We start from the raw sequence: 72,089 nt of genomic DNA on the forward strand, positions 1-72,089 counted from the left end.
TAGCCGCTTCTCTGCTGTGCTTATGTGGATATTTTTCTAAACTTGCGCGGTGGGCGCAGTACGTCTAGAACCGCAACTTCCTGCGCTCTACGCGGTTCTATAGGAATGGCAGCCACGCTTCATTGCGCAACTACCCAAATAACAATACGAGTCGGTTTTGGCACCTAACTTGGCAGTGCGGCAAACCATGGATACAAAAGAACTGTGATTATTTCGCAAATATACCGTTGTCAGTAATTCTTCCAGAGCTAATTAGAAAAACACTAGTAGGAATCTTCATCTTACGCTTCAATTTGTTTACTTGTTCTTGGCTGTGTCCTTCCTGCGTTCATTTCCTGCACGAGTCAATTTGATGTGGATCCTGCTTTGCCAATTAAAGAATATGTGTATGTCCCAGGCGTACTTGCAAGATATACCTTCTTTCATTTGTCTTTTGTGCGTTTACTCACCTTTATATCGAACGGTGCAAATTAGTGATGTTTGTAGTAGTAAAACTACCCCCCCCCCCCCGCCGTCATTTTCACGGAAAAGTTGCCTTGAAGGTTGGGCGCCTGCGCCCCCCACCCCGAAAAAAAATCCAGGATACGTGCTTTGTTACTCCTAGGTCATGCATATATATATATATAAATATATATATATATATATGTATATATATATATATATATATATATATATGTATGTATATATATATATATATATATATATCTGTGTGTGTTTAGTTTTATTACTACCAGATTCAGTTTACAACACTGCGGCAGCAGATTCTTGTTGTGGTGATTGCTTTGCTTTCGCCAATACACCTTTTGTGAAAAGTATGGTACAGCTATGAAAGTGACCAACGGGGCTAGTTCGTGCACACTCACGATTACATTGCGCTGAGTGTAAGAATTGAACGCAACATAATTGTATATGTCTTTCATTGTTTCAGTGTAAAGACTTAGCGCAACCTAATCATGTATATGTCAAGCTTTTTAGTTATTGGAGCAAAATATATTTACCTGTCTCTCTCCACACAGCATCATCTGCGGATGATGTAATGGCGCGCAAGATGGCGCAATTGCGTATCGTTAAGAATTTGTTAAGAATTAGTGCCATCGCGCGCAAACAAAGAAGAGTAATGACTCTAAAAGAGATCACACGCGTTTTTCGTAGCTGCAGCGCCAGCGCAGCTTTCCTATTCTTTTATATCAAACATGGCTGTTCTTACGAAACGCGAAACGAGAGGCCCTCAAAATAAGGGATGATACCACTTGTTCTTCCTCCCTCCCGTGATTTCCCCCTTTCACCACACCGAACTTCATATTGTGAATACATATGAGATCTTCATGTTTTAAACGTACTGTTGCCAAATAAAAAGCTTTTACGACAACTGCAATTCTTGCATGCACTGTTGACTCATTTCTGTTGCTCCACCTTCATCTGCCTCCAGTTGTGGTACTGAAGGATCATGTGGTCGTTCAGTATAAAAAGTCTTTCTGGATGTGGTACAGCAAGAAAGCATTTGGATCATCGAAGAGTAAGATGTTCAATTTCAAGGCTCTTCCCTTTGTGTTTATCACACTCGGAATCATGCTCATGGTCGTGTAAGTATAGTTGCAACTATTGATATAATTCCCTACATTGCGCAACGAAATTTCGGGCTTTTCACAGTTTAGAATAAAAAATTTTGTCCAGCCGCCTTTCGTGACTTTAGGAATGTTATTAAAGGACAATTACAATTTTTGACACCAAAGTGTTCATGCCAAAGGCTCCACTGAACTTCATCGCTGTGCACAATTACACAATTATGTTACACAATTAACATAGCGCTAATTGCCTCGCATCCGCGCGTGATGGCATTATTTTGGCGCTTGTTCGCAGATAGTGGGATACAACATTTCCCGCGCCGTCTGAGTGCTCCGTTGCGCAGCCCACATCTAAACAGACAACACGCGTAGGAAAAGCAGATGACAGCCTATGCCATTTTTTGATTGGCTATAGACTCGTAGTCTCAATTACTGGCGGATTTGAGGCAGAATGAGAATGATCTTACTCTCGTCTTTCCGTCTATCAAGCCGAAATTATTTTTATAACTTTCTAATATGATTTATGAAGGCATTCATAGGCGTTTGAAGATATGCTGCAAGAAATGTCTAAGGTTGCGGAGAACGGTACGGTGCTTCAGGGTTGTTCCACCGCACAGAAGTGAACATGACGGGGACCGTGGGCCACGGTTCCTTCCCGAGAATCGAATATAACACCAACCTTTCAAGATATTTTTTTTAATTCGTCCCATCGAAGAACATAGGACATGCTACACATATTTAATGTGTCATGTTACCAAAATGGAAGCATTTGTTTCACTTGACAAGCTCTTTTACGGCAGCCCAAAGTTATGTTACTTCATACAACGTGTTTTGAACAAGCTCGATACTTATGAGTATTTAGCTGAGCAAAGGCAGCTCGTACGGCATGTACTAAACAAATTTTACACAGAGGCAATGCTGGCCGCAGCGTTCTGAGTGCTGCGTTCTTGTTCCTGTTCGATGTTTCGATGTTCAATTTTCTTGACCGGACATATTTACTTTAAGCCACCAGGCTAGATTACAGGCTCGTATTTGAGGTTCTTTGGTGATAGTGCAGCGCGGCTTCAATGTTTTATTGGGAATTTGTGGACAGTAGGGACATGAGAAAATCGCGAATTGTTCGTACGTGTTATCAGAGTGGTTTCTGCCTGCTTGCTTTCAAGACACTGCCGCCGTCAAAGCAAATGGTGCGAAAACAAGAAAACCTGTTAGGCACAGCGCACAGAACTTCGGCGTTAAAAAAAGCTAGAAGAACGAAAGTTTAAAATATCAAGAAAATAAATTTTGATACAATAGCAATTGTACAAACGCTACATTCGCTCTGCTAGGCAAATATTCAGTCCAAACGAGGCAATTGTTTTTCATTGATTAGCGGGTAAATATCGCGCCACCATCTGGTGTGTGACGTCATTAGTGACGCCATTACATTTGCTTTCTGCTTCTGGGGTTCCAGGAATTTCGCCGGAGTCGTGCTCACATGGTGGGTGCCTAAAGCCTACGATTCAATCTGAGCTTTGGTGTGCTGTAATCAGTGATGTCTAATTCTAAATACATTAGGCACTTCAGTAACTCATCTCGCAACTACACTTATCCTCTGATATCATATCTATGAAGAAGCCGATGAATTTTCTACTGAACTGTTTCTTTCTATTTCTTTTAATTTATTTTAATTTTCGTCCCCGGTCGTCTGTCTGAAGAGGTTAACCGGAAGTGCTGCGCAAGAAACAGGATTGTCAGTCAATGCTCGTGTCAATAGATATTATGAGGCACCAACCGCGGTTACTATCGAATAAGGTATTAGCATGAATTCTAAGTTGGCTATGTTGGTGGCAGGATGTTACAATATCTGTTGTGGGTGCCGCTTATCTTGTTATCGCGCATCCCCTTACGCGAGAGCCAACGAGCACTTTAAGCGCCGCTTCTTCAAGCACCAGTTCAGATCTTGGTGCAGCGTTTAGGACCACCTCCGATCGACGCGTTCCAAAAGTCACCGTGTGCGTATTCGAACAGAGACGAAGTGTCTCGAAAAGCTAGATATCACGAGGAAATAAAGGGAGAGTGGTTCTCTTTTAATACTCCACACGATTCCAACGGTATATTCACTACTAACACACGTTGGTACCGTACCAGCATGCTCGTTTATCACTTTTCTAGACTGCATTATTTCTGCGATCGGCCCCTGATAAACGTGAGACAATAAATTTGCTGGATTTTATCAAACTAAATAAAGAGTGGTCCGAGCGAATCAGACTGTATGCACTTCAAGCGCTCATGGTTTTTCTTCGATCTCATCTCCTGCGCCCCTCCCCAACCAACCTACGTGCTGTGGAAGGCAATCCTCCTTCGCTCTGAGTCTCATATCAGGCTGGCCGTGATTGATGAACACTAGTGGTGGTGGTGGCCATTGGGGACCTGGAATAAAGACACCGCGCACCTCTCTCATTTAAGAAACTTTCTTCTTCGTCATCATGTTGTGGCTTACTGAGGTTGAATATAATTTACGTACGAAGCAATTCATGGCAGTTACAGTATACTCGTCACACCAACGTTCTCAGACACCCAAACAACGCTGTTTCTGCGGCGCAACAACAGTTGCCTCGCATGGTGTCTCGCGCCTCCAGGTCACCCCCACGTACTTTTAAATCTGCGCCTGAGTTTTAAGCGCAAAGCTAATTGTTGTTCCTACTTTGAATGCCTCAAGCTTGCCGTGAAATCACCGAGTATTTGTACTCCATTAGTTGCAGTTGAAGTATGATTTAGTACCTTGCTTCAGCTGTGTATATTGCTCGAAGCCCACATGAGACAGTTTGAAGGGAAAGACGGGTGGTAGATTTTCGCAGATAATGAGTGATGAAACCTTGACACTGTAATACAAACCTCTCTCTTCCTGCCGCAAGGGATGGCCGTTTTAGAGAACTTAGTAGTTAAACAAATTTTTATTATCGAATCACTTAAGGTCTCCTACTTTATTAAAGTAAACACAATGCACATACGCGTCCCAGCTGGAGAAGTTATGGGCCGCGTTTTCATAATTCAATGTCAACAAGGCCGCTGTTTCACAAAGCATAGGCTATCTACTGCTAGTATGTCTACTATAGGCTAGTACAAGCTACTAATATAAGCTAAAATGTGGTATTCAACGTGATGAGCACAAACGTCAGAATACACGACCCATAATCTATGCGACACCATAAGCTGGAACATATCATCTATGAGCATTGCGCGATGCATGATCTACATTAAAGCTGTACTCTCGCGTGGTGCTCTCAGACGGATTGAAATGAGCGGTAAAAGGCGCATTTTCTGTGCAACTGAAAAAAAAGACTGATCAATAAAATTCTATGTTACGAGGGTTGATCCAGAAATAAGGTTCCCATAAATTTTAGAAATAGAGAGCCTTGTTTATTCTCGTAGAAATTTACATAATTCGAAAGATAAAGCTTTGATCTCTTTTTCAATATAATCGCCATATTTTTCTACGGATTTTTGTAGACGGGGCTCGAATTTCTGTATCCCAGTGTCGTCGAACTCCGCGGGCCACCCTTTGGGGGAACGTTTAACCTCTTCTTTGTCTTCATCCTCACTCCGGAAGTGTTGGCCGCTCAAACATTCCTTTAACATGGCAAACAAGTGATAATCACTAGGCGCGAAGTCTGGACTGGGCGGTAGGTGTGGCACGACAGCCCACCGACAGTTTGTCAAAAGTTCCCGGGCTTGTAGGAAGACGTGAGATCGGCCGTTGTCGTGATGCAGCGTTACACAAGCTGCCAATCATCCTCGCCGGAGGCTCTGAATAGCTCGCCTGAGTTATTTTATTGTTGCACAATAAATACTTGAGTTTACGGTTGTCGCACGTTCCATGAAATCGATGAGCAGCATCCCCTAGCAATACCAAAAAACACTGGCCATGACATTGCCAGCAGAAGGAGTTTGTTTAAAGTTCTTTGCGACTGGTGACTCTAGGTGACGCCGCTGTTTGGATTTTTGTTTCGTTTCGGCAGTGAAATGAAACACCCACGTTTTATCTCCATGACAATCAAGTCCAACAATCCTGCCGTATCTTCTTGACATTTTTGAAGATACTGGCGAGCGCAGTCAGCGCGTTTATCCTTGTGGTCTGATGTATGTAGCCGTGGTACCCATCGACCACAACACTTGTGATACCCCAATTTTTCAGTCACAGCTCTTTCCACTGTAATGTAAGAACTCCCAGGAATCCCAGCAACAGGTTGACGGACGGTGATCCTCGCGTTTTGAAGCACTTCGCATTGGACCATCTCAATAACCGCCTCCGAAACTGACGGTCTTCCACTCCCTTCTTCATCGTGGACTTCCTTCCTACCCGGCACTAATCTCCCTGCACCACTTTTGGACGTGTTGAGCGGACATACACTTGTCTGCATGCACCTCGGTCAACTTAGGATGAATATCTCTGAGTGGATTTCATTTTACGTGCAAAAAGCGAATTACGGAACGAATCTCGCACTTGGCGGGATCAACAATGGGAACCACCGCATCGGACGGCTGCTGACCCAAGAAATGGCGGGGCAGCGAAGCGCGGCCGCGAGGAATCGGAATTCACCTCGCAATTTCCCGTGTGGCTGGAGCTTCTTGGGAACATTACTTCTGAATAAACCCTCGTACATAGCGTGGGCCACGCTTCAAAAAGACGTTGCAAACCTGAGCAGTAAGTGAATTGACTCTCAGTATTCATTTGGCAAATTGGCATGTGTTTGGCGTCTACAGTTTATGCCGGCAATATGTTGTGGAACTATGCATATTTTGCAATTACCGTAGACAGGGGAGTGCTTATTCATTTAGAAAAACACGCAGAAGAACCGGTGCAAAAAATATTGAGAAGGCACTGAAATATCTTTGTTCAATGTTGAGTTTTTCATTGAGGACTAATTGAGAGTTTGTTGGAGAATTGTTGGGTTGAGTGTTCAGGGCTCTTGAAAATTGGCCACTGAAATTTAATTAAAACACCATGGGGTAGCTCAATGTTGAATAATTGTTAAGTAACCATTGAAAGTATATTGTGCATAGACGGCCCATTGTGTTCGTTTTGTTGAATGATTGTTGGGTTACCATTAATTCTGCATTGAACTGACGTTGTGGTAGTTCTGTTGACCTCTTGTTGAGTTATTATTGCCACGGCACTGAGAAGTACATTGTGGCCCAGTTGAGATAGCATTGAGATTTCAAAAGTCGCCATTGAAATATGATTGACGTTTCTTTGGGCTAGTGAATTTTTATTCATATCTTGAAATTGCTTTGCTGTTCACACTTGCATGCCCTAGTGCCTGCCCATAACTTGCCTAAACACAAAGGCGAGACTGATCAATTTTAAGTACCTTTATTTATACTAAGGATGCGTGCACATGAAACATTATTACTGTACATAAGGCACCACTACAGCAAATCTGGATACATAGGCTAGTACCTAACCTACAGCACTCTAGCAGTGTAAATACATCTGAAAAAATCTACACATATGAATTCAATCAAAACGATCATTGTAGTCTTCACTTTCGACTTAAGTTTATGACTAGAAGGCAAAGCGACTCAAAAGCCACGGCTTAAGCTCACCCTTGTAACAACTAACTTTGAACACATGAACACTTAAAGCTGTTTGCGTGTGAACACACAAAAGACGTCTGAATATGTTACCTTAAAATGTCTCGCACACTAGCAAATCACAGGAATAGCTACGGCTGACTGTGAGAAGGCAAAATAACAGACTTGAAAAAAGTGACTTCATGTATATATATACAAGCTTTAGCAGACGTCTTTCACCGCGATTAAAATTTAAGGAACTACCAAAGTACACTTGCCTGAGCTTTTTGTCTTCGAAATGTATATATTTTCATGTTGCCCAATTGTTTTATAAAATAACATCACTCAGCTATTAATTGACGAGACATCACTTGGAAAGTTGTCGGGCATGGTGAACACCTGAATCATGTTTCTGACGAGCCAGGTTTGCTTTCTTCAGAAATAAACTTGTAAACCTTCTGTGTAATGAATGCAGCTTATCTCCCTCACACAAGTCAAGAACAAAGAATACACCATTTCATTATGTTAATTTGCGGTACAGAAGAGCTTGTTGGTGGCATTTCCTCAATTTAGTGAGCTCATTTTCAGGTAATTTTTCTGGACTTTCACAAAGCTAATTAGATCACTTTTTGGGGCCTTTTTCCCTATACCCAGCAACTAAGTGGTAGCTCAGTCAATCATGAGATAAGACAAGGCTAATACCTTGAACGATAAGAGAAAAATAATAATTTAGCACAGAAAATTGGTATTAACACACCGCTAACACAATTGCAAACAGTCAAATAAATGGGCACCTCCACTTGCAGTATCAAGAACCCCAGAAATAGTCATAAAGGATGAGGAAAGGTTCCAATGACTGGACAGCCAGATTGATGAGACTGAAAAACGCAAATAAATGCGTATACGAAACACCAGTGACCTCAATTGCGCAGCTAAAATGTTATTGAAATGCTACCAAAATTTTATTGCATAACACACATAAAAGTTGCATAAAATGGGGATAAAGCAGTAACAAAGACGGAAGGAGATAGAGCACCCGTGTTGAAAAAAAATTAAAAAGTGATATACATGCATATTTAAGCTCACGACAATTTTTTCTCCATTATATCAAAAAACACGTGCTCTTACTGCATAAAAAAGGTTCCTGCGCCTGGAGAATGCAGCACACTACAAAGCAGCGTTATGAAAACCTAAAAGTAGAGCTTAGTATGCTTAAACCCTACGAATGCTTGCAAACGTACAAACAGGCACGTGACATTGAAATTCATAAATCTTACACACAAATGAAGTTAACATCACTCTTATTGGCTTTCTCAGGGGACTCCTTGAAGTTGAACTAGAAAAATGTACATCAGTGGTTAAAAACAAAGAGAAGACACTAAAACATTCTTCCTGAAATAGATAGCGCAAATAACTGCATGTATCAATTCTATGGACACTTCGCCAATTCGGTGTACATTTATATTTTACATCCGCCCAAACAGAGACGAGAAGGGTGAATTAAGGTAGGAACACACATGAACGCTGACTTAACTAGACATTTATTCTTGAAGACAAATATTTTAAACACACTGGTCAACTTCACAAAGAAAAAGCCGTGGATGCGCAGCAGAAACAGCCCGGCGCAACAAAAAAGGACCGAAAGACGTCCTGTAGAATAAACATGTGCGTCAAAAACTAACAAAAAAATGAAAACTGAAAGGTTTGTCCTGTAAGTGATATTAACGAGAAGCACTGCAGTAACTCTTTCCCACTAAGGGTCACATAAATCTTGCTTATGAATTTTTCTTCGTGATCAATAAATAATACTTCCATGAGTCCTCTTTTGTTCTTCTCTTTGTGATGAAACAATCGTTCTTTCTGCTCTATTGCTCAACACAGAGGAGTTCCAGAAGCAATATTTATTGATCACAAACTAAACAAATGCATAACCAAGTTTTGTGTTGCCCTTAGTGGGATAAAGTTGCAGTTCTCAAGAGTATTTCTGGTTGGGTAGTATCACTTATCGGACAAATCTTACGATTTCTTGAAAGATTTGTGCGATAGTTCTCGTTCTTCACGCACGCTTATTCTACATGACATAGCTTTTCATATTTTTTTCCTGTCGCACGTGGCTGTTTCTGCCACGCATGCACGGCTTTTTACCTTTGTCAAGTTGACCAGTGTCTTTGTACCTCTGTCATCAAAAGTAAACTTTTAGTTGAGCTTGCGCTCGTGTGTGCTCCTACCTATTTCGTCGTCCGTCTCTGTTCATGCTGCTGTTTACAGTAAGCACGTATCACTTGGTTATGCTAGTAAACATTCTCGCAAACGAAATAAAATGCCTCCCGTCAAAAGGTGGTCCATCCTTTACTACTAAACGCCAGACCAAATCGAAAGTAAGCCTTCCCAGCGTCCATGCGGCAGCTAGTACACCACAGAGCAGCACAAAAAATAGTTGAAAGTCCCACTTGATGGAGAGTGGCAACAGAGATGCGAGCTTGCGAGTGAATCAGCCACATATCAACGGGTGTCTCTTGCCCGACGCTAAGGTGCTCTTGACGTAGAACACTTTAGCACCTGGGAATCTGCTGCATGCGTAACCTACGAGAAGGGAATGCGGACAGAAAATGAGATTGCGCGGATTAAGAATCTGCCACGCATTGCACATAACTACGCATGAAATATAAGTACTCACTATACTGGCAAGTAAGAATTTGCGACTCTTTACGAGTGCCGTCGAGAAAAAAAATGGGTTGCTACGGTAAATGTTAGCTAAAACACGCACAGCGATGTTTCACAGCGGTGAAAAATTCCCGGCTCTCTCGCAGAACCATGGACCACGCGACAGTGAATCGCCGATACCAAGCAGCAGATATTGAATCTTTGGGTAGAAGTACAGCAGAAGGAATGATCTAAAGATACGCCGAGAGCTATGCGAGCGTGAGCTTGCCTGTACGAGTGAGAACATGACCGCTTCTTTAAAGCTAGCCGCTCCGGCTTGGCTCCGATCATCCCACGCGATTTGTGCGCAGAACGTCGCGTACACGCCCTTGCGCGTTTTGCGCGGTAGCGTTTGCGCAGTGAGATAGCTTCATGCACGCGTCATTCTTCGCCCCGCAAACGGTGCTCGAGTGCGACGCTTAGCTCGAGGCGACAACGCACCGATCGGCGCTCCTTTGGCTTCTGCAAGCAACGCACATTCGGATCGGTCCATCTCAAAGAGGCAGCAGAGAATGGTGGCATGTTTCGGTTATCGCCTACTAAAATTATACAGTACGCCGTCAACGGCAACCCGCCGCGCTAAAGATGCTTACTGCGGTACTTTTGGCTGTGACAGGCGATAAGGCGAGCCCGTCGACGGCTGTGTTCTTTTCCGACGTCGTCACCATACCTCTGTTCAATTGCGCTGTGTGTCTGTGTACAGTTACCGCGCGGAAGCTGTGACTAATCGGTTGGCCGTTCAACGCAAATCCCAAATAGGCGAAATATACTTTGCAGAGCGCCGCATCATTAGCCGCAACATAAATCGAGGCGCGCTTAACCGCTACGACACAAAAGGTCATCACACTAACCGTATGGTATACGATGAGCCACTACGGATTTAAGAAAAATAACTCTGATGTCCTACGTGCCAAACCAACGACCTGATTATGAGGCAGGTCGTAGTTGGGGCCTCCGAAATAATTTTGACTTCCTGGAAATTTTTACGTGCATAGAATGCACATTGCACGAGCGTTTTTGCATTCCGCTCCTTTGGAATGCGGCCGCTGCAGGGATAGTATCCACTACCTGGAGCCCCAAATTTCCACGCCGGCCGCCATAGTTACCAAATGCGTAAGCGTGAAGTGCAACACTGCCTTCCGGTACGAGTGTGGTACAAGCGTAGCACAGCTGCACACCTGCTGCACAATTATTTGTCGCGGTTCTCCTAAGCTCGTAGTGCCTGCCTAAATACCTTGAAAGTCAGCACGCGTCTCACGTATCGGAACGCGATAACAAGCGTTTAGACGGGCCACGTGAGCCCCTATGAAAGATGACGTGGCCACTGTACAAAATTATCAGTGCGCAGAGAAGCCGATCCTTATGTTCCAATTGTGTTCTCTCATATAAATTAACGAAACGTTATTAGACAGGAACAAATGAAGCAATGCAATTTTACGCACGTGGGGCACCGCTGCCTCTTCGCCTACCATTGTTTCAAACGAAGTGACGGTGGCGGCGAGAGTTGGTATCACGCGATTTTGCTCCGGGGCATGCGGTTAGCTTGAAGAAAGTGAACGGTGTACTTAACATCTCACGCTTGTCAATATCAAAATAGAAAAAAGGCTACGTGCTCAAGAAAACGATATTACTTACCTATCTGCAGAAGTTCGGCTGCGACTATTTCGGGGTGCCTTCTCTCCAACAGGCATCATGACCTCTGCCACGCAACTCATCAAAACAACCAGGCTCGCACGTCAGTCGAAGACTAGTAGCTGGCTGAGCAAACGACTTCAACGGATAAACGCCCCATTTATCGCTGTTAAAGAATTTCTCTAAAGTGTGCGTCTGGATGTCCGAAAAGAAAAAAAAATACTTTCATCAAAGAGCACGAGGCGTGAACCACCACACAACTGCAAACAACTAACTGAGCCCGAAAGCCGTTCACAGCCTCACTGTCGTATTGGGTTATAAAAACCTTTCAAACACAAAATAACGGCACTAAAATCAGCTAATTAATTAGCAATAATTTTCGATCCAGTAATCTTCATAAAGTTTTAAGAGCAACCTAATTTGTAGCGCAAGCAATAAATACTACGACCAAAAAATGGAACTACGAAACTAGCGGTAACCATGTTTACTGTTACAAAAGTGTGCGTAAAACGAAGCTACAACGTTTGCAACCACGTGCGCGCGCACACGCACACACCCGAAGGCTACCTTGACGTTTGTAGAGCCACCTAGAAATAAAAATTACCACTATTTTTCCTATTTTTTACAAAAGGAAAGCTCCGAAAATAGTTTGCAGCGCCTTTGCAGATGACGAGTTGACCAGTAAAGTATGGTATGAGTCCGTTACCTGCATTTCTTTCCTTTCCCTTTGGTGTTCTATTTTACTGAGCATGCGAGACCTGCAGGATTGGGAGATGAGAGGATGACTGGGACCACTGGGACGACAGCAGGCCCCGCACACTCTCAAGTTCAACAAATGGCCACAGAGGGCGAAAAAACTGACCGCGCGCCGCTGCTAACAAAACAAGCATAGTAGTATCACTTCGGGATGCTTACGTTAGTTTTAACATTATCCGTTAGTGGCGCCGTAATAAGCGCAATTTTATTTTACAAACTTTCTCCTACAATTACGGAAGCATTCTTATTACATAAAGAAGAGGGCAAGATTATCATTGCTAATTAGGTATTGCCCTATTTATTAGTAAATTTATTGTTTCGTTGTCCCTAGAAACGAAAATAGCGTTGAGCATCATCGATCTTTCACGTGACCTCTGGCCTGGATTTAAAATTTTTACCAGTATTGTCGAGTGCGCGGCGGCACGGATTCATTCGTTCGCACACTGACACTGGTTCCTTCTTTGTTTCTAAAGCTGTGTTTATTGCGCTTCGATGTTTCGCGTTATTTAACTCGGGGTGAAGTGACGTGTTTGCAAGCGGACATGTAAGCCCGAAAGTTGGGTATCGGTCGTGAGCCATTCGGAACACGTCTGCATCGGGAACTGGATTTTGCTGCGGCTGACAACGGCAATAACGGTGAGTCGTTTAACACCGCTGTTTGAATCGTTGCATAATATCCGTCTCATTAACTTACAGGCGCGGACAAGTTAACAAACTAGATCCTGCGTTACATATGGGCAGTCAGGATCTCAGTTGATGTTTTCTAAATACACCTTTACTTGCGAGGCTTTCGTTATACACACACAATCAGGAAAGAAAGAGCGATATCGGAACGCGCGTCTCATTTTCCATCTTATTGTAGCCGTGGTCATATGTGACTGAGTAGCCTTATCAATGTACATATAAAACTTCTTTTCGAGACCGCCGGCAACTTCTTTCGTCCACAAAACCGAATAATCCTTTGGTAAAATGAAGTGAAAGTACAGAATTTATAATATTAAACAGTTGCAAGCATGATAATTCACCCATATTTCGTACTTGTTGGTCCCAAATGTTCTTGCGGTTCAGTTTGGTTTACCGTAGGGCATTTATATTTGCAGTAGTGAAGCGGTGCATTACGTTTGTGCAGAAAAATAACGCATCAGTTCTAATAGCTTCACGACTTCCATGAATTTTCTTGTGGAACCAGCATTGTGATCTCTTCTAGCGTATAAATGAACGCACAAATGTTCTCATTTGTGATCTTAATGATACTTAAGCTGTTGGCATGCATTGTAGTTAGGCAGACATAAATTTTATGGACCATAGCCATACTTAACATGCTGCTTAAGCACCGCAGAAGAGACAGTGTACATTTGCATGTGTTCTGTAGTCGCAAACCATTACAGTATATATGTCACACCATATTGCATTTCATATTACAACATTGTGCTTTTTCAATTTCTGATTCAGTCAAAATTTGTTCCAGACATGCAGTAATGAGGATGGCACCAGTGTTAAGCAACACGCTCCACGCACTAAACACAAGCTGCAGCCTGCTACAACAAGGCCATTGTGTGGACGTTGACTGCTATTACAAGGTAAACAACACATGGTTCAGGAATAAATATGCTTGATATATGCTGTATTGGCTTGCTATTTTCAGCAGATATGAATGTTTGTTCATATTTATGGGTCAGTATAATTGATTCGAACATAAAAGAAAACACACATGAGTTTGGCTAATCTGTGCTGTATCTCGTGTCACCCTTCTGCCCCAACAGAGTCTATGCCAAGCACATCTTGGTCATCACAGGAGCTCCTATCTACACCAACAGGAAGGGGTGGGAGCTGAATTTGCAAGGCGTTTACACTACGAACAATGAAGCGCATGCAGAAGAATTTGGATGAGATATCAAGTCTGCAAAGGACTGTGCCAAGACTGAGATGTGCTTCAGCCACCATTCCACCAGCACGGACATTTGGCTGAAGCATCCAGGTAACTCAAAAAGGACTTTCTAGAAATTCTTCGTCTTCAGATGCACCTGAAACTTCTGACCAAGCACGGACGACGCTGGCCAAAAGAGTTTCGTCACTTTGCGCTTAATCAGCTTCCTGGCCATGTCAATTCCATTTCTGCCAAGTGTTATTTTTCTTCTTTTTCATTGCCCATTCTCATTAGATATCATTCATCCTCATCCAAACATAAAGGTCAACCGATTATTCGCTGATACTTAATACCAGTCATTGTCTAGCAGCCTAACACATCTGTACCAGTATCTTCTAGTGTATGCTGTCATGCACAATTCCTCTCCTCAAAGAGCTGATGCAGCATCAGGATGGGTCTTGCATTTACCTACACACCGTGTGCTATGTACCATTTTACTTTTCTTGATGTGTAAAGCCTTCAATGCTTGCAGAACTGAGTGGCTTCTCTCTTGAATGCAAGCTTTCTCAATTTCCGTATTTCTAGTCTCGTTGATGATTACTCTTCTTCCTCAATAGCCTGGGTCTTTGCGCAAGCTACATTGAAGCGATTGATTGCAGAATCTGGTTTTGCTGCCCCACTTGGTTGTGGTAGCCATGTTACGTTTCTCGGATGTGGGGGCCTGGTCAGTCGCATTGGTAAGCAGTCTCTCGAGGTAAGCATTTGCTCCTGCAGTCCGCACAGCGACATAGACTCCCAGTATACACACACCATGACTAGTGCTACCCATTTGTTCTTTCCTGCTGCAACGATGGGCAAATTGTGCTTGTGGCCTACTCGGTCATGATTTGTTCAAAACTGAGACCAGCATATGCACTCACATGATTCGAAGTGTATGAAGTTGATAGCCGTATGGGTGGAAAGGCCCAGAAAAATGTCTGCTGAAGGTGATGCCCACGAAAGCGACTTGTCCATATTGCGACAAAGTGGGACGCCAAGTGTGAGCCACACATTAGCGGCCCTCGAAATAAAATAAACGTGCAGGTTGGAAAGGAGTTAATGCTAAAATGCCGGGTAGACCACGTCGCTGCGTTGGTTGTGGCAACAGATGCCTGCGTCACCTGATTGCTCCGCAATGGAAGTTGCTCATCTTCAACGGAAACTGTCGGTTCAAACAGGTGCGATGCTCTATTCAATCTGTTTGTATCGCTGGTAGTCGCTCATTACCAGACCACCACACGTGACGAAGGCAAGCACTATGTACCGTAAGAGACCCATGTTCGTGAATGCTCACTGTTGCCATATGGTTTGTAGCCAATGTATAATGTATTGTCTGAACTCTCAGCGGTGATTGATTGCTGATTAATTTTGCTGTTATCTCACTTGGTTACAGTCGCCGTGTTATACTTCTCGGATGTGGCAGCCTGATTATTTGCATAAGAAAGCAGACTCTCGAAGTAAGCATTTGCTCCTGCAGTCTGCACAGCGACACAGACTCCCAATTTACACAAACCGTGATTCGTGCTCCCCGTTCACCCTTTGCTGCTGCAGCCATGGGAAAATTGCGCCTGTGGCCTTTCTTGGCTGCGATTAAGCACGAACGGAGACCAGCATACGTGCTTACACGGTCTGACGTTGTTGCGTTTCGCCTGCGACACGTGGTTTTGCCGGCGCGACGGCGGCGGGGCGGCGGACATTTTGGCCCGATCGTCGTCACCGCAACACTCATCGCCAGGTGTTTCCAGGCGCGTCTGCGGCGATGCGACCGCCTAGGGATTTCGTTCCAGTCATTGTGCCCGAAACAGGCGATGCCAAAGCAGGGATCTCATTCCAGTTATTGGGCCCGAAACAGGCGATGCCAAAGCAGGGATCTCGTTCCAGTCATTGTGCCCGAAACAGGCGAAGCCAAAGCAGGGACCATCTTCTCGTTACAGTCATTGTGTCCGTCCGGCAGCGCCACGACCAGTTGCTACGAGATCTTGCGCAGCGCCACGACATGGTGCTACGGCATCGCTACGACAGTGTGCGTCACCATTAGCCCATTGTACATTCACGTGCTCGTCTTTTGAGGGGTTCCTTCTTGCCCTCAACTGCGAGAGTATAAAAACAGCTGCCCCCGGACGCCAGAAGAGGGCTCCGATTTCTTCTGCTGAGTAAAGTGCTCTCCCGTCTCTCTACTTCGGTCAAACCTGACCGCCAACTCTTTGCGATGTTAAAATAAACAAGTTGTTTCGTTGTTACCTGTCGACTCATGCTTTGCCGGGACCTTCGGATGCTTGCAGTTGTACCCCAGGCCGCCAGGCCAACGCTACCCTTGGGGCTTGCGACCCAGGTACAACCACGGGCGTCAGCGCCGAGTTCCCAACAGATCGTACCAGCAGTCCGATCCAAACATCTGGTGGCAGCGGTGGGATCGCCTACGACTTCAAACAACGGTCTGCCAGCGGCGAGATCGCGACAACGGAGGCCAGCAGCAAAGAGATGCAGTTGACTGTATGCTGAGCAGCTCAACGTCGATCCGGGAGCAGTGCAACGAGCCCTGTGTGACGACTGGTTGCCTGCAGCGGAACGACTGCGCGGAATTCCTGCCTGCGAGGTTTGGTGAGTGCGGGACTTTCTTCTTCTGAGCGTTGCCAGGCTTTTTGTTAGTGTCAGAAACAGAGCTGGTAATTGTGGTTGTCGTTGCTGCCGGGTTAGTTTGCGGCAAGACAATAGTAAGCAGTAGAGAAAGCAGCATTCAGAGCAGCCATGGATTTGAAGTCGTTGCGCAAACCGAAATTGTTGGAGCTTGCAAGAGAGTTGGGTCTGGATGTCTCAGACAAACTAAGAAAACCTGAACTACTAAAGGCTATTCTTGAGTTAGAGGCTGAGGATGACGAGCTGTCGGAATGCCTTGAGACTATTGAGGAGAGGTCAAAAAGACAGGAGCGCGAACTTAAAGAGCAAAAAGAGAAACATGAGCGCGAACTTAAAGAGCAAAAAGAGAAATATGAGCGCGAACTTAAAGAGCAAAAAGAGAAACAGGAGCGCGAACTTAAAGAGCAGAAAGAAAAAGAAGAGCGCGAACACGCTTTGGAAATGAAGCGTCTCGAGATAGAGATGGAACGCGCTCGTAATGGAAGTCAGGCACACGGTGCAGGAGAACGAGTATTGTTCAAAATGACTGACCTGATGCGGCCGTTTAAGCTTGGAGAGGACATTGGTTTGTTCCTGGTTAACTTTGAGCGAACGTGCGAGAAGCAGGGGTTCTCTCGGGAAACGTGGCCACAGCGCTTGCTCACTTTGTTACCCGGCGAGGCGGCCGACGTAGTCGCTCGCTTGGATAGAGAGGAGGCAGAGGATTTCGACAAAGTAAAATCGAGTCTGCTAAAAAAGTACCGGCTGTCTGCGGAGGCGTTCCGTCGGAAGTTTCGGGAAAATGAGAAAGGCAAAAGTGAGTCATATACAGAGTTTGCGTATAGGCTTATGTCGAACATGCAGGAGTGGCTCAAAGAAGAGAAAGCGTTTGGTGACCACGATAAAGTTCTGCAGTGTTTCGGGCTAGAACAGTTTTATAGTCGGTTACCGGAGAACGTGCGATACTGGGTCTTGGATAGGCCAGACGTGAGTACGGTGGCTAGAGCCGCTGAGCTAGCCGAGGAGTTTGTGACGCGTCGAGCTCGCGGAGCTAAGGACGGTCAAAAGGGTGAATTTGGCTCCAAGTCTGAGAGGCCAAGGTTCACGCCCATGAGATTAAAGGGGGACACGCGTAGTGCGGATGCGAGCGAAAGCAGTCCGACCAAACGTAAAGAGACGGCGGCAGCCAAACGCAGAAAGCGGTTCGAGATGAGGCGAGCGCGCTTGTGTTATACGTGCCAGAAGCCGGGTCACTTTTCGGCGCAGTGTCCGGAAACAACACCAAAAGTTGTGTTTTTTTCACTAGGCAGCACTGACGAGAACATGAAGCTTCTCGAGCCTTACATGCGAGACCTCCTCGTGAACGGGAAAGAGTGCCGAGTGCTTCGCGATTCCGCAGCTACGATGGATGTAGTTCACCCATCTTACGTAGAACCCCATATGTTCACGGGCGAGTGCGCGTGGATCAAGCAAGCCGTGGAAGCTCATAGCGTGTGTCTGCCAGTAGCAAAAGTGCTTATTGAAGGACCTTTCGGAGCGCTTGAGACAGAGGCGGCAGTGTCATCTATGCTGCCACCCCAGTACCCGTACCTATTTTCAAACAGGTCCGATCACCTCCTGCGCGAGAAGGGGCTTTTGTTTGGTGAAGCTAGTGTTCAGGCCTTAACCAGATCGAAGGTTCGGGAGCTCGCTGCAAAGGCGGTAGTTGCGGGGCCGACGTTATCAAACAACGAAAAAGGGTCAGAGGCGCAGCAAGCTGATATTCAGAGCACGCCCGAACAGAATAAAATTGAGTCTGTAGCGTTGAAGGCGCCAGATACTGGAGAGGAAAATCCCGACGCGGGAAAGTTAGAAGAGCTATCTACTGATTTGCTCATCGCGCCTACGTCAGACGGACTTGATAGGTTGCTAAAAGTCAGCCGGACGGCTTTGATGGCCGAGCAAAAAAAGGATGGCAGCCTGGAAAACGTGCGCTGCAATGTCAAAGAAGGTATCGCCAGGAAAACTGCGCGTTTTGTGGAAAGAGGTGGAGTCCTGTACCGGAAGTATCTAGACCGCCGAGGAGTGGAGTTCGATCAGCTGGTCGTGCCTCAATGCTATCGTCAGGATCTGTTGCGCTTGTCACATGGGGGTTCGTGGTCCGGACACCTAGGAGTTAAGAAAACTAAGGACCGTCTCTTGCAAGAGTACTATTGGCCAGGGTGTTTTCGGGACGCAGACCATTTCGTGAGGACATGTGACACTTGTCAGCGGGTGGGCAAACCAGGGGACAAATCAAGGGCGCCGTTGAAATTGGTACCTATCATAACGGAGCCTTTTAGACGGCTCGTTATTGATACTGTGGGACCTCTGCCGGTAACAGCCACGGGGTACAGACACATTTTGACTGTGATCTGCCCAGCGACAAAGTTCCCTGAAGCAGTGCCGCTTAAAGAACTCAGCTCAGTTGAGATAGTTAATGCACTACTGTCCATATTTGCGCGAGTTGGTTTCCCTGCGGAAATCCAATCAGATCAGGGCACAGTGTTTACTAGCGCTTTGACGACAACTTTTCTCGAAAGGTGTGGGGTAAAGCTGTTACACAGCTCAGTGTACCACCCACAGTCGAATTCCGTTGAGAAGCTCCACTCCGTCATGAAGCGCGTGTTGAGAGCGTTGTGTTTTGAACATCGAACTGACTGGGAGCTGTGTTTGCCTGGGGTGATGTTTGCGTTAAGAACCGCGCCGCATGCGGCTACGGGGTTTTCGCCAGCTGAACTGGTGTACGGTCGCTCGCTTCGATCTCCGCTTCGCATGCTTCGAGAATCATGGGAAGGTAGGGGCGACGACCCAGTCGTGGTGGAGTACGTGCTTAAGCTCCTCGAGCGCTTAAGAAGGGCACAGGAGTTGTCAGGTGAAGCAATGACAAAGGCCCAGCAGAGGGCCAAGGTTTATTATGATCGGACAGCCAGGGCCCGTCGTTTTGAGGTTGGCGATGAGGTCATGATATTGCGCACATCGCTAAACAACAAACTAGACGTGCAGTGGGAGGGCCCAGCACGAATTGTTCAGAAACTGTCGGACGTTAACTACGTGGTAAGTCTGCCAGGAAAGCGGAAAGCACAGCAAGTTTACCACTGTAATCTGCTCAAACCTTATAGACAAAGGGAAGCAGTGGTGTGCATGATGGTAAACGTTCCTGAAGAGCTTCCGGTCGAGCTTCCGGGACTAGGCTCAGTGACGAACAGGGAAGACACCGGTCAAGTCATTAGTGACCTTATCAGTAAAGCACCGCTGTCGCCTGAGCAGAAAACCGAACTACACCAGCTATTACAAGAGTTTCAAGGTCTGTTCTCTGAGAGGCCTGGTAGGACTTCTGTACTTACTCATGATATAGAACTTACCTCCACAGAGCCAGTACGATCCAAGGCGTATCGGGTGTCACCCCGCCAGAGCGATATTATGGAGGCTGAGGTAAAGAAAATGCTACAGCTCGGTGTTATTGAGGCAGGTGAGAGTGATTATACCTCCCCTTTGATTTTAGTTGAGGTACCGGGCAAGGAACCTCGTCCTTGCGTCGACTACCGCAGGCTTAATTCCATCACTAAGGATCAAATTTATCCGATCCCTAACATCGAGGAGCGCCTTGAGAAAGTTAGTAGCGCTCAGTTTATTTCCACCCTAGATCTTGTCAGGGGTTATTGGCAGGTTCCACTTACAGAAGAGGCTAGTAGGTATGCGGCGTTCATTTCACCAATGGGAACATTCCGTCCTAAAGTGTTGAGTTTTGGTTTGAAGAACGCGCCATACTGTTTTTCAAGTCTCATGGATAAAGTGTTGCGGGGACAGCAAGAATTCGCTTTACCGTATCTAGACGACGTAGCGATATTCTCCGCATCCTGGTCTGAGCATATGACACACTTGCGGGCAGTGCTAACCCGCCTGCGCGAAGCAGGCTTGACAGTAAAGGCTCCTAAGTGCCAGTTAGCACAGGCCGAGGTTGTCTACCTCGGTCACGTGATTGGTCAGGGTCGTCGCCGCCCCTCTGAAATAAAAGTGGCCGCTGTGCGAGACTTTCCGCAACCGCGCACCAAGACCGATATTCGGTCGTTCTTGGGTGTCGCCGGCTACTATCAGAGGTACATCCCTAGGTACTCTGATATCGCGGCTCCCCTGACGGATGCTCTAAGAAAGACAGAGCCTCAAACAGTCGTCTGGGACGAGACCAAGGAAAGAGCTTTTAGCGCCCTAAAGAGTGCCCTAGCAAGCCAGCCTGTGCTACGATCGCCAGACTATACAAAAGGGTTCATTGTTCAGTGCGATGCTAGTGAGCGAGGCATGGGCGTTGTACTGTGCCAACGGGAAAATGGAGAAGTAGAACACCCCGTCCTGTATGCAAGTCGTAAGCTGACCAGTCGTGAGCAGGCGTATAGCGCCACCGAGAAAGAGTGTGCATGTCTCGTGTGGGCCGTTCAGAAATTGTCATGCTATCTAGCCGGCTCGAGGTTTATCATTGAGACGGATCACTGCCCTCTCCAATGGCTGCAGACCATCTCTCCCAAAAATGGCCGCCTCCTGCGCTGGAGCCTCGCTTTACAACAATATTCCTTTGAGGTGCGTTACAAAAAGGGGAGTCTCAACGGTAACGCCGATGGCTTAAGTCGAAGCCCCTAACGTAGGAATCAGCCTCAAAATTGTTTGTTACTGATGTTTTTCTTCCTGAGGCAGGATTTTTTTTAACATATTGCTTTTGTTTAGTGTTTCAAAGTGATGATATGCTTTCTAGTGCAATTTTTCAATTTGTGGACGCGTTCTGAGTGATGCTAGACTACTGTAAGGAACTAGGCAGTGGTATAACAAGGGGAAAGAGCCTGGCAGGGCTTAGTGAGGGTTGTGCCGTGCTTGCTGACTGAGCGGTTGAGTTTTCAGCGTAGTTCTAACGCTTGCCGGGAACGAGAACAAAAATGTGAACTCTCCCGAAGTCACTTTGCAGTGTCCCGTGCGAACCTGAACGAGAGAACGAGGCCTTCTCTGTACGCTGCGCTCAAGAAACGTCAAGGGACGCCCGACTTCGGTTATGAGCATCATCGAGCGACATCCCTCCGGACAGCGGATGCAGTCCCCTGTCCATCGGGATCTCCTTTCCCCGGCGGGGCGGTCTGTTGCGTTTCGCCTGCGACACGTGGTTTTGCCGGCGCGACGGCGGCGGGGCGGCGGACATTTTGGCCCGATCGTCGTCACCGCAACACTCATCGCCAGGTGTTTCCAGGCGCGTCTGCGGCGATGCGACCGCCTAGGGATTTCGTTCCAGTCATTGTGCCCGAAACAGGCGATGCCAAAGCAGGGATCTCATTCCAGTTATTGGGCCCGAAACAGGCGATGCCAAAGCAGGGATCTCGTTCCAGTCATTGTGCCCGAAACAGGCGAAGCCAAAGCAGGGACCATCTTCTCGTTACAGTCATTGTGTCCGTCCGGCAGCGCCACGACCAGTTGCTACGAGATCTTGCGCAGCGCCACGACATGGTGCTACGGCATCGCTACGACAGTGTGCGTCACCATTAGCCCATTGTACATTCACGTGCTCGTCTTTTGAGGGGTTCCTTCTTGCCCTCAACTGCGAGAGTATAAAAACAGCTGCCCCCGGACGCCAGAAGAGGGCTCCGATTTCTTCTGCTGAGTAAAGTGCTCTCCCGTCTCTCTACTTCGGTCAAACCTGACCGCCAACTCTTTGCGATGTTAAAATAAACAAGTTGTTTCGTTGTTACCTGTCGACTCATGCTTTGCCGGGACCTTCGGATGCTTGCAGTTGTACCCCAGGCCGCCAGGCCAACGCTACCCTTGGGGCTTGCGACCCAGGTACAACCACGGGCGTCAGCGCCGAGTTCCCAACAGATCGTACCAGCAGTCCGATCCAAACAACGTGTATGAAGTTGGGTGGAAAGGCCCTCAAGAATGGCTGCCGAAGGTGATGTCCGCAATAGGGACTTGTCTATATTGAGACAAAGTGGTACACCAAGTGTGAGCCACACGTTAGCGGTCCCTGAACGAAAATAAGCGTGCAGGTTGGAAAAGAGTTAATGCTAAAATGCCGGGTAGTCCATGTCGCTGTGTACGCTGCGGCAGCAGATGCCTGCGTCACCTGATTGCTTCGCACTGCAAGTTGCTCATCTTTAACGGCGACTATTGCTGCAAGCAGGTAGGACATTCTGTCCAATCTGTTTCTACTGCTGGTTGTCGCTCATTATCAGACCACCACATGCGACGAAGGCAAGCACTACGCCTGTAGGTAGGTGGCTGAATGTACCGTAAGAGACCCATGTACGTGAATGCTCACTGTTGCCATGTGGTTCGTAGCCAATGTAAATTGTATTTTCTGAAACCTATATGGTGATTGATTGCTGTATAATTTTGCTGTTATCTCACTTGGTTACGGTCACCGTGTTATGCTTCTCGGATGTGGCAGCCTGGTCAGTTGCATTGGAAAGCAGTCTCTCAAAGTAAGCATTTGCTCCTGCAGTCTGCACAGCGACACAGACTCCCAATTTACACACACCGTGATTCGTGCTCCCCGTTCACCCTCTCCTGCTGCAGCCATGAGAAAATTGCTCCTGTGGCCTTTCTCGGCTGCGATTAAGCACGAACGGAGACCAGCATACGTGCTGACATGGTCCGACGTGTATGAAATTGATTGCCACATGGGTGGAAAAGCCCGCAAAAGTGACTGATGAAAGCGACTTCTCCATATTGAGACAATGTGGGACACCAAGTGTGAGCCACACATTAACGGCCCCCGAAAGAAAAGAAACGCACAGGTTGGAAAGGAGCTACCGCTAAAATGCCGGGTAGTCCATGTCGATGTGTTGGCTGCGGCAGCAGATGCCTGCGTCACCCGATAGCATCGCAATGCAAGTTGCTCATCTTCAACGACGACTGCCGCTGCGAACAGGTGGGACACTCTGCCCAGTCTGCTTGCGCCGCTGGTTGTACCTCGTTACCAGACCGCCATGTGCGACAACGACGGTGAGCCGTTTACGAGTTCGCGTCATTGATTCCAGCGTATCTCATCATGCAACTTTTATTTCTGCTATTGCACGAGTATGTACACCGCTTGTCTTCTGTCAATAAAGTCGCACGTTCTGTGCGACTTTATTGACAGAGCCACGTCACTCACTTTAGTGAGCCACGTTCACTCACTTGTGGCTTGTTTGTATGGGCATCAGTAGAGGCTGTTTGGTCTCTTGGCAATTAGAACGCACCGGCTACGTGGCAGCCGAGGCATCGAGGCATGCCGCATAGCCTGCAGGGCGAGCACGGCGCGTTCAAGCGTACACGACCGGCGAAACGCGGCCATATTGAAAATTGCGCTCAAGAAATGCACTTCCGCTCCCTGTTTTAACAACGCCATCTGGCGTCCGCCTAGGTAAGTTCCATGCGCTGCCACTGCTTATTTTCGAACCACTGTGGAAGGTACAGTTTCCCGCCTCTAAAGTTGGTTCTTTATCCTATGACGACAGTTCGGCGAGCCTCAATTTAATCGCGTACTTCTTGCAAGGCGAGAGTCAGGAGCAGCTGCAGATACAGCGATTAGATGTGATGCTGTTGCGGCTGTTGCTGAATCCGAAGCTCTTTGAAGTCTATGGTTATAGCGGCTGTGCGCTGCTATCTCAAAGCGCGTTCGTTCTTTGATCTCTAGTACCACGGACATTGGATAAAAAACTATATTTGCTTTACGGACAGAGGGTACGTCACTGGAAATTCCAAGACCTCACACGTGTATGTTTGTAGCGTGTGCGCGCTTGCATCCTACGGTGCCCGCAGCATGTACGATGCACGAAGGTAGCGACGTCGCGTGTCGGCGCCTGTCTTATCGCCGGCCACGCTGCCGCCGTGTCTATTTTTGGGGTACTCCACATGCGCATAGTCACCGTTTTTGCAAGTGAATTTCGCATTCTTCTGCTGCCCGAAACGCGCTCATTTTGGATAGTACCAATGGCTATATTATCTAGTGTATGTTAAAACGACGATGGCATTTGTACACCGGCAAAGAAATAAATCGTTTAGAACTTGGGCGGTCACGAATGTAGTCTAACGTTGCAGTTTTTATGTAGCGAAAACGGCTACGAAAGTCGCGCAGTCCCGGAGATAGGCGCTTCAAAGCGCCAACTGTAGCGAAAGCACGAGGAATTTGCACGCAGCGTACGCGCCAAGCATTTCAGAGCTCACTGGCTTTCCAATGAGAGGAGTATGCGGGCGCTCGTGGCCTATTGGTTAGAGTACCGCGCTCGACGGCCGACGTTCGATTCCACCCCATCGGTCACACATTATTTTCTTTTAATGAAAGCGAGGCGAAAGAAGAACCTACCTGCCGCAAAATGGCAGGAATGAGGTGGGAACGCTTCGCAATAAATTTTTGGAATGTCTTCATATGCGAGTCCTAATTATTGTATAGTGGACTCAACTGCTACACAACAAAAAACAACAAGAAAAATCAACACAAATTACCCAATATATTGTTTATTGAGAACACTAAACGGTAATATTGTTGTGCAAGGTTTGAGTGAACTCAATTGCACTTGAAAATTTGTTGAAGTCCGTTGTTTGAACAATTGCCCAACAATATATCAATGGTTAATCAACAGTCATTTTTGTACTGGAAGGCCGTGATAGGAACCGGCCATTTCGTTATGCATTATTTGCTGGCACACCTTGTTGGACGCAACACAAATATTGCTCTTGCCACACATTTCTTGAGGTTGCTATAAAAATATTTAGATGGTAGCAAAGAGTACAAAATTTCCCAAGGACGAGGACGGCCACAGAACAGGTGCTTCCTCGTCCATGTAGTCTTGTGCTTAGCCACTGCCTAAATGTGTACAGACCCGCCCAACAACGCACATTGCTAAGATATGAATGATCGTAATGAGAGCAGCATTCCGGGCAAGCTGGTAATCCGTTAATCAAATATTATTGCGCAACAAAAAGACACGGACGTGCTTGGTGTGTGTACTTCTCTTACCTCCGTGTCTTTTTTGTTGCGCAATACTACTTCACTAATGAACGATCCCCTTATGTGGGCATCTTGGGTCAGCATTCATACGGATTTTAGTGAACAGGAAGTTCCTTAATTGACGCCCGCACAGCAATTTATCCAAGTTTTTCAGTATAATCTAAGTTTTCGTTTCCTTTACGCCCTGGCAGCACGCTGCAAGCTAAATGCACCACCACTGCGGTAGCACTCTCACTTATTGTAAGAACTTTTCGGCTAACAAATTGCATACGAAGTGCGCAGCTTAGTGAATTCCGCCCCTGAATCACATTTTCAAAGACGGAAACAAGCAAACCCCTCCTACAGAAAGCCCACGAGCGTGTTTGCATCTCTATTCGGCTTTCAACAACTGCATGTGTTTTGTCATTTAGGACTATGGCGGATTCCAGTGTTTACGTATGTATTTGTATGTTCACGTTCTTGTATTCTGAAGACAATGGTGATTGCATATTTTTTTTTTCGACATGCATGCAGGCTTCATTATTTCGAAACTTGTCTAAAAGTCCTGCTGTCAAGACGCACGCGAACGCAGTTTTTCCTGTCGTTAATACTTCATGAGCTGTCTTCAAATCACAGAAAAGAGGACCATGTTAAAGAAAACTTAAGAAAAGCCTCTTACTTTGCGTGTTTCTGAGTACTTTGTACAATGTTTCAATTACAATTGGTACCCTAGAACAACTATATCAAATTTTGCATATCTAAAGCTATATACCTATATATAGGTAACTAATCGCACTTTCAAGTCTACTACGAGCAATATATCGTTGGTCTCGTCCATCTATTGTGAACCAGTCTGATTTCAATCGCTGGTTCTTGTCATGGAAAGCGCCTGCCCCTGTATCCGTCCATCTCATAGTTGAAAAGCGACGCACATATAAAAATGTATTTACTGCTGTGTTCTCCAGTGGGTACTATCCCTGTTGCACAATCATCCACCATGTGGATGTCTGTACCAACCACAAGTCATTGTGACATTGTGATCACGGCGCCACGAACCAAAACCTGTTACTGTGAGGCCATAGTTACGACGTCAATCTTGTACAGCTAGCAATGAAACGTTTAAAGTTACCTTTCACCCTCCTCGACAAGCTGTGTTGTTCCCGCAAGAAATATTCTAGAGTGGAAGCTTTCAGCTTTAAAAAACTCCACGTGTGGGCACAAGTCACTACGTCGTAAAACGAAGATGTAGCACTGACGCATCACGACACAGGAAGATCAGTTTTCAGCAAGTGTTAACCTTGAGCATGTATCGCCAGTATGTTTTGCTGTTTAACAGGTGACCTGACACTATGTGCATTGCCAAGAAGAATTTGATGTCGCAGAAGAACCAGAATGAATGAGTAAACTGCAATGAAATTGTCAAAAAATAATATTCTACTAAAAGAAAGTACTTGCAATACTTTATCAGCTTGCTTCATCTACCATCTACACCAGAGGGCTCTCTAGCCAGCGAGAGTCAACTACTGCTAAAGAGCAGCCAACGCAACCGTGTAAAAATTGAATATGACTTGTTTCATTCTCTCGCGCTAAATACCTTTTGATGATAGACAACTACCATTTAAGTCATTGTTATATTGAAGACAATTTTAATTAAGTGGCATAAAGGAGATAACCATTGCAGGTTACGCACAAGCACGGGCCGAACATCCACGCAATGGTCGGCACGCCTGTTGTACGAAAACACGCTCCTTTGAATTTATTGAACTTAGCACAATCCATAGCATTATTCCTGAACCGCTAAATTTATAGGAAACACTAGTAGCTCACCACCTTATCCACTCTTATGGAGACCCGAATGGTGATTCGCCCATGCTGCCTAGAAGGTATTCAAAACAGCCACTAAGGACGAAGAACAATTTTCCTTCAATTAGAACCTTTCGAATTGGCACGTGTGCAGCTAGACCACTTATCATCCCCAGGTGAGCTTCCGCCAGGCTGAACGTGCCTGTTTGGAGGATGCAGCCCGAGCCACTTTATGAAATCAGCAGTGCGGAAAAGCTGCTTTTTTAGTTGAATAGTTACGTCAAATACCTCCAACCAACAAAGGAGAAGAAAGGGGGTTAACCGAGGGGCCCGATTATTATTAGTTATATCATGAGAAGCCAACAAACACTGACACCAAGGACAACATAGGGGAAATTACTTGTGCTTAATAAATGTACTGAAGAAACGATAAATTAATGGAAATTAAAGTGGACGAAAAAACAACTTGCCGCAGGTGGGAACCGAACCCACAACCTTCCCATGTCGCGTGCGATGCTCTACCAATTGAGCTACCGCGGCGCTGTTTCCCCATCCACTTTCTTGGTATTTATGTGTACTAGTAGAACCGTGGGAGCGTTAGCCAGCGCCATCACTCACAGACATTGGCGGCGGACGTGGAACGTCGTTTTTGCCGCAGGCGTCACGAGAACGTGATCTTTTTGGGTGAAGGCAACTGGTCAATAAACCCACATATGCTACCTAAAGGCATCAATGTTGCCGGATTCGAGACCCTCGTTATATAATAAACGAGAAGAAAGGGGGTTAACCAAGGGGCCCGATTATTATTAGTCATATCATGAGAAGCCAACAAACACTGACACCAAGGACAACATAGGGGAAATTACTTGTGCTTAATAAGTGTAATGAAGAAACTAAAAATTAATGCAAATTAAAGTGGATGAAAAAACAACTTGCCGCAGGTGGGAACCGAACCCACAACCTTCGCATTTCGCGTGCGATGCTCTACCAATTGAGCTACCGCGGCGCTGTTTCCCCATCCACTTTCTTGGGTATTTATGTGTACTAGTCGAACCGTGTGAGTGTTAGCCAGCGCCATCCCTCACAGACCTTGGCGGCGGACGTGGAGCGTCCTTGTTGCCGCAGGTGTCACGAGAACGTGATCTTTTTGGGTGTCAGTGTTTGTTGGCTTCTAATGATATAACTAATAATAGTCGGGCACCTCGGTTAACCCCCTTTCTTCTCGTTTATTACTTAACGAGGGTCTCGAATCCGGCAACATTGATGCCTTCAGGTAGCATATCTTGGTTTATTGACCAGTTGCCTTCACCCTAAAAGATCATGTTCTCGTGACGCCTGCGGCAACAAGGACGTTCCACGTCCGCCGCCAAGGTCTGTGAGTGATGGCGCTGGCTAAAACTCCCACGGTTCTACTAGTACACATAAATACCCAAGAAAGTGGGTGGGGAAACGGCGCCGCGGTAGCTCAATTGGTAGAGCATTGCACGCGAAATGCGAAGGTTGTGGGATCGGTTCCCACCTGCGGCAAGTTGTTTTTTCATCCACTTTAATTTGCATTAATTTTTAGTTTCTTCATTACACTTATTAAGCACAAGTAATTTCCCCTATGTTGTCCTTGGTGTCAGTGTTTGTTGGCTTCTCATGATATGACTAATAATAATCGGGCCCCTTGGTTAACCCCCTTTCTTCTCGTTTATTATATAACGAGGGTCTCGAATCCGGCAACATTGATGCCTTTAGGTAGCATATGTGGGTTTATTGACCACTTGCCTTCACCCAAAAAGATCACGTGCTCGTGACGCCTGCGGCAAAAACGACGTTCCACGTCCGCCGCCAATGTCTGTGAGTGATGGCGCTGGCTAACACTCCCACGGTTCTACTAGTACACATAAATACCAAGAAAGTGGATGGGGAAACAGCGCCGCGGTAGCTCAATTGGTAGAGCATCGCACGCGACATGGGAAGGTTGTGGGTTCGGTTCCCACCTGCGGCAAGTTGTTTTTTCGTCCACTTTAATTTCCATTAATTTATCGTTTCTTCATTACAATTATTAAGCACAAGTAATTACCCCTATGTTGTCCTTGGTGTCAGTGTTTGCTGGCTTCTCATGGTATGTCCAACAAAGGTCACTTTACCTCCTAAAGAGAGCGTGATGTAGCGTACCTTCTCAAGCAAATTTTTTGCTAGCATACCCTGTCAGGCAGATTCGACCATAACTATAATAACGTACAATTCTAACTACAGATGGCTCCACACACGTAACTGTTTACACACCAAGCCTCCCGCCAGGCAAAGCTGAAGTGCATGAGGCGCTAAGCCGAAAATTCGATCCATGACAACGGAAAAAAACAGAGAACGCCACAGCTACTTAGCTGCTGCAATCGGTTATTGCAATATGTGCATGGTGCATGTAGCGCAATGTCTCTCACGTTGGGCGCTGATTTATCCAGAAGGTTTGAAAGAGAAGAGAAAGGAAAGAATATTACCAATATATGAGTATTTCCTTTCTTCTTTTCGCCAGAAGAGAAGGAAAATATAGGGCCCTTAAGAAAGACAAAGTATCGAACTAAGTGAACTTCACAGCGCCGGCCCCAATTCAATGCAACGCCATACCAATTACATAATAGGTGACGAATAGTCTTAGATATAAATGAACCATGTGTACCTAGTGTGAAAAACGGGAATATTTTGAGCCAGCAACACCTACAAGTAAGTTTTTTTTGTTAAAGTTACGCTGAAACGATTTTGATGCTTCTGTACAAGTGTACTGAGTCGATAGGGTACGTTTTCGTAATCATTAATTGGCGCATTCTTGTGCTACGTCTTAAGCGTGTAATTTAAGGCTTTATAGATGTACAAAGCTACCGATCGCAGCCCGCCATTCGCCTGAGCGACGGGAGTTCACCTTTTGATGCCGGTAGGGCCAGCTATTCGAATGGCTGCCCCAAGTCGGGTGATCGTTAATTTTTCCAACTTTATGGTGAACAAGTGTCGTTCGCAATAGTTGGAATCTTAATTAATTTGCTTCTATAAAAAGGAAGTAAAACAAAGAGAATTCACGAGGACAATTTATCACTCCTTTAAAGCACTTCCGGCACGCAGAAAGTGTCTACTGCTTGCGTTACAACATGCGCTGTGTTGATGTGCGCTGCCTGGTCTGTGCTGGTCCTGATCTTCATTACGCGAGCACCATGGTTCGCACTTGCGCTGTGGTCTGCGAACGTATCAATCGGCGCCATTTCAAGCTCCGAGGTCGTCTTCATCTGCAAGACAAACATTCGGATGGAGTAGCTGCAGTGTCGGTATCCGATCGGCGCCACCATCTACGCCTTCGCAACCGTCACTTCAGGCCGAAGGATTACTATAGCAACAGTGTTACGCGTGTCCGGTATTCAGGTAGACGCAGACGCAAGCACAAGCGGAGTGGGCCTGGGCGCTTTACGGTATGAGCGGAGGCGCAAATGTGAGTGGCTGGCACGGTGCAGCCACCTGGTGGCACAGAGCTCAACTAAACACAGAAATAATATAGCAGTAACGAAATGCATTCTACTTTGCTGCTGGTGTAAATTTTTGGCAGGAGCATAACCTTGCACACGTTGTTCTTCCAAATGTTTAAAATCTTTTACACCTGGTTACAGCCATATTAGCACTTTGTTCGGTTGATTAATCTCTGCGCCACCAGGTGGCTGGGCTGGGAAGACCGATCAGGCTGCTCACGTACGTCTACGCTAAAAGTCTTTCATCACCGCTATAGCAGTATTGAGAGGCTTTGCTTTACGTCTCCTCACATCCGTCAAAACGCCCAGCTAGCCAATGGCTGCCGGAATACCGGACGTGATTGGCGCTGCGACGAAATGCTCCCAACGCACGCTGATTCGATAGCTCTCGCTTGGAATCGATTGCCAGGCGGCTGGCGGAGAGAATGAAGAGGTTTCTAGCGATGACTCCAAGGCGAACCGAAGTAGACGACACGATGTCTCATGATGACAGAGAGCCAGTGAAGGCAGAGGATCTCTCGGCGAGGAGAAAATGAATGGCTATTGAGGAGAGTAACTTGTAATCGTCTGAGGCTTTATTAATATGAGACGCTTTACACAAATTGTAATACCAATGTTTTGCTGTAGCTGTACCCTACGCGTCTACGAAATTTGTCCGAACCGTTTCAGGGACCCTTTAACAATCCCCCCTCCCCAAAGAACATATAGAAGCTGAAATACTCAAGAAATTCATTTACACGCAATCTATTGAAGCTTAAAATATTTTTTACAAAGCACAGCTTGCTCACTGAGAACCTATCGCAAGCCATATGGCTCCTGCCAGAATTAATATTCCCAGTATTGTCATTTTATTGCGAAAGGATTATATGCCCCATTACTCGAAAATTTGTCGGCGTCGGCCTGACCGAAAAATGGTACCAAAATTGGCTATGTCGAAAGAGCAAGAACACCTAAAAATGCTTCGATGGATATCAAATTTCTCAGGGAAGTTCCTGTAAACCAATTCATGGCTTTGCAGAGAATTTGGTACATTTCGGTCTGGGCAGTAATCGAACCCGCGCCTCCGAGGTGCAAGACGAGCACGTTTTACTGACCCCATGGCGGTTCCAGGGGTCTGGCTGACTAAAAGTCTGCCTATGCGTGCGTCATAGCATACGTCACGCCGCAGCGATCTGGCTGACTAAAGGTGCGGCCTAGTGCGTGCGTCATTGAGTATATGACGACGCAACCAATAGGGAGGAGATGGTTCCATGTCATGAGTTCATAAAATGAGCGCTTTCATGACCTTCCGAGGTCTTCAGAAGAACTTAGGTTTGGCCTAGTTGGTGTTTACTGCATATCATATTGACCGCAAATAAAGATGGGCACAGCGAGAGAGAACACATAAACCACACGGGCGGTATTCCTTTGCGTTCCGAGGTCTGCAAACGGTATAATGCTTTCGCATGCCCACACGTAAGCAGTCTTAAGTGTCTGCCGAAATTTTAGCTGCACGAGCTTCAAGTGACACTCTTGTTTCATGCGTAGCACTTCCTGTTCACCTCCTGAGACGATCGGGGACGGAATTCAAAATAAATCGAAACAAATAGAAACAATAGCAGCGTACAAAGTTCATTGGTTTCAATATAAATGCGATATTAAAGCATAAGTAAATTTAGTTACAAGATTTGTTACAGAAGTCTCTGCAATAATTAGAATGAATTAGAAATCGCTGATTGCCGCACACCAAAGCATAGAACCGTAGACTTTAGAGACCCGCCATGTGAGCATGACTTCGGCTAAATTCATCGAAACCTGGAAGTAGAAAGCCGATTTAACGACGTCGCTAATGATTCCACATACAAGGTGGCATAATATTTCACGGCTAATTAATGAAAAACGTTTGCCTGGCATAGATTGAACCGCTGCGTTGCACAGCGGATGTGACGTCCGTCGCTCCCCTCTCGCTTCTCCTCTCGCGGTGCTCACCTGCTCGCTCGCTGGCTTGCTCGCAAACGCTGCGCACGCGCGCTCCTTACATGCTCTGACGTCAGCACCGGAGAGAGCACGTAAGGTACGCTTCGTGCTCTGCTCGCGTGAGGGCTACGCCCCGCCAGGTGGCGGGCGCTGGGCTTGCTCCTCACCCTCCCTGGCTCCTCGCCCGCATATTGGGCCAAGGGAAACATGTTCGCTCGCTTAACCTAAGGAACACTAACGCCGAGGTTAAACTGCAACAACGAGGCACTTAAGTCAAACATTAGGGTCGCCTACTCTTTTTTTTTTCTTCCTTATCATGTAATAGCACTGTTGCCGTTTTGCGAAGCGACTTGGTACTGCACTGCCATTTGCAAAAGACACTGGGACGCATTTTTCTTCTTCATTGTCATTTGCCATTCATGAACAGCCTTGCTGTTACGTCTGATTTCCCGTGTTAAATACCAAAGCACTTTCTCCCGTTTGCAGCGCGGCCGGTTCCTTTGCAAAAGTTTTCAGTGTTGACGGTATGCCTTTCACTGTTATGGTCATCACAGAAAAATTGCTACTTCTGCGCATAAGATGTTCATTTATGTCAGGGAGATCCTCGGATAGTAATGTTTGAAAAAATGCTTAAGCGAATTTCTTAATGTTAGATACCAAATTAGAGACTATAACGGGCATAGTTTTCTCACGGAGCACCTCACATTTATCTTCTGGGCAACTGATTTGTTCATTACCAGCATTGCGGTGCGTCCAGCCCGCAACTACATCCCTGCGCATAGCACATCTGTGTACAAATAATTCAGCGCGTCTCGTCGCTTGTCCATATAATAAAGTGGTGACATGTGTATTGGATGTTGATTTTTAGATGGAAGCTTTTATTGTTAATTCCGGAATTCTGACCAGTTAATCAGCCAACGGCGCATCATGCTTTATCATCGCACGTCATTGTTATTCGGACTAAGTGAGTATTGTCTCTACTAAACTTACGCAGTAAATAACAGTATGGAAGCACAGCAGCTAGTGCCTCAGGCTCCTAAATGTACATTGCAAGTGAACCAGGAGTTCACAAATTTTCCCAATTTATTCTTGCACAGAAAATTGCATATTTCCTTGTTTCTGCTCTTCAATATCTAAACTGTCTCGTAAGACGTTTGTTACGCTGATAAAAGCTGAGCGCATGTCTGTCATTTATATTTCAGAACCGTTGCACTGAGTTGCGATATCAGCAAGGTGAGATACTATTGTTAAACATCAGCATGTCTCAATCATACATGTCTGGTTTCTGCTTGTGACAAATAGAAGCATTTTCTTCGAAATTCTTTTCTTGTTTCTTGAAAGGCTGGCGTGAATAGTAATATTTTGATTCGATGTTAACTTGAAGGGGCCAGTCCTCGGGGTCTAATAATTCAAACAAATTTGAATAGTTGGCAGGTGTCCCAATAACCGAACTTCAGAGCTTTAATTTTTGCAATGCGAAATTTTTTTTTATTTCTGAGGATAGGGCATACAAAGGCATCACAGAGAATCGTTTGATAACCTACCCTAATCAGTAAAAAAAAAATTCTTGCAAGTAGACTGGCTGTTCACGCAAGGTAAAAGCAGTACTCATTTCTGTACAGCTAGGTAACAAGTAACAACACACACATGCATGAAACATCACAGAATATCATTTGGGAACGTATTTCAAGCTAAAAGATCATGACATATAAAGACTAGCACCTCCACATCTTGTGAAGAAGGCCCTTCCTTCTCTTAGTTACGAGCCTAAAAACACAGACATAGAGAAAAAAAATCACAGAAAGAACTTTCATAATCAGAGTCAAGCGAGAAGATATCACAGATGACGTCTATCTGCTCCACATGCAGTAAAAGGTGCTCCTTTCTACAATTCATAAAACGTTTTTCAAAGCCCAAAATTTGATGCCGAAAAACTAATTCTTTCACATGCTGCAAAAAAGGTGCTCCATTCAACAGGTTACATTTTCACTGGCTGTCGATCACAGCCTTTCACTTGTTGTTTGGATCGTCAGCGCTGAAAATATCGGCGGGCCGCTTTTTTAAGGGCCGGGCGAAAATGGCTGCATTTGCTGCTCCGCCAAAGAGTGGGTTTTTATAGCCCGAAAGGAGGGGAGCTTTCTGGCAACTTTGATATTCTGTGATTACACATTTTGAGGAACATTTGAAGCAAAGCTTGCAAATTAAGGTTGCTTATCAAGTTTTGCTTCCTCGAAGCGTAGAGCTCCGGAATAATTGCTCTCGGAAAGGTTGTCCACGACGGCACTACGTGCTCCGACAAAGCAACGTTAATAACGGCCACAAAGCCTGGCTCCTCAACAAGCTGTAAAATGCATCCAGCGTACTATGAATCCAGAGACTTCCTCTGTTATTTGCAGTGCTTTGGTTTAGTGTGTTTTAGTTTTGGGTTGAAATGGTAAGCTACTGAAGCCTGTTGCACCTCTGGCTTAGCTAAAGCGGCCGGCTTCTTACCACTTTTACGCGCACAATGTTCCTTTTCGTCAGCCATGAAGACGTCCGGCTGCATTTCAAAGTGTGTCTAGAGAGTTGTCGTAGTCCCTGTTGGAGTCCACAGAACAGCGTTTTGTTTGAGGCAATGAGCTTCTTCGCTTCACATGACCTTTACACAATATTCACCGACGATTATGACGCTACCTGAAGAAAAAATTTTAGCGCACCTCTTTATGTACGTTCATTTCATGGCGCGGACAATATGTCTCGTGCGGCACTTTCCGAGAGGAGCGAAGTGTGGCGCGTATGCCTCGATAAGCGTAAGGCTATGTGATCTCCTACCCGCATTTATGATGCGGGTGGCAGGTCAAGTCATATTTTTCATTTTTCGTGGAGTTTCTTTCACAGTAAGAAAAAATTAGTACACAGTTAGTACGTCGCTGAATATACCGAAATAGATGTCCCTTGGGGGGGGGGGGGGGGGCTGTGCCTACAAATCCCCTATTTAAATTTTCATAAGAAAGACGATTTTTAGACAGTCACAAGTGCCTAATTAAATCTCAGTAACTAATAAAACTGGCAGTTGCTCCACTGCACCGGAAACAATATGTTCTAGGCTTTCTTAGAATAACGCAATCGCTCATTCCTAAATATGGGTTCATGGTAGTTAACTTGCAGACCCTGTTTGTATTGATGACATATGCAGTCCAGTGACAATGTTTCCATCGATAATAAGTTTTGTAAATTATTAGAAGGGCTTTTTTTCATGATACTTAGCTTTGCTTACTGCAAAGAGAAGCAATACCGAGACATTCACATGCATTTCAGACGCCGTTGATAAAAGACTCCGGAAAACTCGGGAGGGGGTAGAGTGCTGTCTAAACATGTAGGCTGATCCAGAATATTGTGCCATTCAAAATTTAGGTTGTTAGACGCTTCGCTTACTCTCATGACACTATATTTACACTGCACGTTGCATTTGGCCTACAAATCCAACACTCCATTTCTCTTTGCATATACATGCTCAATGGTTGCTCTGTAAAAAAATTTGCCGAACTCCAATGTCATTGAAATCTACATAATGCGAAGGCTGGCGCGAATGGTTGCAACACAAGATGCCTACGCCCGTCGAGCTGATGGGGTTATAGCGGCCCGATGTGCACTCTGTCGTTGTGCTATCGCGTCTGGATTTTAAGGCCAACTGCAACGACATCCTACTTGTGTTAAATTGTTTATAAATGAGCAGTATAATGCCACTAAAGCAATCTTGGCAACACCGCCGGTCTAGTAATTGTAAAGTTTATTCGTTAGCAGCCTTCAAACAGCACGTAATCGAACGACACGTGCACAAGTGGCTGTCACTATAATTGCTAGCACGGCACCTCAGAGATATTTCAGCGCTCCACGGGGGCTCCCTTATCTCGGACGTAATGACAGGAGACGTGCCGTCCAGGTTATGTGTCCCTTCTAGTGAGCGGCATTAACGCCGTTTTTCTATTCTTCGGTATGAAAAACAGCTATTTTGGCGAGTCTTTTGGGACGTTCCCGCTTGCATTTTAAACGACAATTTTTTCACGCAGGTTCCTATTTATCTCTAATATCTTAAATTAGGCATTCTATGCTGCCCAAATTTTTTTTGGGCCGCATAAGGAGTGAGCGAATGAAAGCACTAATAAACATCACGCGGAGGACCTTCTCTAGCGTGAGCTGGCCTCGCACTGAGGCTTGAAATAGACACACGACTCAATGGGCCAAGACTTTACCACGCACTGCGCTTTTTCCTCCTCAAGCTATAGCATACGACACGACTGCTACCTCTCGCCGTTTGAGGCTCAGCGCATCTGCGTACGCAGCTTTAAATTCCTCTATGTATATGAAAAGCAGTTACGGGCCATTCCGCGGCATGGTGTCGTGTAACCTATTCACACTGACAGACATCCAAGTTACAGACAGTCTTCTCGGTTAAAACTGCTTTCCCAATAAAACGCGCACAGCAAGGGTCGCAACTTGGTTTACACAAATGAAGAGCAACTACAATCAAGGCTGCACAGAGCTATGCACAGTAGCAAATGGCGCATGCTAAACACGGCAAGCATACAAGCGAGCAGAGACCCACAAATAGCAAAACCTAACATATAATAAGGACAAATGTTGCGGCATAGAAACGGCAAACATCTGCCTACGACGAGTACTGGCATGCAACACCAGTCAAACGACACGAAGATGGGAGAGCACATGTCTTGCCGGTTTCCATTCAGTTCAAATATTTTAGGTCAAATGGGTGCAAACTCAATATGGTACAAAAGTACAACAATAAGATTTTTGCTAAGTAAGTGGTCCATTCTGGCCGCCTTGGAAAACAAGCTTGAAATTCTGCAATGAGGTCAGCCATCTGCTGTTTTCATATAAATAGGTATTTGCAATATGAATATGAATATGAATAGTTCCTGCCTCATGACCTACTTAATCTACGCCGGCACTGTAAAGACCATCCCGAAAGAGTCGCCCAATCCTCACATCTTTCCTATTTTTACGAAATTTGATAAACATTTCGTGCGAATGTGTTGCATCCATCCTTTCCTTAATTAAATCTAGGTAAACTATGTAATCTTCATAAAACCCCTAGGGCAGTTCCTTCAACAGAGGCTAATTCCAAATATGTTATCTATGCAAACATTGGACATCTAACTTCGTCGGTTTCAATATACTCCAATGGCGGAAGCCCTGCAAACATTCAAATCAAAATCAACAACCGTGCCAAGGCATTGCTGCGCTCCTTGGGTGGAAAGAGGACTACGCGCTTTGTAGACGCCGCAGAATACACACGAGAACACCGGTTCACGGCGGTAGTCGTAGACGTTAGCTCCAGGCTTACGCACGCGTTTAGTGTCGCAACGGAATACCCCGAAACAGCTGAAGAGGTAGCGATTGCGCTTGCGCTTACCGACACCCTCTGCGAGGTAGTGTTTAGCGACTCACAATCCGCAGTTCGCAACTACGCGCGGGGGCGCATTTCCTCCGAAGCTCTCCAGATTCTAAGGAAAGCTGGTCGACAGCACTTCGATAACACCGCCATCATATGGTTTCCAGCGCACGTCGCCACCCCCACCGATGAAGGCCGCATTAACTTGAACGAGGTAGCACACCGCTCTGCGCGAGAACTGACCCGCCGCGCAGAATCGGGGACCGCCTCTTCGAGTTCGGAACTGCTGGCTCAAAACACGCGAGAACGCCTGGTCAGGTACAATGACATCACCAAGCACTACCAGCTAGGCAGGCGGTTGCTGCCCCTACCTCACCCCATGCTGAAACGTCGCCAGGCAGTCATCTGGCGACAATTGCAAACACAAACATTCCCCAGTCCGGTGCGATTGCAGCACATTTTCCCCGAGCAATACCCGACTGCTCTTTGCAAATTATGTCAGGAAACTAGAGCGACGCTGTCACATATGTTGTGGGAGTGTCGGGTTACATCAGCTACAATGGCAGTAGCTCCGGAGGGTCTTGCGTCGAAGTGGGCCGCCGCTCTGCGCAGCTCCAACCTCAAGACACAAGAGTGGGCTGTCCAGAAAGCCCGAGAGGCGGCGACGAGGCAAGGCCTCGAAGTCCCCTCATGGGAGACCTGAGCTCGGGTCATCAAATTTGCCGGATTCCGAATAAAGTTGTATCCATCCATCCAGTACTGCGCTTTTCGGTCTTTGATATTTTTGATGCTCGTATAAATCTTCGAGTCAAGCATCTATAAGTTAATCTTACTTTTCTCACACGTACAATGACTCTTTTAAAGAAAAATCTCCGTTGTCGCTCTTAACGTGATTTTTTTATCACTGCCGTGTCATTGTCCTCGAATTACATTTTAACAGTGATATCATAAGAAGTGAACAAATACAATTACATGACTTATCACATGACTAATGAACAAAGGTGGCATCGTCATCCTCGGCATGTTGGATTTAAAGGGTTAGTAGAGTGACGTCACGTGCTGTTGTTGTTGGTCGCGGCTAGTGGTAAAGGGAGAGATTTGAAAGAGAATGAGCGCTGTCGCCGAACGTCTGTAAGCGTGGTCCCTAAGACGAGGGGACAAGAGCGGGAGAATGAGAAGGCGGGGAGAAAAGAAAAGGCCGGAAAGGAGAAAAAAAAACCTAACCTCTCGTTTCCCCGACACCCTCCCATCCTCCTTCTTTTTAGAGCGCAGCTCTTTGGCGTCCGTTCCTGGGTTTCGCGTCGTCGTCGTCGTCGGCGTCGTCGTCGGCGTCGTCGTCGGCCTCGTAACCAGCTCCGCCCCCCTTTCATCCCCCCAGCGCTAGCAGCGACCGACTGATACCGCTGGATGCCACTGACGCCGCTAGAGAGTCAAGATAACGTGACTGCATAGAACACCGTCGCCGCCATGCAGAAAGAGGAGGAAAGGGTCCCCCCCCCCCCTGTTCTTGTGTGGCGGATAGCTGGGGTTGACTCACTATCGCCGTCAGCGGCATCAGTCAGTCGCTGCTATCTCTTCCCTCCTCTCTTTATCGTGTTGTCCGCTTGCTGCGCGCGCTTCTGCCCCCATCGTTTGCCGCTGGGTGTACACGCCGCCCCCCTCCGCTTCCGCTTACTGCTGGTTGCTCTCGACGGCGGCGATGAGCCTCCGCTTCGGCGGCGCGAACTGCAGGGTCTTCTCGGCGGCGGCGATGAGCTTCTGCTTCAGCCTCGCTTACTGCTGGTTGCTCTCGACGGCGGCGATGAGTATCCGCTTCGGCGGCGCGAACGGCAGGGTCTTCTCGGCGGCGGCGCTTAGCCTCTGCTTCCCCCACGGCTGTGACAACCTCGCGAGGCACTTGTATAGATCTCGTCTTTGAGAATCAAGCATTGGTGTACCAAGTCGAACATATATCAGTCTATTTCTCCGACCACAAAGCTTCCTTCATGACTGTCAAGAACTGTTAGTGGAGTCTTTGTTAAAGGAATACGTGTGAAAAATAAAAAACAATTATGTGATAGCGCATACATGTGTTGCTCGATTTCTTTGCCTCAATCTATCCAAAAGGTGAAACAGCTTATTTGCTGCGCTCACATTTCGCATTAGGAAGTAACGTAATCGTCGGTAATTTTTTCTTTTCTTGATATTTTTTTTCCACTCGGTGTCTTTTTCTGTGTTTCCTTTCCTTTCTTTAATTTCTTTTCTCCCCGCCTTCCCACCCTCCCGCTGTTGTCCACTCGTCTTAGAGACCACGCTTACAGACGTCAGGCGACAGCGCTCATTCTCTTGTTTGTCTCTCCCTTTACAACCAATCGCCACCGACAACAACCACACGTGACGTCACTCTACCAACCCTTAAAACTAACATGCCGAAGATGGCGAGACCGCCTTTCACGAAGATAGGTTCTCCTGTCGAAACGTTGACCAGCCTTTCTGAGGCACCTTATCCCTGTTTGTACCCTTTCAACTGTCAGGTGGTGGTGACGTAGAAGAACACAGTAGCAATACTGTGAAGGACAAAACTAACTTTATTGGGCGAACCTGTGCCCACAAAACAGGCTACAATTATAGCACAACGATAGCGGCGAACACGGTCGGCGATCGTCGAAAATCTGACCAGCGGGTCCAGTGCGTCGGCTTTGATACAGTAGTCATGGAATGTTCCAAACTAATCGTTGGGACCCGCGTGCCTTCCACAAAGTTCAACACCATTCGCGTCACGCGATGAAATCAAATAACACAAGTTTCGGCGACAACAGGCAGCGGATAAAAGCATTGATAACTTTCCAGAAACTTCGGATGCATGCAGGAGCGTCGCGCGCTGTGCGATAAGATTTGTTAGGCGGCGAAACGTGGTCACCCAGTAAATATAAGTACAACTGTCAATACCACAGTGTGCCTTTCCCTCTGTCAGCGCCTTTCTTGATTTCAGATTTAAAAACTGAGATTGTTCTGACCACTGCTTCAACGGCGACAGTGTAGTGCAGAGGCACTAGGCATCACATGATCTATAAAACTGAATGTAACTTATCTTCATGCATTTTCAGTTTTGCGACCCAGAACTAAACGGGAAAGATTGCGGAGGCCACTGCAAATGTCTGGTGAAGTATACATCAGGGCGCTCTGGCGATGCATACAAGTGCTCGGGTTGAAAGAAATTAAGATCCATAACACTTTTTTTTTCGCTGAGAACTTACAACAAAGAAATAAAGTGTGTTTTCCTACGAATACATTCACGGCGGGAATGTGATTTATTTAAAGAGCACCGGTTCTCAAATATTTTTCGTACAGGTACTACGAAACATTTACACCTAAGAATAATCTTTGCAGATTGAGCGTCACTAACGTGAAATTTCTCTCCAATTCTGTTAACTACAATCATCGCAGCGTCCCACCTTGGTTAAAAATAAATATTTAGTCGCACCTACTACATGTACACAAAAGAGTGCGTATAACGTGGAGAAAGAGTGGCTTAAGTAAAGGCTGCAGTATTCCTTGTTCAAGCAAGTTTTAGAGAATTGCAATACTATTAAACAGCAAGATGACAGCGCATCAAAATTGTTACAGTAACAATGCCAGCATTTTACGTATAGATGCAAAGAATAATATTCCTATGCGTACTTAAACACGAATAATATTTCATTGAAGCAAATCACAGCGTCCTATAATGTAAGGCTCTTCGAAACTTTTCTATTCCGTTTCTGCAATAAGCCGTCCACGATTGATCGAAGTTTTTCGTTACGCCCCCATTTCCCTTGTCTGTCACGGGGCGTCAAGAAAATTGCCAGAACTGCTGACCTGATATGGCGTGTACACACTCATTATGCACTATTAGACCGAACAAAAGAAAATAATTATTTCAATTTCCACGCAAAAGTTTTCGTGCTGCGCCCACTTTTCCTTCCTGTCACGCGACACCACAAGACCACAAAAAGTCACCACGTCAAGGTTACATGTACACGTTACAGATGCATTAATACGCTGAAGAAAACTGAACTTTTTTTTCGCTATAGCTAGATACTTCATTTTTCTCAAATTATTTCTCAATCTCAAAATTATTTCTCTTTTCTCAAATTATTTCTCAAATCAGTTTCGCCCTGCACCTCCGAGAAGCTAGAGCTCTGGCTCTAGCTTCTCGGAGGTGCAGGGCGAAACTGATTTATTTCCTCATAGTAGATATTTTTGCGTAGCAGTATAACATTGTCCAGCCCTTTCAGCACGAACAACATGACATTGCTCAGCCAACTTTTCTTGACTAAGGGTCCGTTTCGAGGGTCATTTTTACCCTGCCGTTGCACGCTGCCGTGATTTTATACCAGGCACCAAAAGTTACGCAAGGAATAGAGCAGCCGTCGCCGACGCCAACACAACCCTTCTCGTCGGATTACCTACTTTCACTCCGCTAAACAGAACTCACTGAAATCCTCTCCACTCCTGCGTGCTCCTCGCCTCTGGTCAGGCAACTAGATAATACCAGTCGTGATAGGCAGTGCTATAGGCTGAGAAAGCAAATAGCACTCACCACCCATAAAGTCACTTCCCATAAATGAGGAGAGAATTTCATTGGCATGCTGAAACAACGTTGCGGGTCATCGCCCGATGCTTGTGTCGGCGATTGCGTAAGTTTGACGTTACGAGATTGCTATCAAGACAGATTGGAATAGTTTTACGGTATAAGGCCCACGGTATCTACTACTATATACTATTTATGCAAGATTTCAGAAGTTATGTTTGTATTATATGTTAGAATATTATACATTTAAAATGAGTTACGTTGAATTCATGTAGGGGGCATTTCATTCATGACACAATAAATGAATATATATTATTATAATTGATATGGAAGTGCTGTGTCAACACGTGTCAAACATGGTTCGTTCTTTTGTGTTACGTCATAGGTAAGCAGCCTATGTATATAGTTTGTTGCCTCTGAAATAAACGCTGTTGTGCGGTTGCGTTTGGCCCATCTCCGTCACTCTGTACCCCGCTACAACAGTGGCGACGAGGGTGACCATCCCGTGGAGCCCTTGCCACGAACAGTAGAGCCTCAGTAGCGCTGGAAGTCCTGCTGGATACTGCAAGTAATGGAGTCTACGGAGAGTCGGCAGCCATGGCCCTGGTTACGAACCTCGGTAGCCCAAGTTTTGACGAAAATCAAGATAAGTGGGATATTTACTTGACTTGACTGGAGGCATTCTTTGAAGGAAATATTAAGACAGATAAGAAGAGGGCGCTCTTGGTTTCGACGCTGACAACGAAGACGTCAGGCATTCTTGAACACTGCGCCCCCCAGATAGTAAATGGCCTGAGTTACAACGAAGCACTTACCTTCCTAAATAACCACTATGTGCCGAAGAGCAATGAGGTTGCCGCAACATATAAGTTCTTTACAAGGGACTAGGCTGCAAACGAATCATATTTGACACGTGTGAGCAGAGCACTTCATATCACTTCTCCCTTTCTTTTAAAACTGCAGTCTTTGCACGGGTCCTCATTGTCGGGTCGACCTCCGTAAGACCGGCGGACATGGGAGAGAGAGAGCCCGTTCGGCTGGAAGGGATGTTGGAGTTGTCGAAGGAACACGCAAGGCGCCAGTTGGTTCTGGAGTGGCCGCACTGCCCCGCAATCTGTCCAGGACTATGTTGTTGAGCTACGCAAGCTTGCCGATAAGTGTAACTTCGGCACCAGTTTGGACCGCATGTAAAGGGTATGCATTGTTTGTGGCATCCGAAACCGTGCGGTGCAGCAGACGCTGCTTGAAAAAACTGAGCTCACACATGCCCAAGCTGAAACTATTCTCACAGCAGCAGAGACAGCCGCACTGGAAGTAAGCGCCATGAATAGACCTGATAATGAGGCAGCGGTGTGCAGTGCAGCGAGTAAATCGCGCCGATATCAGACGTTTACCAAAGATAAGCAAAGCCATACTGAGTGCGCACGCTGCGAAAACTACGATCACGAAGCAAGCGACTATCCGCGCAAAAAAGAGCAGCGTTATCGCTGTCGGAATACTGGTCATTTCGCAAGGAAATCCCGCTCCCAATTGAGGCTCCGGACTGGTCGTAGGTGCGATAGCGTCGCTAATAATCCGCTGGAGTGGCGTGCCCTCGAACATGATTATTGACAAGGGATCACCGTTTTCTATCATTGCGCTGGAGGTGCATCTAAAGCACCGTCCGAGTTGGCCATGCTTATCGAAATGCAAACACACGCCAAGCTGTTACTTGGGCAAGCTACCCATTGTCAGTGAACTGCACCTTGAAGTCCATTTTGTGGGGAAGACTGTAACTGCCACAGTGACTGTTATATGCTGTTCGGGTCCCAGCCTTTGCGGAAGGGACTTAATGTAAGCGTTTTCGCTTTTGCCGTCCGGTTTTCTCACTACGGTTCAGTCGACGTCAGCAGATCCCGACAGCCTCAGGACCGAGTCTTCTGCCCTTCTTAGGCCAGGACTTGGAAACATTCAGGGGCCACTTGTCAAATTCCACATTCGAGAATGCGCCCAACCGCAGTTCCACAAGGCGTGGTCAATCCCTTATGCTCTTCGTGAAAACGTGGAAACGGAGCTGGACCGTTTAGTTGAGCAAGGCATAGTATCGCCCACAGCACATTTTGAGAGGGCGGCGCCAATCGTACCAGTACTGAACAAAGACGGGTCCCTTCGCATCTGTGGCGATTTCAAAACCACAATCAATGCTTCCTACATAACTGAGCAGTACCCTTTACTAAACATTGAAGGCATTTTCGCGTCGCTACGTGGGGGACGATTTTTCACAACACTGGGCCTTAAGGATGCATATAACCAACTTCCTTTCGATGAGGAGACGAGGAAGTTGGCCGTGATAAACACTCGCAAGGGTTTGTTTTGCTATAACCGTCTTCCATTTGGAGTTGCCTCAGCTCCGGTGATTTTTCATCGGCGCATGGAAACGGTCCTGGCCGGTCTTCCAGCCGTGCAGCTGTATTTGGACGATGTATTGATAACGGAACGTCAAGACGGTAATGGCTCAGTGCTCCGGGACGTTTTTCGCAGGCTTCAAGACAATGGTACCAAGCTGAAGGCCGAAAAATGCCATTTTCGCAAAGACTCAATCGTCTACCTGGGCCATCGTATTGACAAAGACCGCTTGCATCCGCTTGAGAAGAACCTAGAAGCAATACGCTACTCACCACGGCCAACGAATGTGAGAGAACTGCGCTCGTTTTTCGGTCTGTTGAGTTATTATCACCGGTTCTTGCCACACATGTCAACCATGTTGGCCGCGTTGTATCGTATGCTTGAAAAAGTGCATAAATGGCACTGGGGAACGGCGCAGAAAAATTCATATCTACAGGCCAAACAAAAACTTCGGAGTTCGTCTGATCTGACGAATTTCGATCCCAACCAACCTGTGCGCTAGGAATGTGATGCGTCACTTTCGGGTTTAGGTGCCGTAATCTCGCACCGAATTGACTGACTGAATAAACTTTATTGAAACCAGCAAGAGATGATGGCTGGGCCTAGGCCTCCCACGTGCGGACGTCGAGGTGTTGCCTCTTCGCCACCTCGCAGGCCTGCTGCGTCGCCCAGAGTTGGTCGTCAAGGTTGGGGCTACGCAGGGCAGCGTGCCATCTCGACGAGATGGTCGTGGGGTTAGTGTCGGGGTATTAGTGTGTACAGTCCCAAAGCATGTGTGGAAGTGTGGCTGGCTGCAACGCTCTAAGTAGGACTTCACAAGATCATTGTAGCATGTCAGGCAATCCCTACCGGTGGGGGCAGCCTTCCGTTCCCGCACGTTAACACACGCCGAAAAGAATTATTCTCAGTTCGAGAAGGAAGCGCTCGCACCGGTGCTCCGAGCAAGTAAGTTTCGTGACTGCCTGCTGGGCCGCGAGTCTGTATTGGTCACGGACCACCAACCACTAGTGGGACTTCTACGAGAAGATCGACCTGTGCCCCCAATGGCGTCCGCACGTATTCAGAGATTGGCTCTGTTTCTGAGCCAATATTGTTACCGCATCGAGTACAAGGCAGGCAAGGAAAACGCGGGCGTACTGAGCCGCTTGGCCCAGCCGATACTAGATACTTGTCGGTCGGGCTCCTTACCAGAATACGTGCTGTCGTCAGAGATCCTTGACAGCTCGTTCGTGCCAGCGGATGGATAGCGTCAACGCTTGTCGCTGTGTCACAATCACGTTCAACCTTATTTTTGCAGAAGACTGGAGCTGTCAAGCGTAGAAGGCGTGCTCCACAGGGGTCATAACATCGTCGTACCCCGTAAAGCGCGAGCCTCCATGCTCGCTGTGCTACATCGGTCACACCAGCGTGCATCTATGTTGAAAGTACTGGCTGGACGCTGCTCTGGTGGCCTGGGTTAGATAGTGAGATTGTAAGCCTTGCATGTTCGTGCATCTCATGTGTACAAGCGCAGCGAATGCCTCGTCGACAGGCTCCTATCTGTTGGCCAGAAACGGGGACCAAGCGGTCAAGGCTTCACATTGATTATGCCGGACCCATAGAGGGACGCATGCTGTTGATAGTCGTCGACTCGCATACTGAATGGATCGAAGCACTTCCCGTCAGGTCAGCGACCATGGAAGTCACAATCGCGTGGCTTCACGAATTGTTTGCTCGTTTTGACTTGCCTCAAACAGTTCTATCAGATAACTGGCCTCAGTTTGCGAGTCAGCAGTTTCCCAGTTCATGACTGTCAACAAAATAACTCATCTACGTGGTGCGCCGTACCACCCACAATCTAATGGTCTGGCAGAGCCCGCGGTCCGCACAATAACGGATGGCCTTCTTAATTAAGCACTCGATGGTGAACGATCTCGAAACAAAACTAGCGCGAGTGCTGCTAGGCTATTGACGTACCCCACTACCGTGCGGCAAGTCTCTTTCAGAGATGCTGCTGAACTACCAAATTCGTTCACGCTTGGATACTTCTGTCCCTTCTTTACCACGAAGTTACTCGCAGCCTCCCAGATTCCAGTGCGGCGACCAGGTGTGGGTGCGCCACATTGGCCAAGGGAAGCGTTGGCATCCGGCCATTGTGAAGAGCACCGAGGATTCACGGCTGGTAACGGTCGACACTCCAGATGGCCTAGCCAGGCGTCACTTGGACCAAATTTTCCATCGCGTGCCTGTGCAACCTGTGGCCCCAAAAGTGTAGGCTCCCGACTCGCTTCAACCCAGCGCGGACAACAAGAATTGGCCTACATCAACGCGAGAAGGCCGGGGCAGTCCGGCCACTCCAGAATCCACTGCCACCATGCATGTTCCTTCGACAACACCTCCAACATCCCTTCCAGTCGAACAGGCTCTCTTTCCCTCAAGTCCACCGGTCTTATGGAGGTCTACCCGACAACGATGACCCATGCAAAGACTGCAGTTTTAAAAGAAAAGGAGAAGTGATATGAAGTGCTGTGCTAACACGTGTAAAACATAATTTGTTATTTTGTTTTACATCATAGGCAAACAGCCTATAGATATAGTTTGTTGTCTCTGAAATAACCTGAATATAATCCAAAGCACCCAAGCCCAAGCCCTCAAGATATGTCTTGGTCTACCGCGGAGTGCGTCAACGACTGAAGTAATTGCAGTGGCTCAAGATTCTCCCATTAGAACGCACATTAGTATTGAAACAATCCGTGCGCACTTTAGACACTCCTACCACACCGTACCCACCACCTAGCAAGTCTCCCAGTTGATAGGCCCTACACGACATTCAGTGCGACTGTCTTCGCGCACCGTGCCTCTTTCAGGTCAGCTTACACCCCTGCGGCAAGGCCTTCCATTCCTCCATGGTGTATGCGTCGTACTCAAGTGAACCTTAGTATACCAGGACTTCAAAAAAAGTCGGACTTGCCATCATCAGTGCACAAGCAACTAACTTTACTTCTCTTGTACGAGAAATAAAGCGACTGCACACACGTCTACACTGATGGATCAACTACATCAACGAGTTCCAGTGGCGCTGTAGTTATACCAGCAATAAGAATAACCAAGCGGTTCAAGACTTCCCATGTCACTACGTCTACAGCTGCAGAGCTTGTCGCTCTCCGCGACGCGCTTCAAGTGATAAATGCTGAAAGTCCGAGAAAATGGGCAGTCTTCTGCGATTCAAGGCCGGCCTTGCAATGTGTGCTGTCGTTTCTCCGACATGGAACTCACGAACAGCTCACGTGCGAAATCGCGGAACTTATCCATCACTTAAGAAAAAAAGGCCATAATATCTCTTTTCAGTGGGTACCAGATCATTGCGGTATCGTTGGAAATGATGACGCCGATAAGGCAGCTCGGACGTCAAACCAAGAAGACCGCTGCGTCCCCATTCCTCTCTCAAGGACCGACGCCGCGAGACAATTTGGCATTCTAGCACGCAAAATATCCTTAGCAGAGTGGAATACCGGACATACAAGGCGCAAAAGACTGCACAAACTAAACCCGTCACTTCAACTCAGACTTCCAGCTGGTCTGCACCTACGTGAAGCGTCCCTTCTGTGTCGGTTATGGCTTGGAGTTGCCTTCACGAATGCCTACTCAGCCCTAATTGGAATGGTTCATAGTCCTGCATGTGATGTTTGCGGATGTGAGGAGAACATTGAGCATTTATTGTGCCATTGTGCTCAATTTCAAGCACAAAGACAATTTTTGTCCAACACATTGAGGAAATTAGATGATCGTCCTCTTAGTGGACAGACAATACTAGAGCACCGTTCCAACCGATTGTCGGCTCAGAAGGCAGTGAAGGCACTTTTGTGTTTCCTCAGAACTTCTGGCTTGAGCGAGCGGCTTTAACTCAAGTGCTGTCCGTACGCGTATCTACACCTTCTCTCTCCCTTCTATTCCCCTTCTCCCATCCCCCAGCGTAGGGTAGCTAACCAGACTATTGCATGGTTAACATTCCTGCCTTCCTGTATTCCTCTCTCTCTCTCTGAAATAAACCCTGTTTTGCGGTTGCACTTGGGCCGTCTCCGTCACTCTGTCTTCCGCTACAACAATAATAAAGTGTAATATTAATATGAATTACAAAATTGAATAAAACAAAACCTAATTTGTGGCTAGGAGGTTTACTTTCCGAGTTAAGAATATAAAAAAACCTTTTAATAAATATGGACCTGTAAATTTGTATATTACGCTATATAAATCTTGTTGTATATTTCAGAGCAATTTATATTCTTCGAAGTGCACAAGACGCCGGGAAAGCGTACAATTGCTATTAATTGCAACGATTGAGCTTGTCCAGGTGGCCAAATCGAAACGCGCCAAGCGTCTCAAGGCACGGGCATGCCCTCGATAAATTCATAAGGGCGTTTCATTCGCTTGTCGATACGTGCGTCGGTGCCTTAATATCAGGCTGCTGTGCTAGAGTCCTTGTGTTCGAATCCAGCCATCGGGCAATTTTAATTATGTTTATTTAACTATTTTTTGCGCAATATACTGTGGAAAATGACGAGTTTACAAAGTCACAAAGCCGTTTGAAGCCAAAAGGACGAAGTTTAGGCAAATCCAAGTACTTCCCATAATTTCCATGCTGGGACAACCGCTCCCATTGCAGTTCCCGTAGGCACTAGCGCCAGAGTTCCCTCTCGTAATTTTTGTAGGAAACTCTATGCTTTGAGCCGTCGTTGCCAAGCGGCGTCTGACCAGCCCGCGGATGTCGCGCCGCGAACTGCTTCACTGCAGAGGGTCCGTATGCAACAGGCGTCGCAGCGTCGAGATCAATGACCACGTTTGCAACCTGCCCGTTTGTGCGCCGACGCTGCGCATGTTCGCGGCGTCTCTTTGCACGTCTCGCACATGCGCTTTCCCTGTGGCACAAGAGGCATCGCACCGTAGAACGATGCGTGTTTACCCGAGCCTAATCACAGTCATGTCTATCTACCGACCTAGGCACAGTCATCATACCTTACTTAAGGGTGATTGTATATCTAAGTATAGTAATTACAGCTAAATCAAAGGCTAGTGAAACTAGTTTCACTTTTCACTGGTCCTAGTTTCACTGGCCAGTGAAGGCTAGTGAAACTACGACTTAACCAGGTTAAGCCAAGCTTTCGCTTTATATATCCAGGATTAGTTGAACCAAGACGCAGCCATTTTCCTCCCTCCATGAAGTGAAAGCACCGCATCACGTCCATATGGTGCGACGCCATGCCGCACCTCGGTGAGCGTCGCACATCAAAGGCAAAGCAGCGCTTCCCCATCTGACGCCACGCCACACAGCAACTCGGCGAACACTGTAGATCCACCGCATGTTCCATTTCACAGAATTGAAATGCATGGTGTCCTGTATGTGCCTCAAATGAACGCGCTTTTGGAAATGGCGAATAAACCTTCAGCATACTAGAAGTTACAGCATGAGTGATCTCGTGAACATAAACCAGGAAGAACTCGGAAGCAATTATTTTGTAACTAGAATAAAAACAGCAACAGCGCAACGCAGGAAGAGCGAGTAAACAGGACAGAGCGTCGACTAGCAACCAAATGCTTTATTTACAGAAGCAGCATATACAGACATTATAAACATAGCATATAAATCATGTAAGCATAGCATATACATAAGCATATAAGCATATAAGCAATGACATTATAAAGTCATATAGGCATTAAGCTAGTTTGGTAGTAACTAGTCTACTTAATGTGGTCCTGTACAAAGGGTGGGGGGAATCTCCGATTGTTTTTGAGATTTGCCCGGAAGTGCCCGGATAGGGGCTCTGACTTTTGGCTTAAGATTACTTGAAGGTCGCCGACAACAGGAGTTAGAAGCATTTCATGCATAAAAAAAACTGAGTTTCATGGAAGGCAGTCACATGCGCTGTTTTTGATCACGATGTGTTTTTCCTGGACTTGTATATACATTCGTGTTTTCTCTCTTTGCTGTTTTCGATCGTTGCTTTTCATCAACCGCTGGTTTTTATCATACTTTCTTGCAGTACTGCGTTCTGGTAACGTTTATAAATCACTGAAATTGTGCAATAAACGTTTTAATTAGTTAGAAGTTAGCGTACTGTGTTCTAAACTGCTTTGCACTATAAGCTCCTGCAAGATTGCAGAAATAAAAATAATACGACACACGCAGAAGCATCACAAGGGCCTTTGAAATGACTTGTTACGGTCTAAGAAATTAACGATAGCCTGACTACAAACTAAACCACAGAACGTATAGGACGAACAAGGAAACTGAGATGATCTAACAACCAAACATTTAATGAACATGACGAGTAGGTGCGCGCAGACAAGCAATAAACCGGGCATACACAAACAGAAGAAGCAAACCCTAATGTGTGTTTCCCGACAGAAAACGCATCCGTCTCTAATGGAGTACATGCTGACACAAGAGCCGTCGATCTACACATTCCATAATTTCTAGCTTCTTGGGCTGGTAGCTTCTAGCTTCGTCCTCTACAAGGGCACGGGACGCCGGATAACTCAGCGGACTGGAGGCGTGTCTTTTAGAATGCTACGAGGCGACGTACTTGTTTCTCGACAAGCGACGGTAGCTGCTTGAAAATTTGATCTGTCGAGATTATATATATATATATATATATATATATATATATATATATATATATATATATATATATATATATATATATATATATATGGTAGCGAGGAGAGACGCTAGTGGGTCGAGCGCTCCTGCTCAGCAACGGCTCTCGTGCTTGGAAGCTGTGACTGCCCTGCCCGTCGACGTTGCGCTGCTCCGAGCTCTGCCAAATAAACACCTTTAGAATTGGTGGAGTGTGCGGGGTACCCTCAGACGGTCATCCTGAAACTCCGGTCCCGTACCTTACCATCTCCCATGCCCCAAGATGCCTCCCAGCAAACGCCTCCTCCTGCACCCACTGCGTGTCCCGGGGTGCCTCGTCATCGCGACCCTCCTATCTACACTGGAGCGGACCACACTGACGTGGACGAATGGCTCACGGCGTACGACAGGGTAGGCGACCATAACAAGTGCGACGAAGCGGCCAAACTGAGCCATGTTCGGTTCTACCTCGCTGAAGTGGCCAGCCTGTGGTATAACAACCATCAAGGAGAGTTCCAGACATGGTCGGAATTTAAGACTTCCCTCGCCGATGTATTTGGTCGCCCTGCTGTTCGCAAGCTGCGGGCCGAGCAACGTTTGCGAGAACGAGCTCAACAGCCAGGCGAAACATTCACCAGGTATATCGAATATGTCCTGGACTTATGCAGGAAAGTCGATTCGACCATGGCGGAATCTGATCGAATCCGAAACATCCTGAAGGGCATAGAAGACGACGCCTTTAACATGTTGCTGGCCAAAAGTGCACGCTCTGTGACTGAAACTGTCACACTGTGCCAGAGCTATGAAGAACTCCGCAGGCAGCGGTCACTGACCCGTCGATCTCTACCGCGTGACGAACACCTCGCTGGTTTGGCTGCCATGTCTAACGAGGCAGCGTTGCTCGCAGAAATGAAGGCGTTCGTCCGCGAGGAAGTTGCCCGGCAAATCTTGTTGATGGATTTTGCACAGCCGCAGTCGGTACACGCGCCTCCGCTTCGCCGCGTCATAACGCAAGAACTGCACGAGGTTTTGCCTGAGCACCACCAGCGCGTTCCTGCGGCTGCGCTTTACAGCTACGCCGAAGTCATGGCCACGCCCCAACGGATCCCGACGGCTGTGCCACTCAGCTATGCGGAAGTCGTCACCCAGCCTCAACAACTCCCTCAACGGGGACCTCTCACGTACGCCGAAGTCTCCGCTATGCCCCGACAACAGCCTGCTATGCGATCACTTCACCAGCCGCCACGTCCAACGCGTCCTTCCACATGGATGGGACCTGCCGCAACGACTCGGTGGCGTACAGCGGACAATCGACCGATATGTTTCGCGTGCGGCTATGCAGGCCACGTCGCACGCCACTGTAGTCGCGTGCAGTCACCTAGCGCTACACCATATGTGCCAACTTCTATGGCGGTTTCTCCACGCCCTTATTACGACGACGAACCTCGAGCTGCGTCACCACCATTCCGCCGGTCCGCCAACATCCGCCGCTCAACTTCTCCATGCCGACGCTCCCCATCACCGATGCGGCCTCGTCCCGAAGCTCGGGATGAGGTAAACTATCGTCGCAGTCCATGAGGCAAGGGCCGCGTCGCTGTCGAAACGCGGAAGTCCTCAACGTAGCCCGACCAATGTGAAAGACGTGTTTGTTGGCGGTGTGCGCACATATGTCCTCGTGGATACCGGAGCCGTTGTATCAGTTATGGACGCAAAGCTTTGTCACTTTCATTGAAAGGTTACGACGCCCATTGCTGGATTCGCCCTCCGCACAGCAGGCGCACAGCGTATTCACCCGATTGCGGCGTGCACCGCTCGTGTTTTCATCGAGGACGTTGTATACGCCGTGAATTTATTGTGATTTCCTCGTGCTCCCACGAAGATATCCTGGGGTGGGACTTTCTCGCCCGCCACGATGCCGTCATTCATGGCGCATGGGCCGAACTAGAACCATCACCGATCTCAGATATGATGCTTGCCGATAATGCTTCTTTTGCAAACAAACTACTCGTCAGGCACGACACGAACGTTCCTCCCAACTCGTCAGTGATTGTATCAATGCATTACAGCAGACTCTCTGACGCCATCGCACTACTTTCTCCGTCGGGCCGCTTTTATACTCGAAAACGTCTGCTGCTGCCTTTTGCGACTGTGAACGTCAAACAGGGCTCCACAGCTATTTTTGTCTGTAACCCCTTCTCATACCCTGTGATGCTGCTTCAAGGCGAATGTCTTGACCACGTGGAAGTGATCCACGCCGTACAAATTACGGATGTTCCCGAAGACACGTCCTGTGCCAGTTACAACACGCTCGGTTCTCTCTCTACATCCGACCCTTTGCCCACAGGTGTGTTCGATTCATCTATTGCCGATGGCCTGACCCCACCTCAGCGTTCACAGCTTCTGCGCATCTTCATAGAATTTCGTTCTTCTTTTGATGTCGGGCAACCTTCCTTGGGCCGGGCGTCTGCCGTTACGCACCATATTGACACTGGCTCCCAACCACCATTGCAGCAACGACCATGTCACGTCTCTGCCACAGAACGTCGTGTGATTAATGAGCAAGTGAACGATATGCTTCGCCGCGAAGTGATCCGACCCTCGCACAGTCCATGGGCATCCCCTGTCGTCCTTGTTACGAAAAAAGACGGCTCGGTACGGTTCTGTGTAGACTATCGGCGCCTGAACAAGATCAATCGCAAAGATGTATGCCCGCTGCCGCGAATCGACGACGCCATCGATAGCCTACAAGGAGCAGAATTTTTTTCATCGCTGGATTTACGCTCCGGCTATTGGCAAGTACCCATGGCTGACGTCGGCAGGCCGAAGACAGCCTTTTTCACACCCGACGGCTTATACGAATTTAACGTCATGCCGGTTGGACTTTGTAATGCGCCAGCAACGTTTGAACGCATGATGGACATAGTTCTCCGCGGTTTGAAGTGGCACGCGTGCTTATGTTATCTCGACGACGTTGTTGTTTTTGCCTCTGACTTCACCACGCACCTTCAACTCCTACGGCGTGTTTTGACGTGCTTTGCGAACGCTGGCCTTCAACTGAACCTAAAGAAGTGCCGATTTGCAGCGCGGCAGCTCACGATACTAGGTTATGTCGTCTCGAAGGATGGAATCCTCCCCGATCCAGCCAAACTTCCGGCCGTAGCTGAATTTCCTAAACCGACGTCCGTCAAAGAACTGCGCCGTTTTGTAGGTTTGTGTTCCTACTTCATTCGCAATTTTGCCGCCGTCATATCGCCCCTGACGAAGCTCCTTGGCAGCAACGGACCTCTGCATTCGTGGTTGTCCGAGTGCGACGAGGCGTTCACTAAGCTCCGTCGTTTGCTGTCGTCTCCTCCCGTTTTGCGCCACTACGATCCAACGGCACCTATTGAGGTACACACAGATTCCAGCGGTGTTGGCCTCGGCGCTGTCCTAGCGCCGCGCAAAGAAGGGTTTCCTGAATATGTTGTGCCATATGCAAGCCGTATGCTTACTAAAGCCGAGCCCAATTACACCGTCACGAAAAAAGAATGCCTGGCGAGCATCTGGCCGCTTACGAACTTCCGGCCCTATTTCTAGGGTCGCCAATTTCATGTCGTCACGGACCACCATGCACTATGCTGGCTGTCATCATTGAAGGATCCCTCCGGCCGTCTCGCCCGCTGGGCGCTTCACTTACAGGATTACGATATACGCGTACTGTACCGCAATGGACGCCAGCATGCTGATGCTTATGCCCTCTGACGTTCTCCCTTGCCAGACGACAATGCCTGCTGCGCAATATCCCAGCTTGACGTTTCTTCCGTCGACATTGGGACCATCGCTTCTGAGCAGCGCAAGGACCCCTGGATTGTCTTCATCATAGACTGCCTTGCTGATCCGTCATCGCAGCCAACCACTCGTGCATTGCGCCGTCAAGCTCGCCATTTCGCCATTAGCGACGACCTGCTTCACCGACGCAATTACACCTCTGACGGCCGCCTGTGGTTATTAGTTGTACCTCGAAGCCTGCGTTCTGAAATCTGCGCATCGTTCCACTCTGATCCACAGTGAGCTCACTCGGGACTTTTCAAAACCTACCAGCGCCTCCGACGACGCTACTACTGGCGAGGAATGTACAACTACATTCAAAAAGTTCGTTCGTTCATGCCCCGGCTGCCAGCGCCGAAAATCTTCACCCCACCTCTCGCCAGCTGGTCTGCAGCCTCTACGCTGCCCTACCCGTCCGTTCGGGCGCGTTGGCATCGATTTGTATGGGCCACTTCCCCTTACGTCGGGTGGTAACATCTGGGCCATTGTGGCAGTAGATCACCTTACACGATACGCTGAAACCGCCGCTCGCCCAGCAGCTACAGCGCGTGATGTTGCATCATTCCTGCTTCGCCGATTCATCCTGCGGCATGGTCCACCTCAAGAATTACTCAGCGATCGCGGACGCGTCTTCCCGTCGGAAGCAGTTGAAGCCATTCTCAAAGAGTGCCACGTTGTTCATCGTACGACTACTGCGTACCACCCTCAAACGAATGGCATCACAGAACGCTTCAACCGTACGCTCGACGACATGCTTTCAATGTACGTTGCCTCCGACCACACGAACTGGGACGCCATTCTGCCATTCGTCACCTACGCGTATAATACCGCAACGCAGAGCACCACTGGATTTTCACCCTATTTCTTGCTCTATGGTCGACACCCTTCGCACACCATCGACACCATTCTTCCGTACCGGCCGGATGCATCCGAGTGCGTCCCTATTTCAGCCACGGTCAGACATGCAGAAGAGTGCCGCAACCTCGCACGGGCCTTTACTTCCGATGATCAAGAGCGCCAGAGGAGCACTCGCAGTGACGCCACTGCCGCAGTCACCTTCGATCCGGGAGCGTTCGTGTGGCTATCAGTCCCTTTAACTGCCCCTGGCCTCTCCTCAAAACTGGTTCCTAAGTATGAAGGCCCTTATCGTGTTCTCGAACGCGGATCTCCTGTGAACTATGTCATCGAACCAGTTGAGCCATCTGCAGACATGCGCCGCCGTGGACGAGACATTGTCCATGTCGACCGTTTAAAGCGTTACTACGACCCGCTCATCGTCACCAGCTGTTAGCTCGCCGGACGGCTCTCTTCTCGCTCCCGGGGGCTGATTGTAGCGAAAAGAGACGCTAGTGGGTTCAGCGCTACTGGCTCTAAACGCTGGCGGGTCGAGCGCTCCTGCTCAGCAACGGCTCTCGTGCTTGGAAGCTGTGACTGCCCTGCCCTTCGACGTTGCGCTGCTCCGAGCTCTGCCAAATAAACACCTTTAGACTATATATATATATATATATATATATATATATATATATATATATATATATATATATATATATATATATGCAGGAAAGACACGACGAACGTTTTGGCAGACGAAATTACTTAACGTTTGCTAAACGGTGCGTCGTCTCTTTCCTGCATGTGCCCGCGTGCTCATCTTCGAAGAAACCCCCTTCATATATATATATATATATATATATATATATATATATATGTGGGGGGGGGAGTTGTGTGTAGTCACAGCCTGCGCGTCACGCTGGGCGAACCTAGCTAGCTGTAAGGGCGAACTTGAAAATTTACATTCCACTTTCAGTAATCGCACCCAGATCACTTGTGGCTTTCTTCGGTGACAAACGAGAGATTTCGGGTTGGTTCTTGTTGCTGCTTTTCATACTACAATAAGGCAAGAAGCAGTCACCACTTATGCACAAGCACGAGTTTTATGCACACATCATTTTTTCAGAAGCTGACGCTGAGCGCAGGTAGCATGAGAATCTGGTTGGGCTGACATGGCGACTTCGGTACCGGTGAATTGCGAATAGTGCTTCTGCGGTGAGGGTAGTTATATGAACTTGTTGAACTTGTTATATGAACTTGAATCTCGTAAGGTGTTGTAGCGCAGGCAGAATGACACGGACATAGAAGGCACGTGAGACAACACGCAGCGCTGAACAATGATTTGCGAACAGCTATTGTTTACGTACGCCGTGTCTCTACGCACTGAACTTCAGAAACCACTGTGGCGCACTCCAATACAAATTTACACTTCAAAACCTCTTTACATTACAAAAGCCGTGTATTATTTGCTCGTAATAAAGGCAGGTCAATTATAACATGGACATTTTCTCATCATATCAAAACAATTATGCGGCGTGCGCCACAATACCGTCGTACCAGTTGCATTGTTGAAATCGCAATCATGTGGAATGGCCCCTCTAGAAATCGCATTTTCGTCGCTCCAGTCCCCGCATACGAAACAGGCTAAGCCGCGGAAGTGCAGCGTGCGGCGGACTATGTCCCCATCGCAGATGGTTTTCAATACACAGCGGCCCGCCTGGGGCGCACGGCTGCCCGGAATAGAACGCGTCTCCCCACGGAACATGGAAGAGTGGAGGAGGACGCGCTTCCTTCCTGCTTCCCTCCTTTGCGTGTGCGAGGCCGAGCCGCGATCGGTGGCTCACCCTCGCACGCTTTCACTCGCTCACAGCATACGGCGCGCGGCGACGAGCCCTCAGACCTTACACGGAACCTCACGGCGACGCCTACAGAAAACTGCGCCTAGAGTGCCCATATAATTGCTATCACAATAAAACACCGTGCTTGGTATTGCGATCCGCATTCTTGGATAGGATACTTTGTGGTATAGGATGGGTATAAGACGGACGCTTTATCTTGCAAATAGTAGCTACACAAGAACGGCGTTCTTCAAAAAACGAAAGCTTAGTTTCAACGGATAACAACTAGTAACTTAGCTAACGATGTCATTTATCGCATAAACATGTTGTTCACTATAGGACACGAGTGTCGCACATTGGTGACTTTCTTTATTGATGACTCACACTTCTGCGTTGTTCTTCACTGTCACATCAGCGACGCTGTTTACTTATAATAAAGAAAACCGTCCTGTCCACAAGCTTGCGCTAAGTTTGGCTAAACATATTTCTATTTATGTTCATTTGCTTTATTTCCTTTACGCACATAAAAGGCACTGATTTCTCTAAAGAAATTAACACATTTCTCACTTTCCGAGTTGTCTTAGGCACCCTTATTGTGCCGTTTTAGGCGACCTGCCATAGAAAATTTCTAAAATCTTCATTTACAATGCAGGGCTAAAATTTCACACCCTGAACAGTTTTATTGCAGAAATGTTTCCCTTCCAGATAAATAACGCTATACTTGGCTCCGCGTCTCGCAATTTAAGCACAAAATATCTGCAATGTTTTCGTACAATATTATCACACAGCTACCAAAATAAGTGGAATTGCAAAACTGGGCAAGTGTTTCCTGACATTTAACAAAAAAAAAGGATAACGAATGCATAGGTATGTCGATGTTTCTTTATACAATTTATTGCAAGGAAAGATGTTGAAAGTCGAAAGTTGTTGGAGCGCACAAGTGGCCGTTATATATCGTACGTTTTAGCTGTGAATAATTGTTTTATTTCCGCGCGCCAGATATCGCATGTGAACCTACACTTTTTTCCACCGCATGATCGCGTGCTTATCCTTCATATAACCTTCTCTTTAGTTTCAAAATGTTTTTTCTGAAATACACGCTAAGGCCTTTCGGGCCACTATAGACGTAGAGCTATTATTTATACCTTCTGACAAGAGTCAGAATTCCTATTTACCATAAAGGGCATAGCTGAGGACGCCACGGGATGGAAGCTTACTCACTCTCCGACATCGTGGCTTTCTTAAGCAGCTGCGACAAGGCTTTCCGCCTTCACAACAACAGGCATTATGTATATATGGAACCAGTGTCGGAGCAAGCCGTTTAACTTTTAGGCAGAGTTGCGCTTTCTACGGCGGCTCTAAAACATGTACAATAAAATTTAGGGGACGTTGGTTTGCTCCACGATGCAAACGGACAATAAAGGAAGATTTGCTTTAGGTCAGCCTCCATATGGTAAAATGCAGATTCCTTACGTGGGCTTCGAAGCTCAACATCGAGTCAGCTATTTTTTTCGTGTTTATCAGGTGTGTCGTACAGCTATGCATGCTACGCCATTAAAAGTGAAAGTGAACTGTTACTATGCATCACATGGATCGGACGTGAAATTCTTTTATTCTGACATGGCCAATTCAACCCCCTTCATATTTTTTTTTCTGGCGCAGTGTCCACGTATAACGCTCACTTACCTTTTTAAAACCCATATATTACAGAAAAATCTTTCTTGAGACACGGTGAATACTCCTTGACAGATCTTTTCGCACCTATGTACGATGTCTCTCTAATAATGTTCTGTAGTAAACAACCATTATTGCTAGTTCTGTCACTTGCAACTCGTGCTTAGTCGCTTCAATTACAAGAGCTTCTTCGATTAGCACCACTGCTTATTTCGGTAAAACTAGTGACACGGCGAAGAATAACTTCGCTTTGTACGTACTCACTGTTTTTCTTGAGGTTTCAATAAAGAAGTAGTAAGGCGTCGGAGTTTAAAATTTCGGGAGGTTTGTAAGTCTCGGTTTGCGAATCGCAAGTGGTATGAAATAAAAATAAAAAGAACACTCGGGAGGAGTCCAGTATTAGGTAGGGTTTGGCTATATCTAAAGAGACGGTGCGATTCCATCGTCGTTTTCAAATATGACCTAAATAATATACTCTTAACAAGTGCATCTTGAATTTCCTAAGGAAATGCTAATTATGAGGAAGTCGCTCAGGCCATTGGACACAGCAGTGACGAGTTGCTCGCGGGAAACCAGTTTGCTTTCTAAGTATTCGACAGATACTATTTTGGGAAACTTTTTATAGATCTTCACACATATGCCAGGCAGTTGTGGCGCGTAAACGAACAATCCTATATTTGCGTTTGTGCCAACCACGCAGAATTTTTTATATTTAGGTTCGGTTACTTTACAAATAATTCAAACAAATAGAGACGTGGCTTCCTTGAAAAAAATATCCATATGTGTGGAGGTCATGTTGTTCTGGGCTCGCTAAGGGAACCGTTTGTTAGTCCTTTTATGTGGCTTACAGCAATGACATATACGAATTTGAATTGTCAATATCTATAACGTTTATTTTATGTTGTAAGGCCAGGACTTTCCTCAGCGAAGACTTTTTTAAATCTTTTTGCTTTCCCGATCAGTAGAGGTATGCTTAGTTCTGTGAGTTGCAGTGCACAACTAAAAATAAGCAATGTATTTGTAGAAGAATATAACACATCCATCCTATTTTATTCGCCAAGATAGGCACAGACGAAAATACAGTCGGTTTATAGGTATACCGATGTTTCTTTTCACAGTAAATTGCAAAGTAAGACATATTCGATAGTCATCACTGTTGATATGTGTTCCTGATCCATTGACAACTTTTCTTCCCAATAACAATTTCTTTTGAAATTTAGCGCGCCTCATACAGGCTGCAGAACTGGTAATCTTCTCCTCCACGTCAACCACAGAATATCCTTCATAAAACTTTCGGTTTCGTCTCGAAATATCTATAATCGGACATCCAGCACGGCCTTTCGCACCGCAGAGTTCCATGACCTCTTACTTATGCAGCCTGACAAGAGCCAGGATTTTCATTTACAACCAAGTGCAGCGCCACGGAGTCGGCGTGACGGAAGCGTTCCATCTTCCCGACTACATGGCACTCTTCGGCTACTTGAGCAGAATATTCCCGCACTCACACCGGCACCCAGCATGAATACATGAAATCAGCTGCGCTGCATGACTTGCTGACATGCTACAGGAGAAGATTTTAGGTTTTGGACATCTTGAAGAACTCCAGGTTGTCAAAGTTCTTTTTGAGTCTTCCACTACAGCGCACCTTAATATCATGTCGTGGTTTTGACACGTAAAGATAAAATAAATGAATCTTTTAGATGTGTCTCACTACTTGTGTATCAGGCGTCATTAAGAGCGCGAGTCAAGGATTAGAGAACTTCACGTAAACTGCAGATGGCATGCTTTTATTGAAACATCGCTGTTAGAATTCTTCTAAAACTGTTTCTGCTTTCCTTTAATTTACCACAGCGTTGCCGTAAAATGCACACCTATTGCGTGCTCAGCACAACAGTTTGCGGAAATTTTGTTTTAAAGAAATAAAAATTTCAGTGGCAATTTATTGGTACATGTGGGAGAAATGTGTTAGTATTACGTCGTGCCTCTTTGAGGCCGCTGATTGTATTTCGACGGCGTGCACCACATTACAACGCGTTGTCGACGAGTTCACGCGACGCACGCCCAGCCTCTTCGATAAACAAAGTGCAACTGACAGTGGTCCGGAGCATAACATAGGCAATTGCACTATATATATATATATATATATATAGATCACAACATAAGAAGCAACGAACAAAGTCACCCCGGCGTAAGCAGTGGCGACTTCTTGTATTACTAATTTAATTACCCAAAACATAAATCAATCAAACTGAATGTGCACGAGAGAACAACTTGCTTCATGTGGGGAACGATCCCGTGTTGTCGTATTAGGCGTGCGTTGCTCTACCAATTGGGTTATCGCGGCGCCGTTCTCCCAATCCCTTTCCGGGGTATTTATGTGTTACGTCCAGGCACGTGCCCAGGGAGGGGGGCGCCCGCACCCCCCCACCGAAATTATTCAGCATACCCCTTCCCTGCCCATACCACCACTCCTCACCCATATTGCTAAAGCGCCGGCAAATCAATCTTGAGACTTGATAGCTGTTCGGCGGTCAACCTTGGGCTGTATTTATAGTATTTTTTCGGCCGAGACGTGGAAGTGAACCCTAATCCGGTCACTGAACTGAGGGCGTAAGCAGATTAATATTCTCGCAGCTAAGAAATGGCGGAATGTTTTCACTTCTCTCAATATTTAGACGTTTGCTTCGAAATCTAAAGGTGCTGCCGCTGAGAAGGCACCACTGATATCTTTTCAGCGATCTACGTTTCACAGCCACTCCAAATAATTTCAAAATTTCAATCTAGGCCTGCACCAACCGCTGAAGCCATAAGCAATATGAACGATACCCGTCACCTCGTCTTTTATGCGAAGCATACTAGACGCACAACCACGCTCTTCCTTGTTGCGCCGCGCGCGGCCGCGTAGCTACCATATGACGTCATAACAGCTGCAAAAGCGGAGGCTCAACTCGTGCGCTCGCTTGCGGCCGCGTAACTACATAGCCGGGTCTCAGCTCGTGCGCTCGCCTGCATGAGTTGTTTCTTCGTCTAGCCGAACCAAATATAGCCAAGCAACAGCAGTTCACCAGGCTAAACAGTGGTTCAACAACTAAAATAAAGGCTAGTATGCCTCGCATCCTGGGCTTAACCTTAGCTAAGCCACAGCCATTTTTTTTCATAATTGTGCAGCACTTTTCGCGCAAAATTGGCACTGGTAGACAAGAGTTGCAAGAAGCTGGAAAATGAAGTGATCTACTAAGGGAGAAAGCCGAGGAAAGTGTGAGACAGGAAGGAGAAGCAAGAATGAACAAATTTACCTGTCCTTTGTGAGAATATTACGCGTGAAAATTGCTTTATTTAGAAAGCAAATAGAGAAAACAACACCGGAAGTGGAAAATGGCTTCCTTTGTTTTTAATGACGCTTCTACACTTATTCTACAGAGGGCACGACTAAAGCCCTACAGACCAAATGCCTAAATCGGGAATACTGTTTTTGCAGATCTGCTGCGGATTTTTGGTGCGTCAACGTCGATGAGCAGTACCGATGCGTTGCTTCACTTTATAGATCAGGGCATAGGTGCTGTGCGCACAACGTGAGTGAGTGAGTGAGTGAGTGAGTGAGTGAGTGAGTGAGTGAGTGAGTGAGTGAGTGAGTGAGTGAGTGAGTGAGTGAGTGAGTGAGTGAGCGAGTGAAGTAACCTTATTTCGGTCCATGGAAGACGCAGGGGAGACCCCGCGCCACCCGGCTAGTCCCACGTAGGGTCCGCCAAGCCGAGCTTGACGGCCCGATCGCGGGCACTCTGGACGGCCAGGGTTTGGTCGTTGAGTTCGGGGCTGCCCAAGAGCGCAGCCCACCTATCCTCGCTGAAGGAGGAGCCGATGTCTTCAGACTCCCACAACACATGGTCCAATGTTGCCCTTAGTCCACAGGCAGGGCAGTCCGCTCTGGGATATCTTTCAGGCTATATGGCATGAAGAATCGCAAGGTTAGGGTACGCACGGGCTTGTAAAAGTCGAAGGGTAACCGCCCGCGGCCTGCATAAGGCGGGGTGCGGGAGGAGGAATACCCGTCTTGACAGATAGTAGTGTGTGGTGATTTCATTAAACGTGAGCAAGGGTTCCCCGCGGGGTAGGGGGACAGCTGAGGCGGCGCGGTCAGTGAATCCTCGCGCGGCCTCATGCGCGCCCTCGTTAAGTTTAGAGGGAGAACCCTCAATCGACCCCAAGTGAGCGGGAAACCAAATAAGAGAATGTGGAGAGATACTTTTGGCGCTTTGGAGAATGCGGAGGAGCTGGGGGAGACCATAGCGGTTTGGTAGGCCTTAATGGCTGCCTTGGAATCACTATATATTGCCTCTCTGCGACCATCGAGCACAGCCAGCGCAATTGCAACCTGTTCGGCTACCACGGGCCTCGAAGTGCGTACCGTAGCGCAGCAAGTGAGCCTTGAATTGGAGTGGACGGTGGAGACGGCGAATGCCTCTTGTTCGACATATGCCGCGGCATCCACGAAGCTTGCCTCAATGTGGTTATTGCAGACATGCTCGAGTAGAGCTGTGCTCCTGGCCCGACGTCTGCCGACGTTGTTTGCGGGGTGAATATTACAGTGAAGGGAGGCGATGTGCAGTTGAGACCTGATGTCGCTGGGAATCCGCACGGGGTCGGGGCACTGATCGACAGGATTAAGGCCCATCTCGTCGAGTATCTTGCGGCCAGTCGGGATGCCGAATAGCCTGAGCAGCAGTGGGTGCTCTGGTGCGTCGATAATTTCTTCGAGCGTGTTGTGGACTCCGAGCTTCAACAGGTATTCGCTGTGGGTACTTGCAAGATAGCCGAGGGCTAGCTTAAAGACCTTTCTGATGAGTGAATTGAGCTTGCTCCTCTCTGCAACATGCCAATTATGCATGGGCGCCGAGTATGAAAGGTGGCAGAGAACAAAAGCATGTATAATGCGGATGAGATTGTGTTCCTTGATTCCCTGGTGTGTCTATTCGCGATCCTCCGAATGAGGCCGAGAGCACTCTCTGTCTTGGCGGTGAGCTTTCTGAGTTCGGTTCCATTGGCACCGTTAGACTCGATATACATCCCCAATATTCGGAGCGAGTCCACTCTGGGCACCGGAGATCCGTCAACAGTGAAAAGCCGTATTTAGCTTTCGGACGCCGGTTATCAATCACGATGGCCGCCGCCTTTGGGCCTTTTCTTGTAGAGCAGTAGCTCAGATTTCGATGGAGAACCTCTGAGCCCAGTGTGGTGGAGGAAGCGCTCGGTCACATCGATGGCGCTGTGCATGGCGGCTTCAACTTGGCCGTCACTCCCGCCGACGCACCAGATGGTGATGTCACCTGCGTAGATGGTATCGTTGATAATTTGAATCTTCGCGAGCTCCTTAGAAAGCCCGATCATTGCAATGTTAAAAAATGTTGGTGAGATGACTAAGCCCTGAGGCGTGCCACGTGAACCGAGAGTGATCTCTTGCGAGAGGTATCCTTCGAGCTTGAGTTTGGCAGTTCTCTGGCTCAGGAAGGATCGGACGAAGTCGTAGGCCCTCTTCCAACCCGAGGCCGGCAATAGACTGGAGAATGAATTCGTGTGAGGTAGTGTCGAATGCCTTCTGCAGGTCTAATCCAAGGATGGCTCTGGTATCTCCCGTGCTCCGGTCGATGATCTGCTGATTTATCAGCTTCTTGGCGTCCTGTGTCGAGAGGCCGGCTCTGAAACCAATCATATTGTGTGTGTACATGTCATTGGCCTCAATGTGCACCTTGAGCCGGTTGAGCAGGGCATGCTCTGCAACCTTACCGACACATGACGTCAGGCAAATTGGTCTTAGATCCTCGATTCCTGGTGCTGATTCCTGATGTTTGGGGATGAGTACCGTGCAGGCCGCCTTCCACTGTGTGGGGATCTGTCCACTGCACCAGACTTCATTAATCCTTTCAGTGAGGAAGTCGATCTACTCGTCATCGAGATTCCTCAGCATCCTGTTTGTGACGCCTTCTGGGCCAGGGGAAGATTTGACGTTGAGTGAGAAGAGAACATCTCGGTTCTCGGCCGCGTTTAAGTCCTTGTCCAACTCCGGCACCGCACACCACGCGTAGTCCGGGAACTGGGTAGGGGCAGAGCTATCCGCGACTGGCAGGCACTTGCCTATGAGCACGTCGACAAGCAACTCGTCCGGCGTAGAGTACGTAGCTGGATGGATGGCTCGGGCGAGGGATTATCTCTTGCTGGATCTGGTGCTGCCCTCATCGAGAAGCTGTTTGAGCAGACCTCAGCTCTTGCCTGATCTCAGCTGACCCTCGACGGATTCGCAGAGCTCATCACATTGTTGCTTACACACGTTCTTGCAGGGCTGTTCGATCTCCCTGTTAACCTCGCATACCTTCTTGCGGAGCCTTCTGTTATGCTTCTGCCCCTTCCATCTCGTGAGGAAGGCTTGCTTGGCTTCCAGCAGGTGCGCCAACCTGCTACCCACATTGTCAACGTCGAGGCCAGTGACGAACTCCTTGGTTGTCACCACGGTGTCATCCCTGATCCCTTTGCATCAACCTTCAAAATCTGTCTCGGCCGTCGGTGCGCGCTCGGCTCTGATCTTGCGCAAAACGTCCCAGTCGATCACCTTGAATTTCCTCGTCTTATAGCGGGCAATCGCGAGGGAGACTTCGATGACGTAGTGGTCACTTCCGAGATCTAGAGCCGTGTTGACCTACTTGACCTCCCCTACGCTCTTGACAAAAGAGAGGTCTGGGGTAGTGTCCCGGCATGTGGAGTTGCTTCTCCTTGTGGGGAAATCCTTATCCGTGATAAGGGTTAGGTCCTGTTTCCTCGCAGTCCACTACAGCTCGCGTCCCTTGGGCGTGCCATGGGTGTATCCCCACACCCTGTGTGGGGCTTTCAAACAACCGACGACGACAAGGGGGTGCCCACCGGGCAGGATGACGGTCCTCTTGAGGACAGAGTTCGCCCACGCGCTTCGGTAGCTGGGGCTGCAGTATACGTTGAGGTTAAAGAGGCTGTTTCTTCTGAGGCCCTTTCTTGGTGGGTTCATGAGGATTTCAGTCATGAGGTACTCGATACCATCACTATCTGCGCCGAGGTCGCGAGAGAGGCAATTGTACATTTTGTTGACATAGTTAGCAACTCCCCAAGCTCCTGAATGTGAGGATACTACCAGATAACGTGCGAGTTTGATAGGGGTACTAGTTGCAACTTCCTGAATAGCGATGATTTGGGGCTTAACTGTTAGAGTTCTTAAATATTGTTGCAGAAGCGGCTTCTTGTTGGGAAACCGTCCGCAGTTCCATTGCCAGATACTAAAGTTCTCGTCCGCACTATCCATGGCTAGGCTGAGAGCAAGCTTGAACGGCCCTGAGAAACCCGCCCTCCGTCGGTGGTGCTAGTACACGACGTCGTGCTGCGACCTGCGAAGGAGCGCGGCTGGGTTTTCACCTGGCATCGACCTCCTCTAACTTGCTTATCCGTTCGCTGAGTGCACCTAAGCCCATTTTTGGTTGAGCAATAGCTTGCTGAACCTTTGCAAAGCTAGCCGGCATGCTGGCGAAGGCATCCTTGAGTTCTGAGAGCAATTTTATAGTCTCGTCTTAATGTCTATTCTCTACCGTTCGAAGCTTGGGCGGGCGAGGCCAAAGCGGGTTGCCAATGGGTTGACCAAACGGCCAAACGGGTTGACCGGGGCCAAAGCGGGTTGCGGCGAGGAGGCTGAAAGCGCGAGCTTTCTAATCTCCGCCATCTTCGCAGCGAGCCTGCGCATTTCTTGTTGAACCTGCGCGTTTTCTTTCCTCAACTGCTTGTTAAGTCGTCGTAACTACTCGAGCTTGTGTGAGTGGTGCAAATCGCGAGGCGGGTCGTCACCTCTTGGACCCTCACGTCCCCCTCGAACCTTGTCGGCCCAGGAGAGCGTGAACTTGCTTCTAAGGGCGGTGGGCGTGAGGGAGTGGGAGCTGGTCCCCCTCGACGTGTCACGCGCCGGCCTGGAGCTGGAGCGAGGCCGAGAACCCGAGCGTCCCCGGCAACAGGCCCGTCCTCTGGACCCACGTCGGGAGCCGGAACGTGTCCTGGAGGTGGAGTGGCCCCTGGATGCGGAACGGACTCTAGAGCGGCCCCTGGAACGCGAGCGTCCTCTGCGCTGAGCACTCGGAGTGGACGAAGCCTGGACGAGTTCCGCAGTGTCCGAGAGCCGCTGAGGGGATGGCGACAGGGCACCGGCCATCTTGGCGCGCTCACTGCGACGACGACGCACGATGTACGGGATGTTGAACCTTTGAGCACAGTCCTTATTAGCCGTGAGATGCTGGCCACCACAGAGTTTACACTTGGGGGTACACTGATGCTACGTATCGGGACTAGAGGCACCACAGCCATGGCAAATAGCGTCACCTGGATTGGGACACACGTCGGCGCGATGGCCGAGGCGGCCGCACGATCAGCACACGTCGATTTGCTTGCGGTAGAGTGAGCACTGCATGAGTAACGGTCCATACCTGACAAAGTTCACTACACGATGCCCCCACTGTCAATACGGTTTTCTTGAAAAAAAAGGGGCACTCAGGCTTTATTCGAACAATTGAGTGACCATTTATTTTCTTCACTTGAAAAAAATCTTGTATGTTGCGCACTTTTTCTAGGTGTGGCGAAAGCCTTTGACACGGTATGCCATTCGATTATGCTAGAGAAATACTACAATTTAGGTTTTCGAGGACCTTTCTTCCGATTGCTACACCATTTCCTTACAGATCACTCCCAGACTGTGTCCAATTCAGACATTTGCAGTTCCCGTGTTTTTCTGAAGGCCGGTGTGCCACAAGGTTGCATATTGTCTCCCTTACTTTTTAGTATATACGTTAAGGACATGTGCAACGTGCTATCTGTCTGCGAGTTATTTCAATATGCAGACGATACTGCAATTTCAGCCACACATGTGACTTTTCTAGACGCATTCTCAATCCTTCAAAATGACGTGGGCAAATTAAAGGATTATCTTGGTGCAAATGTAGTTGACATCAATCATTCTAAATCAAAGTTGGTTTGCTTCCATCGCCCACTCAAGCGTGTTTCACTTTCTTCTTCACTTTATCTGCACAACTCTCGATGTCTTAATTTTTCCTGCCCTCCAATAAAATTTTCGGACTCTGTGAAGTATTTGGGCATATGGTTTGAATCCAGCCTTCTTTTTTCTACTCACTTATCTTACATATGTGTCCAACTTCGTAAAAATCGTCTGTTTACTGTACCGCATCAAATTGTTTTTACCCTTGTCTGTTAGGAAACTTTTGGTCCACTCGTTAGCCTACAGTGCGCTCAGATATGGTATTACATCTGTACATTGTTCTAGTACCTGGAATCACCGTGTTAATAGGTTGCTAAAGTGTATGTTAAAAAGTGTTACTTGTGACGTATACAGACCACAAGGGATGAACCTTTTTCAGATGCTAAAAATGCCGAACATGCGCTCACTGTTTGTTCAAACAGTGGTACTGAAACACTTCTGGACGGGTACCTTTAAAATACCCGCTGTGCCTTGCCATCCTTTACGGCGCGCACCTGCTTTTTCAGTTCCTCACACACGTACCAGATTTGGCAGATATACTCGGGCATTTTATGTTCCAGATATATTCAATGCCCTTCCTGCTGAAATTTCTTCCTGTAAGTCTGTACGTGACATTCGCAAAACTTTAAGGGCATTGTACACAGAATGATTATAGGCGCCATATTTTTATTTTTCCTATCATTGTTGAAACATGTCATCGTTCTCTGGTCGTTTCTCCGTTTTTTTTTCTTTTCTTTGTTGTTCTTTTTCGTGATTCTTTGTACTTCATCACTCCCTACCTTAGTTTTATATGTCTCTGTTTTTTTTTTCTCGCGAAAGAAAAAAGTCAGTTTCTAGCTGAGTCTTGTTATTGACTGCCGGGTTTCGCGTGACAAGCCACTGTGATGGCTTAGGCGAACCCAATTTCTGTACTTATACTCGCAGATTTGATAATAAATTATTAATATTATTATTATTGTTGTTGTACTTATATATACATAGATGCGTCCACTGAGGTACAACACACCACAGCTTCGCTCCTCGTCCTACTTCAGAGTGGAAGGGCTGATAATTTTTTTCCAATAGACAAACCGGCAGCTTGCTCATACAAGCGCGCTCTTCCAGTTCCGTGTATCGGAAAAAACCTGCTGGCACTCTCGTATTCCAGAGTACATGGAAGCATGCAATGGCTACGCAAAGCAGAGTGGTTGGAGATGATACTAGCCACAATATTAAGATGGGTCTAGTTCATGCTCACAACTGCACACGCCCCCACACTACACCCCATCACGCTATACTGTGCACTGGTCTTTATGCAAGCTGCCCAGCTAGAAGAAAACCGGTTTAAGGAGGCACGACAGTCAGCATAGGACGCCAGGCAGACAGAGCATACTACAGAGCTAGTAGAAGAAAAGCGCCTGAAGGAGGAGCGACCAAACGTCTCAGCAGATCTCTATTCTTACTTCGTGATCTTGACGCATGAGCTCGCGTATTGGTCCACCGCTGAGCAAAGGGCTGGCTTCACGGAGCGTTCGCTTTCTAACACTTGCTGCGTAACGTAATGTTCTCTCCTTACTTTTATTGCGAAAGCTTTACTAACCGCGTCGAGCCTTCTTTCAGCGTCGCCACCAACTTAACCTTCATTCGACCGCATCTGCGCCGCAGTGCTGGCAACCCATCACGTGACTCGCCGCGCCGAGCTCCGCCACCGCCGCCGGCTTGGCGCATACGCTCTTAGCCATTGGATCGCCGCCTGACCACGTGACTCGCCGCGCGTCTGCCTATAAGAGCAGCGCCGCGCTCGCCTAGTCAGTGCGAGCTTGGCCATGGATGAGAGCGAGGCCAGTCCATCTTCTCTGAGCGCTGCACGGGAGCAGGAGGCTTTGAGCCGTCGTCGGCAGGCGGCGTCTGACCACCCGTGGATATCGCCCAGTGAGCTGCTTCACTGGAGAGGATGCAGAAAAGAAGAGGTGTTGCACCGTCGAGATCAATGTAGCGGGCGCATACGCGCCCTGTCCGTTTGTGCTTCGACGCTGCGCACGTTTGCGGCGTCTCTTTGCATGTCGAGCACGTGCGCTTTCCCTGTGGCAGAACAGCCGTCGCGCCATCGAACGATGCGTTTCTACCCAAGCCTAACCACAGTCATGTCTAGGCACAGCCGTCATAACTGGCTTAGCGATGATTGTATACCTAAGTATAATAAGTACAGCTAAATAAAAGGTTAACGAAGTGAATCTAAGACTTCACCGGGCTAAACGAACAATTCGCTTTGCATATCCAGGGTTTGCTGAGCTAAGCAGCGGCAATTTTTTTTCCTTTCTCCGTGAAGGCAAAGCAGTGACTCAGACACTTACGGTGCCACGCCATGCCGCAGCTCGGCGACTGTCGCATATCGAAGGCAAACCAACGCTTCCACACGCGTCCGACGCCACGCCGCACAGCAGCTCGGCGAACGCTGTAGATCCGCAGCATATTACTTTTCCCAGAATTCAAATGTATGGTATCCTGTATGTCCCTTTCGAACATCGCCCCCTATAGGTAATGACAAATAAAACTTCAGCGTACGGTAAGTTACAGCTTGAGTGATATTGTGAACAAACATTAGGAAGATCTCGGGAGCACTAATTTTGTAACTTGTTTAGGAGTAACTAGCGTATATAATGTGGTCCACTTGCCCGGAAGTTCTGGTTTGAGTGCCTGTATAACGGCTGTGACTTTTCGCTCAAGGTTATTTGAATGTCGCCGACACAGGGAGCTAAAAGCATTTCATGCTTAAAAAGATGAGTTCCTTGCGCTGTTAATGGTCCCGATTTTTCGTCCCTGTACTGCTCTATTTATTTTTCTTTTGTCTATTTCCTGTTTTATCGTTTGCTTTCATCAACCACTGGTTTTTATGATGCATTCTTGCCGTAGTACTTTCTGGCCACCTTCATACATAAATGAAATTTCGTAATAAACCTTTTATATAATTAAAAGATAGCGTACCTTGTTATAACCTGCTCTGCACTACACGC

At 47.3% G+C, this 72,089-nt stretch overlaps 1 long non-coding RNA gene and 1 other non-coding gene across 2 annotated transcripts; one reads left to right on the forward strand and one right to left on the reverse strand.

Moving 5' to 3' along the window:
- Positions 1-1,448: 1,448 nt before the first annotated feature.
- Positions 1,449-50,493, forward strand: LOC142574036 (uncharacterized). The gene is made up of 3 exons (XR_012826401.1): positions 1,449-1,583; positions 34,158-34,188; positions 50,440-50,493. It is a non-coding gene; the product is annotated as an uncharacterized LOC142574036 (long non-coding RNA).
- TRNAS-CGA (transfer RNA serine (anticodon CGA)) lies at positions 28,436-28,508 on the reverse strand. The gene has a single exon. It is a non-coding gene; the product is annotated as a tRNA-Ser (tRNA).
- Positions 50,494-72,089: the final 21,596 nt, after the last annotated feature.

Source organism: Dermacentor variabilis, chromosome 3 (assembly GCF_050947875.1).
Source record: "Dermacentor variabilis isolate Ectoservices chromosome 3, ASM5094787v1, whole genome shotgun sequence".
Classification (NCBI taxonomy): Eukaryota; Metazoa; Arthropoda; class Arachnida; order Ixodida; family Ixodidae; genus Dermacentor; species Dermacentor variabilis.